Source organism: Lolium rigidum, chromosome 1 (assembly GCF_022539505.1).
Source record: "Lolium rigidum isolate FL_2022 chromosome 1, APGP_CSIRO_Lrig_0.1, whole genome shotgun sequence".
Classification (NCBI taxonomy): Eukaryota; Viridiplantae; Streptophyta; class Magnoliopsida; order Poales; family Poaceae; genus Lolium; species Lolium rigidum.
Genome location: NC_061508.1, coordinates 285,419,274 through 285,470,142, shown reverse-complemented (window position 1 = coordinate 285,470,142; position 50,869 = coordinate 285,419,274). Strand labels below are relative to the sequence as shown.

The 50,869-nt window shown below is 43.9% G+C and overlaps 4 protein-coding genes across 6 annotated transcripts; 1 reads left to right on the top strand and 3 right to left on the bottom strand.

The window, feature by feature from the left end:
- Positions 1 to 14,703: 14,703 nt before the first annotated feature.
- On the bottom strand, positions 14,704 to 17,195 carry LOC124683847 (myb family transcription factor MPH1-like). Its single transcript, XM_047218278.1, has 5 exons — positions 16,944 to 17,195; positions 15,871 to 15,947; positions 15,494 to 15,699; positions 15,327 to 15,414; positions 14,704 to 15,086 (listed from the first exon to the last, which is right to left on the bottom strand). Exons 1-5 carry the CDS (start codon positions 17,065 to 17,067, stop codon positions 14,826 to 14,828), a joined length of 756 nt encoding a protein of 251 aa, XP_047074234.1. The 5' UTR covers positions 17,068 to 17,195; the 3' UTR covers positions 14,704 to 14,825.
- Positions 17,196 to 28,593: 11,398 nt separating this feature from the next.
- Positions 28,594 to 32,200, top strand: LOC124659716 (protein JASON-like). The gene is made up of 7 exons (XM_047197542.1): positions 28,594 to 28,704; positions 28,845 to 28,899; positions 29,022 to 29,095; positions 30,448 to 30,599; positions 30,692 to 31,472; positions 31,561 to 31,640; positions 32,155 to 32,200. The coding sequence occupies exons 1-7, from the start codon at positions 28,594 to 28,596 to the stop codon at positions 32,198 to 32,200; spliced, it is 1,299 nt and encodes a 432-aa protein (XP_047053498.1).
- Positions 32,201 to 33,123: 923 nt separating this feature from the next.
- On the bottom strand, positions 33,124 to 39,666 carry LOC124695413 (molybdenum cofactor sulfurase-like). Its single transcript, XM_047228269.1, has 22 exons — positions 39,543 to 39,666; positions 39,238 to 39,336; positions 39,078 to 39,136; positions 38,511 to 38,671; positions 38,010 to 38,185; positions 37,279 to 37,399; positions 37,056 to 37,158; positions 36,927 to 36,972; positions 36,659 to 36,697; positions 36,416 to 36,572; positions 36,237 to 36,339; positions 35,984 to 36,100; positions 35,798 to 35,875; positions 35,603 to 35,704; positions 35,401 to 35,473; positions 35,200 to 35,310; positions 35,029 to 35,093; positions 34,538 to 34,686; positions 34,109 to 34,341; positions 33,790 to 33,923; positions 33,563 to 33,673; positions 33,124 to 33,487 (listed from the first exon to the last, which is right to left on the bottom strand). Exons 1-22 carry the CDS (start codon positions 39,652 to 39,654, stop codon positions 33,320 to 33,322), a joined length of 2,517 nt encoding a protein of 838 aa, XP_047084225.1. The 5' UTR covers positions 39,655 to 39,666; the 3' UTR covers positions 33,124 to 33,319.
- A 4,564-nt stretch (positions 39,667 to 44,230) lies between these two features.
- On the bottom strand, positions 44,231 to 48,385 carry LOC124695389 (OVARIAN TUMOR DOMAIN-containing deubiquitinating enzyme 11-like). Of its 3 annotated transcripts, none has more exons than XM_047228261.1 (11): positions 48,272 to 48,385; positions 46,890 to 47,111; positions 46,529 to 46,602; positions 46,330 to 46,384; positions 45,892 to 45,966; positions 45,688 to 45,761; positions 45,540 to 45,588; positions 45,039 to 45,123; positions 44,807 to 44,863; positions 44,573 to 44,647; positions 44,231 to 44,499 (listed from the first exon to the last, which is right to left on the bottom strand). In XM_047228261.1, the coding sequence occupies exons 2-10, from the start codon at positions 47,058 to 47,060 to the stop codon at positions 44,604 to 44,606; spliced, it is 684 nt and encodes a 227-aa protein (XP_047084217.1). In that variant the 5' UTR covers positions 47,061 to 47,111; positions 48,272 to 48,385; the 3' UTR covers positions 44,231 to 44,499; positions 44,573 to 44,603. The 3 variants fall into 3 exon arrangements, with proteins under 3 accessions (XP_047084217.1, XP_047084210.1, XP_047084202.1); XM_047228254.1 differs by having other exon boundaries at positions 44,231 to 44,484; XM_047228246.1 differs by having other exon boundaries at positions 44,231 to 44,647.
- Between the last annotated feature and the right edge of the window lie 2,484 nt (positions 48,386 to 50,869).

The following is a 50,869-nucleotide window of genomic DNA, read 5'->3' as shown; positions in this document are numbered from 1 at the left end:
ACGTACGTAGATGCTGCAAGCTTTGTAAACAATTCCGAGTAATAAATTTTTTGAAATAGGGGGAACCCAATCTCTGCATCAAAGCAATGCATGCAACCTTTATTTATACTTTATTTAACAAGACTCTATCAAGATCATAGACCACAAACCCGAAGACACCACTCACCATCTAGAAACCCGACAATGGGTGAAGTAACATGCCATTAGGACCTCTACTCTAAAAACAGAAACAAATGCCCCACCAACTAAAATTCCTGAGTCACCTTATGACGAAAACAGGAGCTCTCAACCGGTTTAGCAGGCTCTTGGGGAGCACCTTTGCCCTCACTTTAGAAGTCGTTACCACCATCACACCGCTGGTCCATCTTCAGGCCAGAGATCCACATAACCCTTGACATTCATGTTGTCAACGCCACCATGGAAGATCTGTTGTGTGTAGCACCTGCCGAACATGCATGACTCGGCATAGCACCTGTCAGCCAAGCATGACTTGACATCTCCTCCATCATCCTCTATCCACCGGCGCGGCTCAACAAACGATGCTCCCAAGAGAGAAAACGACACCACAGTGCCTCCATCATCCGGTCAGTATGACCATATTAGGCTTTCCTTTGGAGCAACACGAGTAGGTCGATAGTCGTTGTTTAGTGATGCCTTCATCAAGGTAACAACGGAGAACACCGCCATCGCCCGCCAATCAGCTCAGTTTTCACTGGCAACTATGTCTTCCCGACTCGCAGTCGAGGCTAGATGATGGATCTCGTGATCTGACAACTCATCCTCGGGCCGACCACCTCCAGCGGAGGAGATGAACGCCATCGCCAAGCCTGGACCAGCTGCTCCATGGATCCTCATGACGCGGGAGAAACTGGAGAGAGCCACCATCGACGGAGCAGCCACCAAAGTTGCAACACGAAAAGAATCGCGCCCACACCCATCCATGGTCTACGTTCATACTATTGAGGACAACAATATGAACGTAGACCACCATGTACGGTAATAAAATACGTCTTCTGTTTTTCAAAACGGCATGTTGCAGCAGTTTCCTGAGAAGCAGCGACATTAATTCAGGAATTTTTGCCTATGACGGCCGGTTAAATTTTTTTAACCTGATAATAAACGTGGAAAGTCCTGTACGTGTGTGAAGTCTGAAGATTTGACGATTGGAGAATGGACAAAGTCAGCCAGGTACACCCCAAGTTACTGTTCAAAGTTCTTTTCACCCCATGCGCCGGTGATGTATGCATGTCAACATAGTCCAGTTTTTCTCCTGTCTAGGGATTCTGTTTGTTCCCGGGTAAGGAATATGAAAAGAGCATATCCGGTCCTTTGAAATGTTTTTTTGACTTAGAATAATCCTAATGAAAGTACCTTAGCTAGCAACATGTAACCACGTGCAATGCCAATAGATATTTACTATAGGTGACATGGCATGTTATTAAATGAGGAGAAAGATGCTTGCGGTAATTAGCTATGTTATCATAACATCACATTTATAAGACAAGATAAGTTTATAATCTAATAAATATTATTTTGCATGATACTACGCATATATGTTATTAAGGGAAGTCCTAATATGGGTACGATCTTCATTAATTCTCCCTCCACCTCATCATTTCTCCTAGCTGGCAAAATTAGAAACACTCCACGGTGGAGCAACTGTGGGTGCCCTAATCACTATCACTAGCGAAAGTTGTGTCTATGTTATGTACAACCACCTGTGTTTTTTGTGTGTACTCGGCAAAGCGCACCTATGCCAAGTGTCAGAGTAGGGTACACGTCAAACAAAACGGTGCCGTTTACGAATACTGGGTAGGGACATAACACATTACACTGGATAAAATACACTCGGCACCGAAAACTAAACGACAAAGGAAGGGCATCCTTGCCGATTGTCGTACCACGACACTCGGCAAAGTAAGATGTCATGTGGCTTTCCTTCCGCGCTCCTAACATCCACACTGACATCGTCTATCTTTGTCAAGTGCTAGATGGAAGGAACTCGGCAAAGGACCCCTTTGCCGTGTTTTGTTTTTAGATTTTGTGTCAAACATAAATTCGGAGAAGTGTGGGAGTTTTCCCACCAGATCTATAGTGAGTATGGATGTTCTTTACATAGTCCCTTCTCGAAGGTACACGAAAAAAGCACTTTGCCTAGTGTCATATCTTGACAGTAGGCAAAGACATGCCATTTCGACAGAAAAGGTAGGGAGGGCACCGGTTCGGAATCACGTGAAATCGAAAGAGAGCAGCACTATTTTTCAAAAACATTTGGATCAATGGAAAGTTGAAATTTAGTTCAAATCTAGCACGATTACAACGAAATTGGAAGGAAGACATCACAAAAATCCATGGATTCCTACAAAGCTAGCGTGTAGCGGGTACATGAAACATGGGGTGTAGGTGGTCTTGTATGTTTGTGCACGGGTTTTGCTCAACTGTATATTGCATTCCTTGGAGCTGCTTTACAAAAAAAAAACAATTTCAGCACTCCGGAAAAAGCTAGATGACACTTTTAAGTTCTGCACGCTAGGTGCAAGTACATTGGCAGTAGTAGAAAAACGTCCATTCGTACCGGTTCCAGAGGGGCATTCGTACCGGTTTTGCAACCGGTATAAAATTTCCGGCACTAAAGCCCCCCCCCCCTTTCGTACCGGTTGCTTACGAACCGGTATAAAAGGGGCCTCCACGTGGGCCACCAGGAGAGCTCAGGGCTAAGGATCTTTGGTACCGGTTGGTAATACGAACCGGTACCAAAGGTTCCCCCGCGGCAGGGAATTTGCCCAAATCTCTGCCGCGGCAGAGAATTGGCTTTTTAGGGTTTTGGAGAGGTTTAGGGATATCGGTTTGTTTCATATCGCGTCGATGCACCAGAAACGCGTTTGGGTTTAGGTAGTACATGAAGATCAAGATGATACATAGCAAGTTGGTGCATATAATATAACACACATGTTATTGCATAAGATCGCAAATTAAGTAGCACTATGCATGAAGATCGATCTTCATGCATAGTGGTGCTCTCCGAGGCGTACTCTATATATGTCTATTGCATGTATCATAGTGGTACTCTTCGAGTCAACTATATATGTAACATGTACATCTTCATTCATAGTGGTGCTCTGCGAGTGGTGGTATGACGTCCCGAAGGAAAAATCCCGCCAATTCCTCGCCTATTGCTATGAAGCGGTCATCGATTGAGAGCTTGTTCCGCTTTCTTGCCAACTATAAAAGAATAAGATACAAATGAATACATAAAACAACTATTACTGAAACTCAGCACAACTTATGATAACAAAACAAATTTGTGAAGATTGTTTTTGTACCTCTTTATTTCTTTCATTATTCGTTCTCTCGTTGACAATTCTACGGATGTACTCGCAAACGAAGAATCCACGAGAGATCGGTCCCTGGAGGTTGTTGCGGGCATTTCTTTACAAGAATATAATTCAATCAAACAATAGTCAAGTATGATAATTAAAAGGTGTGTGGACCTAGGTAGTACTACTTACTTTCGCACGCCATCGCAGCTTCGGTGTCCATTCACGGGACGTATCTTCCTTGATGAAAGTTTGCCATACGCTGCTCGACAAAAGAAAATGCATAAAAGAGTCATCAATTAGTTCAAAGCAGGAAATTAACGAAACAAACCGATAAGAATTAAAATTACCTTCTGAGCATTAAAAAACAAGACACGTATAGATCCTTTTTTTTGCTTAGTGAGTCCAAGACTTCAACTTCTCCAATTTCCAAATTGATGACGAGAAGAATAAAGTGAAACCTACGCACGTTTCAATATGTAGTGTCATATATATAAGTCATTAGTTAAAATTTTGACATACGGTGAGCAAAATATAATGTGTTATAAGACAAGTAAGACTCACTCGAAGTTGTAAGGCCAAAGTATTAGCTTTTTGTCACGTTGTCGCTTCAAAAACCTTAGCAAAGTCTGCGGTGTATCCTTGTTATAGAGGGGATTCTCTATGGTTTTAACATGCATTGTGTTCGGGTCAATGAACCCAATGTCTGTGATATCGTCCCTTTTGCATTCGAGCATCTTCGATCTGCATAATATAGCGCACAAAAGATTATAATCTGCAGACAATGAACGACTTCTCAAATTAAATAAATAAATCACTTACGTACAATAGCAACCGATGATTGATTTGTCGAGGGCCCGGAGATTGTATAACCGAAAGAGTTCGGCGAAGTCAACGTTCACACAAGCACTCCCGGAAGTAGTGCTCTTCCCTAACTCGCACCATGATAGTCCGGATCCCTTCCTTTGAGGCCTTAAGGTACCACGAATGCAAGTTACGCATACATGTTGGTACCTTCCCGAGATTCTCGAACAAATCTTTCCCTTGAACAAACTGATATGCTCGTTCAGCTAAGGCGTAATCAGCTTGCGTCTTGTCGAGAACTTTGAACGGTCTTCCCGTCAAACACCTTGAGAGGGGCGACCGATTGAACGGGTTGTTGTCCGAGCCGGTAGTCACTGTGTATCCCTTTTATCTCCCTGATACCCGATTGAACGGGTTTTGTCGCCTCGGTCATCTTGTCATACGACCTTTCAATAGAACGCGCATAGTCAGATGGCGGCGATGGTACAGGGTCATATAGATTGTCAACGGTACGCACAACTTTCACCCGATCTAGTGTCTTCTCGAAAGGTATCTCTGGCACTTTCGGTGCAAAAATTTCTTCACCTCGGCCTGAACGGCCTCCGCGTTTTCCTCCGGAGTTTTTTCCCAAGGTAACTTCTCGCAGGCGGCAGCTGTTTCTCCTTTCTAGCTTTCTTCCTAGGCGGCGTACCGTTCCGCTTAACGGACGCCGTCTTACGCGGAGGATCTCGAGATGGTGGACTCACGCCGGGGTCCCTCTCGTGTAGGTGTGGACTTGGCTGCTCACCAGGACTGCCACCAGGAGGAGTCGATGGCATTTGCTGCTCATGTGTAGGAGTCGGTGGCCTTTGCAAAAGGACGACGTACTTCTTCGGCCATAGGGCGAAACCGTGCTTGACATCGGCCACTGTCCTCTCATCTTCACCTCTAGGAATATCAAGCTCCACTTTTTCAAAACCCGAAACAACTTCATCCACCCCGACACGAACACAACCAGGTGGAATGGGCATATGATGGTGCATTGCTCCATCTTCACTTGGGTACACATAGCCGACCGCCACCTTAACGTACGCGGTCCCGATTAACATATGTAGCTCGCAATCTGTCTTCTCCGTGACATAATCCACGGGGTAGCTTCCTCCACATCCGTCAAGATGCGAGGAACCGACACCGCTTCTTCGCTGAGATGGGGCAGCATCGGCTTGTGGATCCCGTAGAAACAGCGGCTGATCAGGTGCCCTCTCGATTTCTCTCAAGAGCCTCCACCCTAGATAACAACTCCGTTACAATGTCGGCGTCCTTCTTCTTCTTTCGCGAACGGCTTCTATAAGTGTCCGCGCTGTCCGGCCACGCTTCCTTCATGGTGAGACCTGGGCGAGCTCGTACCCGTCCAACATGTTCAGGGTTCCCTAGAGCGAGTGTCAGCTCGTCATTCTCTCGATCGGGAATGTACTCTCCCTTTCTGACCTTTTCAATTGCATCTACAAGCTTCGGTACAATTGCCTCAATTTTTTCCTTCCATTTTCCCTTCGCAACGATCAGCCTTGTCTTTGGGTCCAACCCTGCCCCATGAGCGAACAACTAGAACTTGGACCGTTCGGGCCAGTCCCATGTCTGTGGAGTGATTCCATGATCAATCAGTTTATTCTCAAACGCTGTCCACTTCGGAATGGCACTCTTGTAGCCACCTGACCCCAAATGATGCGGAAGTTTCTTCTTTGCAGCATTTTCGGTATTTTTCTTCGATCGGGACACAAAAGTAGACGATTGCTTATACTCCTTAAATGCGGCCCAGTGATCTTTTATCTTCACTAGATTATCATCGAATACTCGGATCTTCATTCTTATATTTGTCCCATAAATTTTTCTTGAAGGTCCGGAATTGTATGGCCATCTTCTTCCATGTCCATTCCTTGACTTTATTCTTCCGGCCTTCCGTCATGTCTTCCGGTAGGCTGAACTTTGTCAGTAGCGTGTCCCAAAGAAATTTTTTCATCGTGTCGTTGACATAACTAGCACCACTCTCCGGGTTCTTCGGCTTATGCCACTCTTGAATGCTGATCGGTACATGGTCCCTAACAATAACTCCGGATTGACTTGTAAATTTGCGGCAAAACTCCTTGGGCTGCACTCGGTTCACCATTATCCTTGAATGCCGTGAGGGCTAACCTGCCCTCGCCCTTTAGCACCCGCGTCGGGCCTCGTTTTGATCTAACAGTACTTGCTCGATGATCCGTAAGGCTAAAAGAAAAAATTATTCGTTAATAAGTGCAATACAAATAAATGAATGCATCTAGGGATGAACATATAGACTAATTGATACATAGATATACACCTCGCCGGAGTTTGTGATGGACACTTCGTTGTCTCTTCTAATTTGTTCAGACTCAAGTCCCTCGCCGAAATCATTCGGAAAGTCTTGGAAATCGTTGTCATCTCCATCGTCGGGTTCCGGACCACGGGCACTCTCATAGATCAATTGCTGCACCGCTTCTTCCCCTCCTCATCTCGGACGAAGGTGCCGTCCTCCATACCTCAATGTCACCGCAAAATTAAGAAAGCAATTGTATTTCATTCATCATGTCATGATCATATAACGCATTGCTAGATGGATAACAATTGAAATGAAGAAAGCAAAAAAACCCTAACGGACCGCCACGGCCACGGACACGGTGCTGATCATATAACTCTCACCAATCTCACGCACGCTCGCCGCCGTCCAAATCCCCACCTTCACCCCCATCAACGGCCTCCGATCCCGCCACGTCTCGTCACAAAACCGCCCCGCACCTCACCCACGTGGCACCTGGACCCGCGGTTCGCGTACCTGGCGGGGTTCTGGAACCCGGCGATGGTGGTGACCGGGAACTCGCCGCGGTTCGACGCGTACGGGAACGACTTCGGGTGGGGCGCGCCGGTGGCCGTGCGGAGCGGCGGCGCGAACAAGGTCGACGGGAGGGTGACCGTGTACCAGGGACGCGATGGCCACGGGAGCATGGGGATGGCCGCGGCGTCGGTTCGCGCGTCAGTCGGCGACGTGCTGTCGCAGCCGCTGGGGTTCGTGGCGGAGCGGCATTTCGTCGAGCAGGCGCGCGGCGTGCATGAGGGAAGGCCGGCGGCGACGAGCCGGCGCGCAGCCGACGCGCGCGCGGCTCCTCCCGGCGAGGCGCGCGCGGCGGCCATGGAGGCGAGGCGAGGGAGGCGAGGCGAGGAGGGAGAGGAGGGGTGCTCACCTCGGCTGCCGGCGCGGGGAGAGGTGGAGAGCGGCGGGCGACGCGGCGACGACGGCGACCCGGCCTGTTGCTGCGCGCGACGGTGGCCCGCCGCTGCGGGCAACGACGACGGCGGCGGCGCGTGGAGCTTCGGCGATGGCGACGGCGGCGGCTACGGCAAGAGCTGCGGGCGACGACGCGGCGACGGCGAGCTCGGGCCTGTCCGCGCGCGGAGGAGCCGTTGATTTGGCGAAGTTTTGCCACGCCTAAGTGATAACACAGGGAGAGGGCTTTGGTACCGGTTGGTGGCACCAACCGGTACGAAAGACCTTTCGTACCGGTTGGTGGCACCAACCGGTACCAAATCTTTTTTTAGTTTTTCTTTTTCTTTTTATCTTTTTCTGTTTCTTTTTTACTTTTCTCGTTTCTTTTTACTTTTCTGTTTCTTTTTTACTTCTCTGTTTCTTTTTCTTTTATTTTCTATTTCTTTTCTTTTTATTATTTTCTATTGCTTTTCTATTTCTTTTCTATTTCTTTTCTTTCCTTTTCTTTTATATTTATTTTTCTTTTCTGTTTCTTTTTTACTTTTCTGTTTCTTTTTCTTTTATTTTCTATTTTTTTCTTTTTATTGTTTTCTATTGCTTTTCTTTTTCTTTTTCTTTTCTATTTCATTTCATTTCTTTCCTTTTTTTTATTTCTTTTTTTCTTTTCTGTTTCTTTTTTACTTTTCTGTTTCTTTTTCTTTTATTTTCTATTTCTTTTATTTTTATTATTTTCTATTGCTTTTCTTTTTATTTTCTATTTCTTTTCTTTCCTTTTCTTTTATATTTCTTTTCTATTTGTTTTCTTTACTCCCGCCACGACGCCGTCCTCGCGGGAAAGTTTCCCGCCACGTACGACGTCGCGCGGGAAACTTTCCCACCACGACGCCGCGCGTGGGAGAAAAAAGCCGGGAAAGAAAGGGCGGGAATAAAATTTTATTACGAGTGAACTCGAATTAAAAGTACATAGCTTAACTGAAAATTAAAGATACATGGCCAAATTCTACTGTTGGAGTCATTCAGTCATACTCGTGCCTAGCCCTGTAGTAATCGCCACTGTAGTCGTCGTAGTCGCCGTCATCGTCGCTGACATCGGGGTCGCGGTACTCGAACGTCGGCGGGTGAGCACGCGTGGGCTGGGACTGAGGGTAGCGCAGGCGGGGGCCACGGTAGGCCATGACGCCCTGGAGAGTCCGGCCGCGCCACCACAGCCGACGGCCGGCCTCGTTGAAGTTCGGAGGAGGCGGGCCACCCTCCTCGTGCCTGGCAAGCGCCCTCTCACGCCGATTGATGAAGAAGCTTTCCCAAGTCGGGCTGTAGTCGGGATGCCACTGGGGATTCCTCCGCTGCTCTGGCGTGAGCTCGAAGTAGTAGTGGTTCGTGATGGCCATCTCGCGCGCCACACCTAGAGGGACAGGAGGGACCGGTACGCCTCCGACGCTCAGCAACCAGCCGGTAGGGACGCGGTAGCCCGGCGGGCAGGGGTAGTTCGACGCGCAAAGCGCCTCCGCCTCCCGGAGGGTTAGAGATACGATGGAAGCCATGTGACCTGGTGATGAGGTTTGCAGATATGAGTCTAGATGTGATATGTAAATGGTGGCCAAGCCAACATATATATAGTGAAAAAATGGCGGGAGGACGGAGGCGGGAACCGGTGGAAAGCGCGGGAAGAAAATAGGCGGGAAGACAGAGGCGGGAACCGGTGGAAAGCGCGGGAAGAAAATAGGCGGGAAGACAGATCGAGGCAAACCTTTAGTACCGGCTGGTGGGTGCAACCGGTACTAAAGCTGCCGGCAGGATAAGGACGCCCTGCTCGATGAGATAAAGTATGTAGCGCACGACGCCCCGTCGGTGGGATAAGGACGCGTGGTAACCTTTAGTACCGATTGGTGGGTGCAACCGGTACTAAAGCTGTCGGCGGGATAAGGACGCCCCGCTCGATGAGATAAAGTATGTAGCGCACGACGCCCTGTCGGTGGGATAAGGACGCGTGGGTAACCTTTAGTACCGGTTCGTGTCCGCAACCGGTACTAAAGTTGTCGGCAGGATAAGGACGCTCCGCCTATAAAAGGAGCATCGATACACCATGGGAAGCAGCTCAACAAGCCAACATGGATGGAGAGTTTCATCACCATGGATGGAGGAAAGGGTTGGGAAGTCTCCGTGGCGGAACTTGTCGAAGATGCCCTTGGTGCACACGCCCTATGGCATCTTCGGAAGTTCCGCCTCGAAAAATTTCCCCGCAAGCCCGTGGAAGACTCCATCTCCTCTAACAATGTTGGGGAAAGGGTTGGGAAATCTCCCGTGGCGGAACTTGTCGAAGATGCCCTTGGTGCACACGCCATATGGCATCTTCGGAAGTTCCGCCTCGGAATTTTTTTCCCGCAAGCCCGTGGAAGACTCCATCTCCTCTAACAATGTTGCGGAAAGGGTTGGGAAATCTCGTGGCGGAACTTCTCGAATATGCCCTTGGTGCACATGCCCTATATATGGCATATTCGGAAGTTCCGCTCGGAAAAATATCCCTGCAAGCCCGTGACTTAACTAGTAAAACAAGCCAACCATCTCCATTGTTAATATCTTACATACAAGAACATCATTACACAAAAGTGATTTCCATATTGAGATACACAAGTTATACTCCATCTCCTCTAGTCTTCTGAGTTTTCTTCGCCCGTTTCCCTTTCTTCTTATCGCGACGCAACCATGGACAATCTTCATTGTTTAAGATGATGCTTGGGACAATTTTTACCTTGAAGGGTGGAATATCGTCAAACTTATTATAATCTTCTCGACATGTCCGTCTTGTCCTCTACTCCCACGATGTTTCTTTTTCCCTGAAAGAACTATGTGCCGCTTTGGCTCATCGTATGATGTGTCCTCTTGCCTTTCTTTTCTTTTTTTCGGTTTGCTAGACATATCCTTCACATAAAAACCTGAGCCACTTCACCGGCTAGGACGAATGGTTCGGTGTCGTACCCAAGATTCTTGAAATCCACCGTAGTCATTCCGTATCGCGGGTCTACCCGTACCCCGTCTTTCAGAGTTGAACCATTTACACCGGAACAAAGGGACCTTGAAATTAGGTCCATAGTCAAGTTCCCATATCTCCTCTATGTACCCATAATATGTGACCTTGTTCCCATTGCCATCTTCTGCATCAAAGCGGACACCACTGTTTTGGTTGGTGCTCTTTTTGTCTTGGGCGAAAGTGCAAAATGTGTTCCCATAATCTCGTACCCTTGAAAAGTCGATATAGTAGAAGATGGTTGCTTGGCCAACAAGTACAGCTGCTCGTCATCGGTGACATTCATGAGACGTGTTTGCAACCAACCGCCGAAAGTCTTCATGTGTTCTCCATCAATCCAATCTTCACGTTGCTCCGGGTATTTAGAGCGTAAGATCTCCTTGTGTTCCTCTTTGTACGGAGCCACCAAGATGGAATTATGTAGAACCGTGTAGTGTGCTTGAGTGAAAGAATGTCCGTCCATACACGTTGCTGATTTCTTTCCTAGCGTGCCTTTTCCACGCTAGCCTCCCCTCATAGCGCGATTCAGGAACACCGATCGGCTTAAGGTCAGGAATAAAGTCAACACAAAACTCAATGACCTCCTCTCGTTCCATAGCCCTTGGAGATGCTTCCTTCCGGCCTAGCACGGTTATGAACGTACTTCTTTAAGACTCCCATGAATCTCTCAAAGGGGAACATGTTGTGTAGAAATACAGACCGAGAACGCCAATCTCTTCGACCAGGTGAACTAGGAGATGTGTCATAATATTGAAGAAGGATGGTGGGAACACCAACTCGAAGCCGACTAGATATTGGACCACATCCTTCCGTAAATTTTGTAGAGTAAGTGGATTGATCACCTTCTCGAGAAATTGCATTGAGGAACGCACATAGCTTCACAATGGGTACTCGAACATTTTCCTGCGAAGCCCCCTCAATGCAACCGGAAGTAATTGTGTCATAATCACGTGGCAGTCATGAGACTTTAGGTTTTGAAACTTTTTCTCCGACATGTTTATTATTCCCTTTATATTCGACGAGAAGCCAGACGGGACCTTGATGCTACTCAGGACTTCAAAAAAGATCTCCTTCTCCTCTTTGGTAAGAGTATAGCTAGCGTGACCTTGATACTTCTCCGGATTCAGAGTTGTTTCCTTCGTGGATACTTTGCTGGTCCCGCCGTGCATCCGGTGTATCTTTTGTCTTCCCATACACGCCCAAGAAGTTTAGCAGGTTCACGCAAAGATTTTTCGTCACGTGCATCACGTCGATTGCAGAGTGAACCTCTAAGAATTTCCAGTAGGGTAGCTCCCAAAATATCGACTTCTTCTTCCACATGGGTACGTGTCCGTCAACATCATGCGGAACAGATTGTCCGCCGGGACCCTTTCCAAAGATCACTTTTAAATCCTTGACCATATCATATATAACTTCCCCATTAGGGCGGGTAGGCTTCGTTCGGTTATCCGCCTCACCTCCGAAATGCTTTCCTCTCTTTCTTACGTGATGTTGTTTTGGAAGAAATCGACGATGCCCCGTGTACACATTCTTGTTTCCCAAATAATTACTATCAGTCTCACCTAAACAAGTGTGTGCATGCATTGTATCCCTTGTTTGACTCGCCCTGAAATGTTACCAAGAGCAGGCCAATCATTGATGGTTACAAATAACAACGCTCGTAGGTTAAATTCCTTTTGTTCGTGCTCATCCCACACAGGTACACCTTCGTCACGCCACAACTCTAAAAGTTCTTCAACCAATGGCCTCAGGTACACATCAATGTCGTTGCCGGGTTGCTTCGGGCCCCGGATGAGCACTCGGCATCATAATGAACTTCCGCTTCATGCACAACCAAGGAGGAAGGTTATAGATACATAGAGTCACCGGCCAGGTGCTATGACTGGAGCTCGCTCCCCGAAAGGATTAAAGCCATCTCGTACTTAGACCAAATCTTAAGTTCCTTGCGTCATCTGAAAATGACTTGAACTCTCCGTCGATTTTTCTCCACCGCGACCCGTCGCGGGGTGTCTCAAGCATCACATCTTTCTTACGGTCCTCTTTGTGCCATCGCAACAACTTGGCATGCTCTTTGTTCCGGGAACAAACGTTTCAACCGTGGTATTATAGGAGCATACCACATCACCTTCGCAGAACCCTCTTCCCGGGGGTGGACTCACCCTCAACATCGCCAGTGGTCATCTCGCCCGATCTTATACCTCAATGCACTACATACCGGGCATGCATTCAAATTCTCGTACTCCCGCGGTAGAGGATGCAGTCATTGATGCATGCATGTATCTTCCGCACCTCTAATCCTAGAGGGCAGACAACCTTCTTTGCTTCGTACGTGCTAGAGGGCAACACGTTCTCCCCTGGAAGCATCTTCTTTATTATTTTCAGCAACTTTTCAAATCCCTTGTCGAAGTACCATTCTCTCGCCTTCCACCGCAAAGCAATTCCAGCGTGGTACCCAGCTTTTTCTGACCATTTTCGCAATTTGGGTACAACAGTTTATTGTGATCCTCTAACATTTTCTCCAACTTCAACCTCTCCTTTTCATTTCCGCAGTTCATCTTCGCATCAAGAATGGCCCGACCCAAATCGTCATCCGGGTCATCAAAAATCGGCTCATCGAAAATGAGCTCTTCTTCAGCTTCGTCTTCCCCCATTCTACCACCGTCTTCAGTGAATAAGGGATAGTTGTCACTATCCTCTTCTTCTTCGTTGTCTTCCAATATAACCCCTCTTTCTCCGTGCTTGGTCCAACAATTATAGCTGGGCATGAAACCATTCTCCAGCAGGTGGACGTGAAGGGTCTTCGAGGTAGAGTAATCCTTCATATTCTTACAGGAACTACATGGACAATATATGAAACCATTCGACCGCCTGTTTGCCTCAACCACGTTGAGAAAATAATGCATGCCAGTAATGAACTCGGGATGGCACCGGTCACCGTACATCCATTGTCGATCCATCTGCATTTTATATGTATATCAAAAATCATTAAGTACACAACATCATGGATATATGAGTGACCAACTTAATTAATATTCAAGTTCATCACATAAAACTAATTGTTTTTTATAAAAGAAGAGGGGCTCACCGAGGTGGTACCGTGCCGGCTAGGGGACGACGCCGGCGATCGACAGCGGTAAGGACGGGGATGATACTAATTAAAACCTACAAAACATACCATAATTTCAGCTCAAATTGCATATAAAAAAATAAAATCACTAACTTAGGCATTTAATCGAACACCTTGCTTGCACTACAAAAATAGTACGTGTTAAAACTACCAAAGAACTGAGCTAAATTAGGAACGCCGGAAGGAAGGATGATATTGCTAACCCTTGGATAGATGTATGCCGTTAATCTTGTTAAAATGGTGGAGAAAAATAAAGATTATTGGAGTGTGAGAGGTGGAGAATATTTGGAAATGTGAGAGGAGAAGTGAGAATGAGATATGCAGGGAGCTGGGCGCTGCCGCGCGATCATATAGGCACAGACCCTTTAGTACCGGTTCCTTACACGAACCGGTACTAAAGGTGCAACCCTGGCCCCACCACCGCCTGGAAATCGGGCCCAAACCCTTTAATACCGGTTCCTGTTACGAACCGGTATTAAAGGTCCATAACGAACCGGTATTGATGTCCCACGTACGGAACCGGTATTAATGCCCCCTTTAGTACCGGTTCGTAAGGGAACCGGTACTAAAGGCTTAGATGGATGAGAGGTTTTCTACTAGTGTGGGTGCACCACATACTTTCCTGTGGTGTGCGGTGATATCGACAAAGGGGTGTGTTTGCCGAGTCTCTTGTGTGTTCTGAGTGTGCCGTCATGAAGCACTCGGAAAGGATATTGTTTTCCGCTTTTCGCCGTTAAACCAAGCATTTTTTTACGCAGACGGTTTAGCATGTGGATTGACCGATAGAATGCTCTCGACAACCACACGGCACACATCTCGTCCCCATGGGTTCTTCGTCGTCGTATGGCGCATGCGCTGATCTATCTATGACTTCTTCCATGTCCATCTATGTTTGTCGTACATGCAGGATGTTTGCCTTGCTTTGATCTCACCAATTTTTTTTTCTCTCAGCTCTTTGTTTTCTCTCGTAGCTAGTGTCACAGGACAGGTCAAGAGAAGGGACAAAGTTCCTCACTCGGCCAAAGTTTTCTTCTCTCGGCTCTTTCTTTTTGTCTGAAGTCCATCTATAATCCGAACCAGACTAATAGGAAAAGGAGCCATAGATAGCATATGCACTCATGACTCATGCATGCATGTATAGTGGCATACTCCTCTCAAATGATATATGGCTATCAAAAAATATTTCGAAATAATGCTAGCACGTACGATCTACAATATATACATCGATATGTACAAAGGATGTATACAAAGACAGCTCTACGTATTTACATAGGGGGCCTAGCACAGCTTCTCAGGTCAGGCGAGCCAAGAAGATGGGACAGCGAGGTCGAGGTTCAGGTCTAGGTTCAGACAAGTGGAGCGGTGGAGGTCGCCGGCTCCTCGATCCCTCACCGGGGCAGCGGCCTCCTCAGTAGTCATGCTCGAGCCGTCAATGTCGCTGCTCGCGTCCGCCTCATCCTCCCCCGGAACACCGATCGACAGCGTCAGGTCACACACCGCCGCCATCTGCTTCTTCTGACTCGTCTTGCAATCAGCGTGACACGGCCAGCCGATCGCCTGCAGTGACAGTACAATAGTCAATACATTGCAGTGAGTATGTATGGGAGTAATAGTTTGGCAGAATCTTGGGCCTGCCACCAAACAAACTAAGATAATTAACAAAAAAGATTGAAGAGAACATACATATATACAAGCATGCATATGTATGATCGAATAATGGTAATTAATTGGAAGCTTTGCTTCCTCTGGATATGTTTATTCATTTTTAGTTGCATAAATAAAAACTGAGAATAGTACCTTCTCTGTGGTGATTAGCATGCTCGAGTTCCATGGCGGAAGCTCTCTACTCTGCTCCCAACATCTGAGAACTTCTTCGATGGACGGTCTGCACAACCAGCATGTTTGATCAGCATCAGCATCTCAGTTGTGCACATTAACACACCCAAATTGTTATGCGTACTCACATTTGGTAAGGCGGCGAGGTCGAGTGGTGGTGGTCCCCGCGACTGCGAGGCACCTTACAAGAAGAAGCGTTGATCATGTGCGAAGCAGCTGCCGTGTTACATTCTCGTGACGCATCATCGACGCATTCACCTTGATGACGATTCACAAACGCGTTGGCTGGGGCGTCACTGTTGTTACTGTTGTTGCTTGAGCTTGATCGGTGCATCTGTGGGATCATCAATTTTCGAAAGAGAAAGAAGCTACGGCGTCATGCATGGCCTCTTGGATAAAGCTATATATGAGTAATGCATATGCAAGACATATATGTATGTATGGGGTTTTGGTACACAATCTGAAATGTTTATGCAAGTGAACATCTCGTGTAGATCGTACGTACCTGGAGATGGCTCTTGATGTGAGATATGCTGACTCCCTTCACGCCCATGAGCTGAAGAATTCGCTTCGGTGTTGCCTCTGCAAACAAGATTTTTGAAAGAGAATTTGCATGTCAACATTGGATTAAACTCTCAAGGGGCAGTTTGATTTATGATAGACAGATTTAGGATCAATGCATCTACAAATAATAGTATGCTATATGTATAATATAGAAGTTTTATCCAAAATTGGGATGAATAATACTTCTTTTTGGCAAAAAGACGGGTCAGCTCCCATTTATTGCAAAAAACGACGAGTACTAGTAACTATGACGCCAAGAATTAATAACACAAGTACATCTAAGAGCCATAGAAAAAAAGGATGGGCAAGATATTAGAGTTTCATATGTATTGTTGGATGATGCAGTATATATATTTTTTTATAGAAGAAGGAAACTGTCCATTACGCGCCTTTGCATTGTAGTATTGAGAAACGTTATTTCTCTCCTTGTAGGAAATAAATTTAGTTCTTTTCTTGTGACGGAAAATGATTATTGACTTTGGCGAAGGATTACAGCAGTAAAATCTATAAACTGCTTATACCCGCAATTTTTTCTATTATCCACTAATTTTGGACGGGAGAGGTCCTAAACATCGTTTGCATCATTAATTATAGTGAGTCCTTAAACAACAAAAGTAAGCCAATAAATGAGGAGCGAAGTTCATCACATGCACAAATTTGCTCCAAATTAAGGGCCATAATATCATTTGTTTACCTCCAGAAAGAAATATCTTTTGTCTAGAAAAGTTGTTCATCATGCATGAATATCACGTGGGGTTTTCTTTCTTCCAACATGAACTTGAAAGAACTCGGGCCTAACCTACCACGCAACTAAACCAATACTGAATGGAGAGAGGACTGACTTTCATCGATATCGATCCATACTGTGATATTGAACATATTGCCTGCTATGTAAATTATTCATGAAATCAAGTTTCATATCCACATGCAAAAGTGCAATTAGCAGGCCGGCATGCATGTGATGAGAGAGAGATGAGCGTTTTGTTTGAGAGAGAGAGGGAAGCAAGAACTTACCATCTGGGCCGCCTAGGCAGTCGACAGCCTCGATAAACTGCCGGTGCAGCTCCTCCGTCCACCGCATCCGCGGCTCGTCAGACCGGTTGTACTGCCGGACACCTCTCCTTTGGAACCCTCTCATATTTTTACTCTCTCCCTGTTGCTAGAGCTAGCACTTCAATTCGATCTGATCCCAAGCCAAAAACACAACGACGGATGCAACTGCAGAATGAAGTACTGTAACCATATATGTAGAGGAGAGAGAGAGAGAGAGAGAGAGAGAGAGAGAGAGAGAGAGAGAGAGAGAGAGAGAGAGAGAGAGTTTGGTTTGGCCAAACAATGATGAACTCGAAGCAAGTACTATTATTTTTTAAGTACTTGTTTGCTGCCTACCGTGTGCAAACGTACTATTTATGCCCGAAAGAATGTATGTGATCGGAGAGAGAGAGAGATGTCTGACTTTTCTGACCTAGTCCAGTCAACCATGCTCTCTTGCTCTCAGGAAGGTATAGTCGTATAGAAGCTAGCGAAGACAAGCTCAAATTCGAGAAAAAGTTGGCCTGCCCATGTTCATGAGACAGCCAAGCAACTAGTATACAATAATTCATTCACATATAAGATATATTCATTCACATATATGCATCGAATTGATCCCTCAAGCTCTCACACTATTAATGGATGCATTTGTCTGGGTCTTCCGGCCTCGCAGTGACAGCTACGTATGTGAACAGTTCACCTGTTGGACAAAAGCAAAAAAAAAATGGTGTCCGTTTTGTGTGTGAATTTAACTTGTTCAACGTCGCAGCATTCATGGTGTGTCACTCTCCGAATCGCTAGGTTTGACAAACCTATTAAAGATTTAAAACCTGTAAATAAGTCTCCGGGACCAGATGGATTTACAGCGGGATTTTATATCAAACATTGGGACATTTTGAAGAATGATATTTGTTTAGCTATTCGGAAATTTTTGGAGGGAGGAGAAATGCCAGAGATTGTAAATAGTACAGTACTTGTACTTATTCCAAAGGTCAAGCAACCTCAGGAGCTCTCACAATATCGACCCATCGCACTGTGCAATGTTTTATACAAGATCGCCTCTAAGGTCTTGGCTCTCCGGTTAAGGCCGGTCTTGGAGGAAATAATCTCAAAGGAACAAAGCGCTTTTGTGCCTGGTCGACTAATTACAGACAATGTAATAACAGCATACCAGAGCATTCATTATTTGAAAAAGAAGAAGGGTAAAAGTGGAGCTTGTGCAGTAAAATTGGATATGGCAAAAGCGTATGACCGCGTAGACTGGGTATATCTGCGAGCTATAATGGTGAAACTAGGATTTGCTGAAGGATGGGTTAATCTAGTGATGAAGTGTGTCGAGACCGTTTCCTTCTCGGTTAGGGTAAATGGACACTTCACAGAATACTTTAAACCGACTAGGGGCATACGACAAGGTGATCCGATATCTCCATACCTTTTTCTGTTATGCGCAGAAGGACTTAGCAGTTTACTTAAATATTCTGGGCCCTTGTATCTATCAAGAGGCATACGGGTTGGTGTACATGCACCCTGACTATCACACCTTTTATTTGCAGATGACTGCCTTGTGTTTATACAAGCATCATCAAATGGAGCTCAAAGATTACAAAATATTCTGGAAGCTTACAGGGTTGGATCGGGACAGTTGGTTAACCGCGCTAAGTCAGCGGTTTTTTTCAGTGCCAATTGTTCTGATGTGATGAAGCAAGAGGTTCATGATTTTTCTGGCATTGATGCTGAGGCTTTAGTGGAGAAGTACTTAGGGCTTCCCACTGCCCTAGGGCGATTGGTTGATGGCCAGTTTGATCATATTGTGACGAGGATAAAAAAGTTGGTAAATGGATATGTAGCAAAAAACTTAAGTGGAGCAGCCAGAGAGGTGTTGGTAAAAGCTATCTGTCAAGCAATCCCAACATACTCTATGAGTTGCTTTCGGCTTTCAAAGAAGATGTGCAAGAGGATCACTAGTATTGTTTCTAGGTACTGGTGGGGAGGAGATGAACTTAAAAGAAAGATACACTGGAGAAAATGGAGTGATATAGCAATTCCAAAGTCAGTTGGAGGTATGGGTTTCAGGGATTTTCAGTTATTTAATCAAGCAATGCTTGCGAAGCAGGGATGGAGGCTGATGACTAAGCCTGAATCGTTGTGTGCGAGAATTCTCAAAGGAAAGTATTTTCACAATGTGGACTTTATGTCAGCAAAGAGTAGGAGGAATTCATCACATGTGTGGCGTGCAATTCTACATGGTAGAGAAGCCCTTAGCAAAGGATTAATTAAACGAGTGGGAGATGGGACATCAATTCGTATTTTTGATGATCCCTGGATACCGGCTAACATGAATGGTCGGCCATTATGTAAGCTCCCTAGAGCTAAAGCAACAATGGTCGATGAACTGATCGACATGGAACAAATGTCGTTGGTCTGAGGATAAATTGGAGGAAAATTTCATACATACAGATAAATGTGCTATACGTCAAATACCCTTAGGGAGATTTGCAGAAGATGAGTGGGCATGGACACAGGAAAAAAATGGAGTTTTTTCAGTCCGATCTGCATATAGGTTAATTTCATCCTATCAACAAGCTATACAACCATCGGGTTCAGGAGAGGTTCATAATGCATGTTGGAAGAGACTGTAGAAGCTACCAGTTCCACCGAAAGTCTGATGTTTTTGGTGGAGGGTGATGAAGAGATTTGTCCCTGCTAGACAAATTCTTAAAGAGCGCCATATGGACAAACTTGGCTTTTGTGAAGCATGTGGCGTGCCCGAAGAAACTATCCAGCATGCTATGTTCAGCTGTACATGGGCTAAGAATTTCTGGTCGGAATTGAAGAAATCCATGGGTATCAAAGTTCCAACCTTGCATCCAAGATCATGGGCCATGGACTTAATTGATGGCAGTACACTGTCGAAGGAACAAACCAGTATGGTTCTTTGTGGGTGTTGGGCATCCTGGAGAGAGAGAAACGCTAGAAAACATGGAGAGACTGGTCGGTCAGTCACTGAATCTGTACGCTGGGTGATGCAGACTACTTTCGACCTCGCTCAAGTTGGGCGAGAAAAGGTGGAAAAGGCTCCAAAAAAAAGGGAGCGATGGAAGGCACCTGATGAGGGAGTGCTGAAGATCAATACAGACGCAAGTTTCCTGGAAACTACAATGGCGGGAAGCACTGGCTTCATCATCCGTGACCACCAGGGCAGAATGATTAGAGGGCAAGCACTATGGTATGACCATGCTGCCAATGCTCTGATTATGGAGGCAATGGCTATCCTTGATGGTGCAAGACATGCTATGGAGAGAAACTATGACCGGGTGATTATTGAGAGTGATTCTCAAATGGCTGTCAACTTATGTAATGCCAACGACCAGAATAGATCAGAACTTATGCCTATATGTCAAGAGATTAGTGAGATTAAGAGGGCTTTTACTAGTTTTAGCATATTTTTTGTTGGGCGTGATGCAAATAAAGCTGCCCATTTATGTGCTAAACGAGCTAGTTTTGATAGGAGGAGATGTCTGTGGATCAACTATAACCCAGATTTTCTCGTTGATACTCTTCGGAGTGATTGTAATCCTGTCGATTAATCAATAAAGCTCTCTAAATTCGCAAAAAAAATATTCAAGATTTAAAACTGCCAGTATGTACAACAACTTAATTACGTTGATTAGGTATATATATATATATATATATATATATATATATATATATATATATATATATATATGTATAGTCTATGCGTAGACTTAGTTCAAAGGTATTAAGGCTAGTCATAGTGGGGAGTAACTTAGACTAGTAACATGGCATATGTTACTAGTCTAAGTTACTACCTTCATAGTGGGTAGTAACTAATATGTGGTGTCATGCATTGTGTCATTTACTATGGTGTAGACTCAACTTTTCTTGGGGTGTGTGATGTTATGGTAACATAGCTAGTTACCACCCTACTCTCTTTCTTCATTCATTGCCATGCCATGTCACCAAAATGTCTTGGATTGTGTGATCTTACTAGCTAAGTTACTCCCACTATGAGCAGTCTTAGGAGTAAAATAAAGCTGAAGTATTTAAATCAATTTCAACTCTCCGGAATGCATGGATCTTCCCCCAAGGAAATGGGAAACACAAATAAATATATTTGAGCCCTGGGTTATTCTAGCTATTTGACAAGTTGCATATGTAGAAAAGCGTGTGAAAGCATGTAGAAGTCGACATATTCGTTTAGAAAAAACGATTTTCAGGAACTACAGAGTTCAAGTTGCTAACTCAGTAGGTTGCCTTGTTATTGATTGGGGAAAGGGATGTCTAGCTACAGTATTCACTTTCAAGACCTAAATAGGAATATGTATAGAACCTACCTTGATGTAGTATTATTTTTTTGAAATTGTACCTTGATATATATGACTTGGTGAAGTCGCACAATTATGTCATTTGGATAGTTCCAAGAGTCAGATCAATACATATGTGCTGCTAAAATTTCTCCTCCATAATGGGAATTTAACAACGAAGAGATTATACATGTGGCTGACATTGTAGTCAATGTAGCAGTTTGCGACTACCTATCAACATTACTCCACCTAGCTAGCTAGTGACGCCACCATCAAAGAAAGTGAAGCATTCTCTACGTATGGAAAAATGAAATTGTGGACTTTGGGACCACATTCTTAGGGCGAAAGGTAAGAAAGGGTTTCATATTATGTAGATATCTCCAGTGAAATTCTGATTCGGGGTTGCATTCCAGCATAAGTTTAGAACTTCAGATTATAGAAAGGGACAAGGACGCGGCCTTTTGAAATTCTTTCCCTAGCTAGCTAGACTTAGCATTCTAGGTGCTTTTTCTAAGTACTCCATTCGTTTGGGATTATAAGGCCAAATAGATTTTTAAATATGGTACTAGGGATTATAAGGCCTATCTCATTTACTGCCCCCTCTCCCTCAATGCATGTTCACGATGTTCTCTCTCTTCTCTCATGTATGTGAAACTATTAGTGCATGCGGTAATTAACCAGAAGAGTTATGGACTTTCTTGGTGTTTGCAAAGTGGTTCGCTAGCCTTATCATCTGTATGGTACCAATAAAAATGACAACTTACCTTCTATAGTAAAAATTCAAGAGTAATATAGTATCTCTATATGTATTTGCATTCAAATGGTGTTATTTATTTTATGAAATTTTCTACGTTACGTACAAACTCATAGCATTAGCTGTTCTTTTCTCACAATTTTGAAGACACTAAAAATGCAAAAAATCACTATCTAAACAGGGCAATCAATGTTCAAATCTGACTTAATTAGCACTATGCTTTAAGCTCTACTTTAAAGTGGTCATTTTCCGCTAAAGGTGTCCCTCAATGCATTTGACTCTGCACCTTGCTAGCTAGTATGAATATATAGCTAATTTATTATATCATTCGAGATGAGAATGAGAGGCTGCCAATGTAGTTACGATGTGCACAACTCATGTGAAGTGTTCCAACTGAATAATTGTTGCTGGAATGGTCAACATGATCATATATATTTACACCAGTTGCCCTAGAAACGGCCGTTTGAATTTCATGGCGCATGCAAAAGTATGTAGTACGTACACACTAGACCCGAATAGTACAGTATATTTCTTTAATTCCAAGCAGGCTCAATCACTCAAACGTAAGCAAAATCTGCACCATACAGATGTATGTGTACGTTTTTCTTTCAAAATATGTACTCATGTTGGTCCTAATTAAATACTTTGCACACGTTTGTCTAGATTCGTATATGATTTTAGCGTGTAGATACATGTGAATTTAGGCAAACCTGCGACAAGCATATAGAGAGCCGGAGGGAGTCACTACAGGAGATCGTTTCTTTGCCGTGTACCAAAAATATGCAGCAAAGCACTAAAAGCACTCCGCGAAGCGTGGACGGTGAAGATTGCCTCGGTATAAAACATTCGGCATAGGTTTTCGTACATAACACATATAGCTTTTCCGGTAGTGGGTATTGTATTTGATTTTACCAGCGAACACACACTATTAATTGCCATCATGATAAGAGTAGCTAACTCGATGAACTATGGTGGTTGAAGAATAAACATTTGCATATTAGTCTTGCTAGCTAACTTGTGCACGTAAAACTAATCAACAAGTGGAGTAGCTAGTGCAGAGATTTTGAAGTCAATGCATGGTGTTTTGAATAATACTGTTTGTTGCCATCCTCATGTCGATCAAAGATGGCGCCGACTTCTTTACCTGTTATGGACTTAGAGCATCTCCAGTCGCGTCCCCCAAACCGTCCCCCAAAGGGATTTGGGGCGCGCCGGACAAAAAAACGTTCCCAGCCGCGCGCCCCAAAGCCTTTTTTTGTCCGGCGCGCCCCGATACGGTGTCCGGCGTCCCGAGCCCGTCCCCGTCCCACAGGGGACGCACCGGGCACGCCGGACACAACGAAATGAGAGGCGAGGAGGCGCGGGGCCGACCCGTCGGCGGCTCGGACGCTCAACCGCCACATACGTAGCGACGGTGCGGTTGCCGGGAAGCGGAACCGTCGCATTGGCAACCGCGTCGACGACGCGCCAACCCCGCCGGAATGGAGCGCCGACTCCTCGGAAGAGCAACCGCTGCTCTCTTCGACTTCTGCGCCGCCGTTCATCCGCGCTCAATAAGACCCGTACGTACGCCGTCATTCATCCGACACCTCCAGCGACGATGAGCTACATCTCCCAGCTCCCGTCCGACACCTCCGGCGAGGGAAAGCCCGTCGGCCGGCGCCATTGGTGGGACAAAGCCAGGACGCCGAGCAGCGGCGACGATTCCCCGCCGCCAGTTGACAGCGAGGAGGAATGGCTGGGCTGGGAGGAGGAGGAAGAAGAGAGCGAGGCCGCGGCGGCGGCGGTGGCCCGTGCGAAGGCGAAGGCGGCCAAGGCGAAGGCTGCCAAGGCGAAGGCTGCCAAGGCCAAGGCCGCCAAGGCCAAGGCCAAGGCGCAGCCGACGAGCACCGGCGACGACGACGCGTCGAGCGCCGACACCGCCTCTTCGGAAGAGGTGACGAGCAGGAAGCGCCACCGCGATGACGACGACGAGGCGGGGCCATCGGCGAAGAAGAAGAAGTAGATAGTTTATATGTATTTAATTATATTTTTTCGAAGTTTTATATATAATTTGTTTATGTTCAACCGATTTGAATATTATTAAATAGTTTCTTTCTAGCCAAAAAAAATACTTTTAATGTTTGGGGGCGGCGTTTGGGGGACGCGGCTGGGAGCGACGTCCCCCAAACGCGGCACGAACAAAACACGTCCCCCAAACGCTCGATCCGGCGCGGTTTTGGGGACGGTTTGGGGGACGCGGCTGGAGATGCTCTTATTACTCCTGCATCAGGATTATGTAAGTAGGTTACACTTTGTCTTTCTACTTTATTTTTCCACGTATACGTGCAGCTAATTAACTCTTCTAGTACGTGTGTCATACTTTTTCTACGTGATTGAGACTACGTATGTCGATCCCATGCTTTTACACTACTAGTGTACACGTACGTACGTAGGAGAGAATGTATCAGGAAGAAGATCGAGTACACAACTCAAACTATATATATAGACTCGTACTAATCAACTAACTAACACACTATAACAAGCTAACCCTTGAATAATCACAAGGCTAATTCCAGCTTGACAGTGACCACCCTTACTTTTCGGGCGGCATGCCGTTTTGCGCTCCAAGTCTCCAAGCAAACGTGTACCACACAATCCTCTCTCTCTCTCTCTCTAGCTCAGCAATTTTACATGGCGGACAACAAACTCAATATATCCACATTTCCTTTTTCTTAAGTCTCATTATCATTATAATCCTTTTAGAGGCCATATATATATACTTTCATGGCCACAACACACACTATCTTTTTTTCCTAGCTCTTGTTAATTTAGTTTCAATCTATTTTCGTTGTGATTTCTATAATTAATAGTAGACGGAAATCACTTTGGGTGTTTTTAATTTAAAAAACAGAGTAACACCGTTAGTACATGAAAGTGTTCATTTAGTACATAAACTTACAAACCTTCCAGTCTTATCAACTCGCCTAAGTGAGACACCAAAGTTAAAACCTCTGACTCGCAAAACTGACAATGATCGTGCACCATTTCACCGAGTATTTTAAGGTTTCTTTTCTTAAATAATAGGAAATCATGCACCACATCACAAATATAAACACCCAAGATCATCAAATGGAGCATCACCTTTTCTGCCAAAAACATCAAGGAATGTGAACCAGACCGCTATGACTCAATTTACAAAAAAATATTAGTAAAAATTTATACGGAGATATTATTTGGAAACTTGCGAAGAAATAATATAAAACGATATACTATGTATTAAAAAGTCATCAATGTATAATGATGTCAACATGGAAAACAACAACTAAAGTTTAAAAACAATATTATGTGTCCTAAAAATGCCATAATATGATTTAAATACTTAGAGAGAAAAATAGACCAGTTTTGACCTATGGTGTATCACTTAGCCAAATTTATGTATTAAATCAAACATTTTACAAGTTCATGTACTGAAGTGAATATCCTTGACAGGTTTATGCACTAAAGCGTGTACTTGAAAAATATGAAGCTAGCTAGTTGCTCGTGCACATACGTAACCTAGCGGAATTTGGTACACCTAAACTTTTCGATCAATTAGGTGCACGCATGCACGTGCACATGGTAGTGTGTTGGATGAGAATTCTCGAACCCTACCAACTCGCGAGACTTTATCAGTAGATGCCGAATCGAATGGAAAGAAAGCTGCCCGGAAAAGCCCTGAAAAAGCACTTAGCATGCCAAAGGTCGTGGTGCCCTACCAGACGGCATCACGCATCTCTCTTTTTTTTGTTTGTAAAGACTCCAAAGATAGCTTCTTCTTCTTCTTCTTTTTGTAAAGACTCCAAAGTTTCCGAGGCGCCGCATTATATCACACCACGCGAAACTTTCCATGTATGCACCTACATACGCATAATGCTGCTGCTCCATAAACATTCCAAGATTGGACTCCATCATGCGATACATGTGTGCACGTACGTATAGATACCTATTAAAACTCAAATTTCAAATATCCGAAGTCCAGACAATTTTGGTATGAACGACAGTACAGTAGCGGTTATCAGTGACCTTTATCTAGATTTTTTACTCATTTTTTGCTCTCAATACACGATAGTATGAACGTAGACCATCATGTACGTACGGTAATAAATCTACCTGTTCTGTTTTTCAACGGCATATTGCGACAGTTACCTCAGAGAGCAATAATCCAACCGCGCTCTCCAGGAATTATATTGCCTCAATGCCTCTGCCGGTCGTTTTTCCATCAATCCATCCTGATAAACGTCGTCAAAGCCATGTCTGAACTTTATATAGAAGAATTGGCAGTGTCAACCAGACGTACACCCGAAGTTACTGCTAAAAGTTTTTTCTTCACCCCATGCCCATGCGCCGGCCATGTCGAGTTTTCTCCTGTCTAAGTATTCGGTTCCATGGTATGGGAAGTCAAACGAACGCCCGGTCGCTAGAAATGCTTGTTAATCTAGAGTTGGAATCACCAGGTTTGACGCTCTAATGCCTAGGCGGAATATTATTTTCTATGTAAGGTGACGTTTTCCGTCGATAGCGAGGTGTATGTGTTGACTTCGTCAATCTCAAAACCTGCCGGATCAATTTTATGAGACTCAGTTTCTCGGAGTTGCTCATAAGGGTATGATGTGCGTGTGTTCAGTCGTTCATAGGGGTAAGTGTATATACGTATTTGTGAGCATCTTTGTATGTCCTGTGTTTTGAGGAAAAAAATCTCCTGTTCAGTTCCTTATCCATGCAAATTTCAAACATGTTACTCGTCCATGCATGTTTGTGCGCATATAGATATACACCGTGATGCTAATAGGAGCGTGTAGGTGGTTATCCATGATAAAATAAATCTCGCCGAATCTAGAGTGATGGGGAATATTTATGATGTCGCTTACCGGCCTTGATGCTGGTTTAGCTTTAGTGTAGGTCGGTAGTTGGGTTAGCCCGTAGGTGGGTTCATTTTGCATGTTTCACTAGATTATTCTCTAATTTTCTTTGTGGTGGTAAATCCGTATAGATATTACCGGACCTAAAAACTTCTCAAAATATGGGTAAACTTTTTTACGATGCTAGTTTTTTGGACAAAATCATCCTAAGTAACGTCATGTAACGCAAGAAGGGGCGCTGCTAGGAAGCGTGGCGAGCTGCCACGGGAAGGAGGGATGCTAGATCCACCCCTAGGTGTAGAGGACAAGCCTTGGGCCTCGGAGGAGCACTGGAGGAGCTCAATGACATTTTAGTCTATTTTGTTAAATTTGACGCAATATATTGATTATCCCACTCAAACTTGTTCAAGGCTCATTTAGTCTACTCTAAATCTTGTTGTTTTGTTGTGCTCCCGCAAAAATCATGTTGAATCTCCGCCGTCGGTGTTTACCCATGATAAAATAGTTCTCGCTGAATTTAGAGTGATGGGTGATGTTGATGATGTCGCTTGATTACCTCCTCGATGTTGGTTTCATGATACTGTGTGTTTGGTTGGTGGTATGGCAAGCTAGCTCTGCCTGTCTTGCATGAGTTCCCTATGATCTTATTTGTTCACACGTTTTCATCCGCTAAATTTTTGCCATCTCTTGAAATCTTAGAAGAGGCCAAGTCTCGGGCCTTACGGGAGCCTAGAGTGAAAAAAATAACAGCCTTTTCCCATTCTACGTTAGCTTACAAAAGTTTTGCGGGAAATAAACATGTTTTGTGGCCTGTGTAGAAAAGATTTTAAAAAAAAAATCTCATGAAAAGCTATTTTGAAGCATGAAATTTGTCTTTTTTTAGATAGATGAGAAAAAATGATATTTTTTGGGAAAAATTCATGGGCGAATATAGAATGTCTTGAAGCGTGCGCCTTGATATATCTATTCAGAGTTTATAGAAATGTCGACATATGAATTTTAGGCGGTGGGTGCATCTTTTAAAATACTGTGAGAAGATGGAGATGGAGATGACGGTGAAACTGGAAAAAGAGAGGGAGAGGGTAGGGTTGATCCACACGATATATAAGCTTTGGTTCCTACAATTTCAAAGAGGCGGTGGCGCGGTGCGTAGCTCAGTTTGCAGCCACAACTTTACGCGCGTGAGTTCGTCGCCGGAATCTGCAGGAAATCCTCGCGGCCATCGACAAGTCGGCGTCGAGGTAAACATTTTTCTCGTGAAGACTACAACAGTGTTCTTCGCTCCCATCGCTGGTCAAATCACGCCACATCGTTATCGCACAGTACAGTTCGCGATCGCGACCTTTCCCAAGCTGCCTGCAGGCCCAAACGAACTAATCATCACAGCACGGCCCGGGTAGCGTAACTGGGCTGAAATGACCGCATCGCGGCCCAGCAACTGAACCAGGCCGAGACTCACGGAGCCCGGCCCATCGTGATTGGCCCACTTCGCCCTCGTGGTCTCGCCGAATCGCCTCTGACCTTCTTCCTGCTCACTACGGCTACATCCCCTCTTCGATTTCAAACGCCCGTCCTCGCCTCACCTCGCCTCCGCCCCGATCCGGCGGGAGCCCAGCCGCGAAACCCTAGCCGCCGCCGCCGCCGCCGGCGGAGTCCCGCAAGCGGAGCCCCCGATGTGCGGGTGCGCGGCGGCGATCGCGCGGGCGGTCGTGGACTTCCTCGACGCCGTCCTCGTCGCCTGCTTCCGCTCCTGGTTCCGCACCGGCCCCGTCGCGGCCCACCGGGTAAGGGAAAACCCTACCCACCTCGCCCTCCCGCCTCCTCCCACCGCCCTTCGCGTCGAACTGCTCGATCCGGGCTTCGGATCGTGGCAGCTGCCTGCCACGCGGCGCTGATTGCTTTTGCTGCGTGTGTGTGCGTGCAGGATCCGCCCGTGCACAGGGATCGGCTCGGAGGGGTGCTCTCGGACGAGGAGAAAGGTATTCCGTCGCCTTCGGCACCCCCTACATCCTGGATCGTTTCAGCCAGATTTGGGGATTTTTGAGGCATGGTTTCGTTTGTTGCTAGTGCTTAACCTCGGCGCGTGGTGGCGTTGTTGCAGGTTTTGGAACGAGCAAAGGGTCGGACGAGCATTTGGGAGATGATCGTGGCATCGACAATCAGCTCAGGCAAGAGGTATGCGACTATGCGTCCGCTAAGCTCCCAGGCGATCTGATGTTCAGTGTTGTGTCACACGACAGTGGGGAATAGTTGTCGCTCGACCTAGGTGGTTAACATTTTGGCTCTTTATGCGCTGCCTTTAGCTTTCTCGCTGCGACAAGGAGGCGGGTTTAGAGTGAATTTCATATTGTGCCTGCTTTTTCATGATGCGCATTGTGTATGTGGATAGCTTAGACGGACTTCTCCCCAAAAAAGGATAGGTTAGACGGACAAATTTAAGTTTACAAAGTACTGCACTCTATCTCTATCTTCCTGATGTGGCATAAAAACTACCATGACAAATGCTTTGGTTAGTGTATATTGTCAACTGTGAACTGCAGATAGTTAGCTTAGCTGCTGGCCGGTTAATTGTACGTGTATGTTATGAATTGAATGGGATGGTTCTGGAATTTTGTGGAGTGGGTGTGGTATATGGTCAATCATTCCTTTGATATGTTCTGCTAAAATGTACTGCCTCTGTCCCAAAATAACTTGCTCAACTTTGTCTAGATACGGATGTATGTATCTAGACAAAGTTGAGCAAGTTATTTTGGGACAGAGGGAGTAGTAAGAATGTAAGATGCTGATACAAGTAGAGAATTGCTGTGCGACTGTTGTGACAGTAATGTCTTAGTTTGATCAAGGTTGATGTTCTGATTGTATAGGTGTTACCTTTAGCTTTCCAACTCCTACAAGGGTACAATATACTAGTTGTGGCATATATTTTTTCATAAACTTTAGTTACCGTACGTTTTCAAATGACCACAGCGAATAGCTATTTGCTGGTTGGCTGTACTTGTATGCTATGTACTGAATATGACGGTTCTTGAATTTCATCGAGCAGGTGTGCTATGTGGCCAATCATTCTTTGTTATGATCTGGTAAAATGTAGAATCTCCTATGTTCCTTTTTTACCGAACATAGCAGTCGTGAGGCTGGGATAGCTAATGTACCCACAGATGTCTGTACGTTTGCATTGTGGTCAAATATATCCTGTAAAAGTAACCTTTCTTGTCTTTTAGCCATTACAATATTTCGATGTTTTCAATAGTTTATGGCTATGAGTTTGACCATTGAAGTTGCTGAAAATAGTTCTGCTTTAAACATTGGAACATACTATGGTTTTAGTACAGAATTTTTCATCGCTCCTAGTCCTATCTTGTTGGGAAAGCTCACTTGTTGCTGATTTCATTATGATTATATTTCACTTCTTAATTTTATCTTCTGCATTTGTTTCCTTCTTTTACATTCAGACAGCACATGTCTCATTTTTTATTCCTTGGAGAAGACGTAAATTGATTTTCCATGTTTCTCTTAAATCTACCCAGGCAGATTACCTCAAGTTATGTGGCACAATATCTCAAACCCCGGCTGAACTCCAAAATGCTTCACCTGATATTAATTTGGAAATCGCTAATGAGGTGGGGAAAATATCTGGAATAGGAGCAACATCAGTATCTGAATTTAATTCATCTGAATGGTAATAACTGCCTTAGTTTTCATGAATGTCTGGAAATCATTTAAAATTATTGTGATTAGACTGTATAATTGATATTTATGCCAACCTTTCAGCTTCAAATGTGAGGAGGATCATACTTTGATGACTGAAATTGAAGTTCCACGAGTTGAATCAGTTGATTCGGTTCCTCAATCAGTTCTCCGTGAGAAGTCGCCATTTTGGAGCATCAAAAACAGGTTTTCTGGTTCCAGTGGCTCACCCTGCCCGACACCTTTGGTTCTCAGCGATGATATGCAGACGCCTGGAACAATTTATACTTCACATACAGGGTCTTCTATGTCTAGAAAGCGTGTGCGCACCCGCAAACAGTTTGTCTATCCTGTCTTGAGACCCATAGAGAACAGGCTTCATCCGATGGAACTGACAGGAGATTCTCTACCAATGCTTCCCTCGAATACGCCTAGACAGATAAATTCGAGAGCAGATTATGTCAAGAAACCGCACAAGACCTCTTCAAATTCAGTGGCTAAGGTGGGATTTTCAAAATCTCCACCAATCTGTTTTCCCAATGAGAATGCTCTGTGCCAAGAAAAAGAAACACACTCTCCTGAGGAGTTGAAGTACCAAATCAGCAGCCCAAAGTCTAATTCGGATGAAAAGCATGCTGCATTGAGCCTGGCTCACTGGCTTAAACCTCCATCCCCAGAAGGTGAGAATCAAGGTGCTGTCCGTTCACCAGCTTCCGACAAATTGCATGATGAGAACGCACCTATGATGAGTCCTGTCTTTACATCAGCTTCTGAAATGAACACAGATGTTGAGAATCCTAGTCCAGAATTATGCAAGGCATGGGATGGCAACTGCATTCCAAACACAACTACTAAGTACAAGGAGGTATACACTGACCGTTTATAATTTATCTAATGCGTTCCTTAACTCGTGGTTCTATTAGCTAACTATGTTAAGGTATCACTAATTTTAGGATCAGAAGGTCAGCTGGCATGCCACACCATTCGAGGAAAGGTTGCTGAAGGTTCTATCTGATGAACCTAACCCTCCAAGGTTTGTTCCTTTTTAGACATGAAGGAAAATATTTCCTTTGTCCTTTTCCCAACTCTTTGTTCATGTGTGAAGCTACTTACTACAATTAAACTTACATTGTGCATTGATAATATCATGGTTCTAATGCAGGAAACTTGTCAGCGGAAATTCATTCCAAGTTGAGGATGGCAATGGCATTCCGAACACAACCACCAAGTATAATGAGGTATGTATACACTGATTGTTTATCTAATGTGTTTCTTAACTTGTGGGTACATCAACTAACTGTTCGAAGATATCAACTGATGTTAGGATCAAAAGGTTAGCTGGCACGCCACACCATTCGAGGAAAGGTTGTTGAGATTTTCATCTGATGAACTGAACCCACCAAGGTTTGTTCCTTTTTTTTTGTGAAACAAGATTTGTTCCTTTTTGGACATGAACCAACATTTGGCCTTTCTCTTCTTGTCAGCATGAAGCTATTTATTGCTAATATTGTACATTTCACATTGCTAATATCATGATGCTAATGCAGAAAACTTATCAGAGGAAACCTGTTCCATGTCGAGGAAACTTGCTAGAGGAGAAAGCTGAATATAAACGTCAGAGATCCCAATCCAAATGGTTATAAATCAAGTTGCCAACTTTTGAAGCTGCATAGAGTTGATATGGAAAACAAACTTGATGCTGTAAATTTTTTTGTCTTCGCCATGTACCTATCACTTAAACTTTTGCCTTCTCGCTGTTGCGATGTTATATACAAATGGTAGATGCTATAGGTGCTACCCTGATATAAATATCAACTGCTGATAGAGTATTAAAATGTAAGAAACGTTACTACATATGCTCCCTATATTTTGAAATGCATCTTATTTACATTTTAAATTTTAAAAAAATTGAAACAAAAAATTCGTACGTACATCTTCACGTGCTACGCGCTCACAAAGTCGTTTCATAAAAAATCGACTTATCATGTGACGTATGTAAAAAAGAAAAAATTCAGTGCTAAAAATAATGCTTTTCACAAGATAAAGTTTCTCCTTTTTAGATAGACCACAAAAAACATTGGTTTTTCGTGAAACTTGGCGAATGCACGTACATTATGGAGATGTACATGTAGAATTTTTTATCCAAATTTTTTGACATTCCGAAGTATGCTTTTTTAGTATAGGGAGCATACGCACCCGGGAGCCGAATTGAATTTCCGGTTAGAGTACCATATTCCCTTTCTCCTGCAGATACAACATTGTTGAACCTTGTTACTACTCATGCTAAGCAGTGAGTGAGCTCACATTCATAGCATATATCAAACTAATGCACCTGAGTGTCGTTTAGTCTCTTGTTTCGGATAATTTTATTTTTGGCAAAGCAGCCAAATTTGGTTATGAAATTATCATGAATTCATTACGCATCATTGTTCTTATTTCTTACATGTCCAGCTGTGTACCACTCCCTATGTTCAGAGAAACAGCAGTCCTGAGGAACTCTGAAATCTGAACCATAGTTGACTAAACAATTTCCGTTTCCTTATATTTCTTTCTTTTTACACTGGAAAACAGGCATCATGTTCAAAAAGTATTACATACATTCATTTAAAGAATTGTTATACACGCTTGGTCATGTAGAATATCTGGTCGTGCAGAATATCTTCTACATTGATCGTAACTAAAAATATCTCCATTTGTTGTATGCGTATCTCCCTACATTCCTGTATGTAGTGACTCAACGGTCGCCAAGCATCTTTCTGGTGTAGCTGCCGTTGAAGGGTGCACTTCTTGCCCTACTTGGAGCCATCTCTCTGCGAGAATCTCCCCTTCTCCGTCTAAGCCGTCTTCATAGTTTAACAGGACACCAAACAGAATCTTGCCCTAGCAACGCATAATTTGATTTAACCACATAGCGGAAAACACAAACATTGACTCACTCATGATACAACAACTCACCTTTTCTCGTCTGTAGGATGCTAAAGTTGCCAATGGTTCCTTCGACTTGATCACCTGCCCTGAGTTCTGCTGTAGGTTGATCATCTGGCAGCGGTTGCAGCCTCCCATGGACTGCGCATGAACCATCCAAAAAACAAATGAGCAACTCAGCAAGGAGGTTCAATTGTGTTCACAAATTACAAGAATCCCTTCTGTCAATGGGATCTGAGATGAAAAGGACACTTAACAGTAAAATAGGCATCTCCAATGTGAATCCTTCTCCAGTTGTCCTCGTCGTATGGCGTTGACCCAGAGATAACAATGTTGGGGCGAAATCTCATTGCATCAACAATAACCCGTTGCTTGCCATTTCCATTATTACCTAAACAATATTTAGATCAGGTTGTATCAAGAAAATGATGTGGAAGTTCAACTACACATTATGTACTGACTACGTCAAGCAATCACCATTGCAGCTTGCAAGAGCTATCTCGATCATTTGAATGAATAAATAGTCTTTTTGGTCCTTGATCAATAAGTAGGGAACAGGGAAAGAAAATTGCATACTTGAACTAAGCCGACTGTTGAGATCAGAGACACTCTCTTCAGATATTAGTAGCAGTTGCCCTTCATTGACAAAACTAAGTTTGCTTCTAGTATCCCTGCATAGACGGCCGTTCTTGCCAGTATGTGAGCAGGAACGGTTTTTGGAGCTTGAACATCTCATAAAGGTACAATGACGTCCAATAGCTTCACTGAACCACGTGTTTACATTGTCATCATAACTCTCTACCTCGTACCTGAAGCAATTTGCCACAATTAATGACCATTCTAGATCTGAATCTACCTGTAAAACTTGACAGAATATCACCAAATAAAAGATGCAAACCTAAAATAAACCCAAGACTATGTAAATGGAAAGATAGTGGATCATATCATTGTGAAAACTGGTTCAATTTAGAACAGCTGGACAAATATCTGATGATGCAACCATACCTTTGCCCATAAACATCTACTTCTGCAGTCAAATGAGTTAGATTCTCCAGAAGAGAAATTTCCAATTTATCCTTGCGTTTGGGAGACTCTATGAAGAGCTTCCCAAGTTCCAGGTTGATCAATGTGCGGATAGAACCCAACTCTGGTACCTGAAGAATATGAAAGCCCGCTAAGACTAGAAATAATGGAAGACAGTGCGTCAAATAATTTAAGCAAGATACAAAAAAATTATGTAGTTCTATTTAAGTTTGCTTATGAAATTATTTTATGTTGCTCTGTTCATGTCTAGAATGCAAATCTATCTTCATGTTATGTAATTACGTTATTTGCATGTAAAACAGATTCTCAATAACTAAATGCAAAAGGTAGTGGGCAGTTACAAATCAGGCCTTCAATTGCTTTAAATTTGCGTTTTCATCTCTGAGGAGAGAGCATCAAGGTGCTATCCTTGGAGGATTAATTCACCACAGCTAAACAAATAATTCAGTTACCTTCTTTTGTGTCAAAATTTCACCACCAGATCCTTGGAGGAGCCATTCTCTGTCATATTTTAAACCTAAGAAAAAACAAAAAAGAAACATGATTTATGCATATGGTGAACAAAAATACTGTAGCCAAATGTAATCGTGAAAGATAATCCATTCTACAGGATGTGCACATACCTCCAATGGCCAACGGCCAAATCTGCGCACTAAATCCTTGGCAAGATTTCACGGGATAAATAGTTATGGTCTTCAAGCGAACATCTGGAACAACTTGTTGACTCTGGTTGTCTGCAATTAAAATTTCATATGAACTACACTGGTAAAAAAACATACTAACAGATAAACAATATCACTAGTTTCATATCATAAAATTATTACCTACTAAGTCAAGCCCATTACTGAATGTTATTGGTTTGGACACAAATGAAGACTGCAGGAACTTCAAAAATCCCTAGAAAAGAAAAGGATATGAGAATACTGATGAGTTATTAGAGAGGATCTATGTCATTGGTAAGTTTCGAAGAACTATATGTTCAGTCCTCAAAACAAAGAAAGTGCAAACTTGATAAGAAAATCATACCGCTGCGTCTTCATAAGTGGACATATACCCAAATGATATCCTGACAGCACCTGTTGGTTTTCCTTTTATTACATCATTATCATCCCAACAAACATGCCCAGCCTAGCAAGCAAGCATGCATTTACGTTATTTAGATGTGGAACAGTTACAATCATATGATTATCATTGTGCTAAGCAGAACGTTGTATGGTGTACCTCAAAATTAGACACTAGATCCGAGTGCGACAAGCCAAGATACTTGGCACAAGCCCCAGGGTTACAGAAGCAACCTGTCTGCAAAACGGCAGAGAGAAATCAGCAAAGGAATCAACATGGGTAAAATGTCACTGCAAGGATGCTCCAGTACATCATGTAAAAAGACGGCTTGGTTTGTACACTTACACGAAGATGAATTCCTGATAAGGAAGCAAGCTTCTCTACCTCTCGGTATCCAAACCAGGTGCCATCTTCTCTTTTCAAATTGAATGTTATTGTGGGGCTCATCTTCAGATCTGCCACCTAAAACATATGTCATATTTCAGGCAAGAAATCCAGAACATCATGCTCATAATGTGAGGATCACTCCCTATGATAGAAGAAACTCAACAGCAACAAGAATTTTTAAAAAAGACGATAGGATTACTTGCTTTGATACCTTAGAAGCTTGATGTCCATAGATTATGCAAACTTTTTTGTTGTTTCCGTGCTTCATGTCCAGCATTTTATTTCTCACATAAGTAGCCAGAGATGCAGTGTGCCTACAAGAGAACAACTGAGTGTTTACAGAGAACATCCAGGACAGAAAATTATGCCCAAACCACCTTTAATATATACCGTGAAATAGCTGAGGTAGTTAGCATGCCAATTATCTTAAACCCATGACGTAGAGAAGCTATGCTCAAGAATGAGATTGTTCCATCCTCAAGAACTTGTTCAACGCTCTTTCTTTTTTTAACAAAGTCGATGTCAGCAATTGAAACAGCTACAGTTCCTAGAATGTCACACCAATTCCAAAACTAAATTAGTACCAAGACATAAGACAAATAGAACATCTAATTAATTAGAGGAGCAAGAAACCTCCACTGAAGTATGCCTTGTTCAGCAAACCAGCAGCCTCTGCAAAACGGAAATATGAAATATTTCATAAAGTTATCTATTGGGAGGAGGATTTCCCGCAACTACGTGAAGATTGTTTTAATAATTCCATTAATGTCATGCTATTTAATGTAGCTTATATCATGAGAAAATACAATACAGCTCTCATGCCAAATTAAAGTGATACATTTTCTTCAAAAAACGCAAAGGAATGAAACGCAAATTAAAGTGATACATGCTTGTTGCGTACCATTTTTTACAATCAGAGCACCAATACCAGTTGGATAGCCAAATATCTGCAAAGTTTATCAAAATATAACAATTGGTGACATCTCTAGGACCCAGTTTTTCAAGCCAATAATAGGTGCATATAGGTTACCTTGTAGAATGAACAGACAACAAAATCAGCAGGATATACATCTAAATTTGGTGGCTCAGTTGCACATCCTTTTGCAGCATCTAACAGAACCATCCATTGACCCCTGATTTCAAGCAATAATTATTGTAAAGATACTGAAGTTCTGCGAGAAGAGGATGACAACATTTGTAAAATAGTGTTGCCTTATCGAAAGCATGGCTGTTATAGTAATCAACCATCTTACTGCTGCTGCGAAGGGAACCCTGCAACTTTTCCTTCCTTGATGAGCTTGACCAAGTTAAGGTTGAATTTCTGTCCCGAGAAGTTGCACTCAGAAGGGAAAGCAAACAGATTCCAATTGTTTCCTATATCACAGAGAGCAAAAAAGTAATGAAAATATGAAATAAGAACCACGCCAGCTTTGCTATTCAGGTACATTAGAGCAAAATTTTATATTTGCCTTTCGTTGTTGCTTTGCTAGTCATTATACTCCCTCTCATCCATAACTTTTTTGCTCACTTTAGTTCAAATTTGAAGTAAAACCCCAACACTTGTTATGGATCGGAGGGAGTAGAATTTTTTTATTTGTTTTCTTGTTCTATGTAATCGCTTACCAGGGTTTGAAGAACAGAGCTTTGTAATCAAATATTCGAGCATTTTACGTACATTGCAAGGTACACAATACTATCGTATAGTGCCAATTAAAGAAATCAAACGCGCAAGAATTCCAGGGACACTGACAAATATGTTGCACCTAGCTTGTGGAAGTTTCACAATCCCATCAGAGCAAAATATCTAAGGATATAGCGAGTCAATAAGAAGCTACATAAAAAAATGTAATTCCTAGCTCGCTGATCAACTATTACAATGGAATATAAGATTGTATCATTGTATGTCATGGACGAATGATGCTAGTTAGCAATGATGTTAATATGTCAGGTAACTAAAGGAACAAGAAAAGCATACGGAATTTACCTGAAACTGCTGAAAGGTTTCCATTCTGGCAATTATGTGAAAGTGCATCTTCACCTCTTCTTTGGTTTGAGTGTGTTGAGATCTTAAACGAGCTAGGACTTCCATGGTTACTTTCGAGATCACTATCCTCATTAATATCAACCGCCAATACAGTAGCTCCTTTGCTCAGAGCATATCTATAAATACATTAAGGAAACACAAATTCTACAAGGTACCCTATGCCATTGTGATTTTCTCAACTTAAGCACAGAATGCAAACAAACAAGAATCATTCCTAAACTATGAAATTTAAAGAAACAATTGAATACAGTGATGAAAATATGTGAAAATGACAGCAATGCAGGTTCTATAAATCTGAGAACATCAAAACATATTATATGTACATAAACCATCTATACCATGGTGATATTGTAGCCTGTACTTGCATAGAGATATATGCTTTTAACTAGCCAGGAAGATAAAGATGTAAATCTGACATTGAGCATTTGTATGGAAGGATACTCTCTTATCCCGAGTACACTATTGTGATTTTCCATTGTGTACATGTAACAGCTTTCTCTACTCCATGGAAAACATTCACCAACAAGTTTCAGAGCCGCTGTTGCCCCAGAGGTGAATATGCATTTGTAGTCTCTCGGAGATGCATTGAAGTATTTCAGTACCTGAGAAGATAACTTAGGCATCATATAACCACTAAAAGAGCCGACTGAAATTTCTCTCAAGTGCATACAATAGAGCATGGTGTTGGCAGTTTGCAGAGGTTTCAACTCTCAAGCACAAAGATGTTGACACATGGAAAACTTACTAATACTCCTCTCCTACTTTAGTTGCAGGTTTAGCATTCCTAATCTTAGATGACAAGTTCAGATAGAAATGGAACTAGCTACATTGAGGGTGTAAATGGAAAATGGACACAAAATAACCTCATCAGCAAGTATACAGCATTGGCTTTCTTTACACAGAAACTAAGGCTGTGAGTTTGGTCCTAACAATGTTTGTCACCATTGCTTTTGTAAACAGGACTTGGCTAGGTTCAAGTCTGAAATCTGAAGAAAAATCAATCAGTACCTCATGGCGCGCGGCAGTAACGAGGTCGCTTGCGGCCATGCTCGAATCGCTCTGGCTATCTGACAAACATGTCAAGGACCACATCCACAGGAATTCATAGCACATATGTCAATAACCAGAAAGAAAAGCAAGGTCTCTCGAGAAGGGGAACTAAGGATACGAGGATTGCCGTAGACATTGGAGGTGAGGTCCTTGGCGACATCCGCCATCTGCGGCTCCGAGTACAGCGTCGCGCCGGCGTGGTCCAGGTACACCGTTCCTGCTCCCCACAGAACAAAGCGAAACACAGTTAAATGCTATAATATGCCTCTGCATACACCAGCACATTGCTCTATCTGCGAAATTGGCATCACTCTCAGCTCAAGAATCATCTTTTTGATAGTAAAACAGTCTCAGTTTTTTTTTCTGCTGAAACTCTCTGATGGATGTACTGGCAGCGACAGAGCAGTGAACCGGTTAACGCACCTTCGAGCCGCTTGAAATCGGCGGCCCGCATCTCGTCGACGCCCCTGGGCGCGTCCGGGTAGCCGTAGTCGGCGCCGAACCGCTCCAGGAACTCCTCCTTGCTCTGATCCATGATCCTCTCTCACTCCCCCTGAATCCTCTCTCAGCTCAGACCGCAGCCGGACCCGGAATTGCCCGACGGATCGGATTAGCTCGAGGAACCGGGACTAGGTGGAGAGTGGAGGCGGTGGTGGTGGATGTCTCAGGCGGGCACTGAGCCGGGCCGGGTGGGTTGTCGGGGAGGATCTGGCTGGTTAGATTATCCTCCCCTCGTGCCGGAAAATGATTGAGAGTGGAGCAAAGCAATGAAGTCGGACTAATCGAAGATAAAATAGTTGGCGTCTGGCCTCGACGGCGAGAGGCTACGTAATGGCTCACGCACGGATTGACCCCTCCCTCATTGGCTGCCTCCCGCGGTCAATGGAGCTTCGGCAGACGCATCAATGGCGTCACAGTTTTTATCTTCTTCTTTGAGGTAGATAGCTCAGGATGGTAAGCAGGTGACGTGGAAGGCCCAGTCCACCTGAGCGCATCCTGCGAAGGCCCGTGTACCACAGTAGTGGGCTGGAACGTGTAGGCTGGGCGTCAGCTTCCAAAGTGTTTTTTTTTGTCCTCGTTTGCAATTTACTTTTGCTGATTTATTATTGCGGCATCCTAGGTACCACTACTTTTTTTTTAGAAACACACTAGCAGACGATCATATACGCGCGCATGCACACAGGCACATCCTATCTCTATGAGCACCTTCGAAAAACTGAACCGGCAGATTGGATCTTGATATTGACGAAGTCACCACAGACGCCTCGCTATCGACAGGAAAGTCGCCTCCCACTGAATGAATATTCCTCTTTTATAAGACATAAAGATATCAAACCTGGGATTTGAACTTTGGTGGACTGGGGGTACAACCATCCTCCTAACCACCCAATCCCAAGTTGGTTCGTCTTCCACTGAATGAATATTCCGCTTTTATAAGACACATATATCAAATCTTGGATTTGAACTCTGGTGGACTGGGGGTACAACCACCCTCCTAACCACTCAACCCCAAATTGGTTCTGTAGGTACCACTACCTAGAGATTGCCCTTCGTGAAAGAAAATATCTCCCCACACAACAGATCTCCACTTAACACGTGTCAACGGAGCGAGATGCCCCCGAGCGAGCACGTATACACAAACCAGGACTAAACCGATCGAGTCCGCCCGCAAACTAGCAAGTACAGACGTAAAAACGGCAAACGTGGACGTACACCTTGTTGACATGTATAAGTAGATTTAGGGATGGCAATGGGTACCCATTACCCGCGTACCCGTCGGGTAAAAACCCAATAGGAGAACGGGTATGGGACAAAAAATTACCCATGGGTTTGTAAATGGGAAAAATATCATACCCATCGGATAGAGTGGGTACGGGTATGGGATCGTAGAACCCATACCCGCGTACCCATGTACCCATCTAAATTTAACAAGTGGGCCGTCGTAATATTCTAAACTAATCAATTTCCCCCTAATCATGCCTTCGTGTTGCTAGGATGAACTCCACGCTTTCCGGTCTCACAATCGTTGGTAGGTTAGTGAGGATTAGACCTCTATTTACGAGCGCTTCACCTCTTATCATATTTTTAATCAATTTGATGTGTTGTAAGCGCGGGTATTTTTACCCGTGGGTACCCATTTACCCTGCCGGGTGACGGGTATGGGAAAAACTTGTACCCGTCGATGGGTATGGGTACGGGTGATGGGTAAGAATGAAAGTGACGGGTACGGGTATGGGATGGCTCTACCCGTACCCATACCCTGCGGGTGCCATCCCTGAGTAGATTGTCTTTTTCTTTCCGTCAGTTCGGATTTTTGGTTCAAGTGGCTAGTGCATGAACCTTAACATGCTAGGTCCTCGAGTTCAAATCCTGGTTTTCACAATTTATTCTAAAAAATCCCCGCAGCCTCCTGCCGTGTGTATCCGGCCTTCCGCTGCTTCTTTGCCTCTCTACACGTGTTGACTTGTCTTCTCGTCTTCCCGTCACACGTGAGAGGGGGTGTTGATATGTATAAGTAGATTGCCTTTCTCTTTCCATTAGTTCGGACTTTTGGTTCAAGTGACTAGTGCATGAAGCTTAACACACCTAACACATAACAAGCGCGCGGACATACACTAAAGTGCATTGGACATGATGTCCCGATACTCGGCTAGTGTGTTTTCCTCGGCGATAACTTGGTGTCTTGGTCCTCCAAAGTCCAAACGCCAACACACTGTGTCTCACTCCAACGTTGAAGTACAGTACCGTGTCGTCGCCAACACCAACGACGTTGCTGAGTCTACTTGGCTTCGCCAACTCTTGGAGGAGCTTCATCGACCTCTCCCTTGGGCCACCGTCGTGTTTTGTGACAATGTTAGCGCCTTCTACATGTCTACAAATTCAGTTCAGACATCGGCGCACCAAACACATCAAGATTGATCTACACTTTCGAAATCGAGTGGTCAAGTGTGTTTTTACCGTCACCGTGCCATTTTCCGGATTTTCGGTATAGCCTCACCGTCAGTTAATCTCCCGCTGCGACAAGGGAGGAGAGTGTGTGTGTGTGTGTGGGGGGGGGGGGGGTTGTGTTAGGCAACCGAATATCGTACGATATTGGTGCAATTAAACCATATCTTGAGCCTCCCGTTTATAGCTGATTGAGGTCATTATGGTTGTAATGAAGCTTAACACACCTAACACATAACAAGCGCGCGGACATACACTAAAGTGCATTGGACATGATGTCCCGATACTCGGCTAGTGTGTTTTCCTCGGCGATAACTTGGTGTCTTGGTCCTCCAAAGTCCAAACGCCAACACACCGTGATCTCACTCCAACGTTGAAGTACAGTACCGTGTCGTCGCCAACACCAACGACGTTGCTGAGTCTACTTGGCTTCGCCAACTCTTGGAGGAGCTTCATCGACCTCTCCCTTGGGCCACCGTCGTGTTTTGTGACAATGTTAGCGCCTTCTACATGTCTACAAATTCAGTTCAGCATCAGCGCACCAAACACATCAAGATTGATCTACACTTTCGAAATCGAGTGGTCAAGTGTGTTTTTACCGTCACCGTGCCATTTTCTGGATTTTCGGTATAGCCTCACCGTCCGTTAATCTCCCGCTGCGACAAGGGAGGAGAGTGTGTGTGTGTGTGTGGGGGGGGGGGGGGGGGTTGTGTTAGGCAACCGAATATCGTACGATATTGGTGCAATTAAACCATATCTTGAGCCTCCCGTTTATAGCTGATTGAGGTCATTATGGTTGTAATTGTAAGGGAAGGCACCAATTGTGAACTATCCCACCCCAAGGGGGGTGTGTGTGTGTGTGTGTTAGGCAACCGAATATCGTACGATATTGGTGCAATTAAACCATATCTTGAGCCTCCCATTTATAGCTGATTGAGGTCATTATGGTTGTAATTGTAAGGGAAGGCACCAATTGTGAACTATCCCACCCCAATTCTGTTCTCTCACACTACCTTCTCCGGCGCAGAAGCAGGCCTGTTGTCCTTCGGTCTGCGTCGCCGGCGCTTCCGGCCGACGGCCGCAATGGACTGTGCTGACGCGTTCTATTGTTTCATCTGCGACAACACAAACCATAGGATGTCGCAGTGCCCAGTTCTGAAGGTCCCTAGGCCTAGGGTGATGCTCTGTGGCTACGGCTGTGAAAATTCGGCTTTCCTCCAGCTTCCCGACTCCGTGTGGAGATTTGATCTAGCGCCTCCCACGGCGGTGGTCACGGTCACCGAAGGCAAGCCAACCGCCGGCGTGATCGAAGACATAATCAGGAACATGGTCCCGTTCACGAAGTCATGGAGGTGGGAAGCTCTCCCTCACGGTGACAATGCTTTCCTGCTGGGTTTCCCATCTCCAGAGGAACTGCAGCGAGTTAACAACTGCAATGTGCTTCTGCAATCGCTTGGCATGGCCCTGAACATCACCGAGTGGAAAGGTGAGCAGATCCCCTCCTCTTCTGATCTTCATGTCGTCTGGGTTCACGTCAAAGGGGTGCCGTACTCGCTGCGCCATTTCCTGGGTCTATGGGCTGTCGGCTCCGCCGTCGGGTCGACCCAGGATGTGGACTTGATCTCTCTTCGCCGCCGTGGAATCATCCGCGTTCAGGTTGCGGTGCTCAGCAAGGAGGTGTTTCCTTCGAGTCATGCTGTTGTGGTGGAGAGCCAAGGCTATGTGCTACAGTACTCCCTTGAGAAGGAAGACTTCAAGGCTGATGACGATTTTGTGCCCAAGGCTTGGGATCAAGGTGATGATCATCATAAGTATTTGAACCATGCAAGGGAAGATGCAAATTGGTGGCAATAGATCGAGCAAGCTCGTGCGAAGAATGAGAATTCTGTCATCCAACTGTAATGGCTTTGCAGGGTTACATCTGTCTCATCATGGAAATTAAGGCCAGGTAAACTCTTTATTGTTTTATATCACCGTGCTGCAACTTTGAGTCAGTAAAATTCGTGTTACCAGATTGTAATGGTCTTGTAAGGATTGTGTGCATCTCGTTATCCCGAGGCTGGGAGTGAACACTATGTGGTTATTTCCTTTTGATGTGACATTCGAGTTAATAAATTTCTCTTTATAAAAGGAAAATGAAAAAAAAAAACCATGTGTACTGTATAGAACATAAACCATGGAACTTAAAGCTACAAAGAACCTCATTGCAGACTGCAGGGCCCATTGAAACTTACTGTACATTAGCTCATATAAGCATACGCAAGCTCAGGGAACGCAGAACACAACTCATGGAGCTTAAAGCTGCAAAGACCCTCATTGAAACTTACTGTACATTAGCTCATAAGCCTAAGCAAGCTCGAGGGACGCGGGATATTTTCATGGCTGTGTCCTTCATATGCGTTCCAAGCAGAGCTTCAACCTGGATTTTACAATGTTGGTCATGGTAGCAAGCCGTTAGTAGTACTACCGCAGACCCCCGCCGAACTGAAGAGAGAAGAACAGCTTACACAGAGAAGCTCCTCAGAAGTTGGAACCACCCTAGAACAACCAATGCTTCTTCTTAGTTTTGCGGGTCAGGATATCTACAATGTACAGAACAGGGGCTAATTAAAAAGTTAGAACTTGCCGCTGACTGGATAATACAGAAATAAGTGCAAGTGGAAGGGGTTCTAAAATTTAATGACCTGTAAAATGTAACAAATTGGTGGTTCATCAAACCACCAGTTAAGTAAAGCACTCACCGTCAGTTCCATACAAGGAGTTGTAGTGTACTTCACACCAGAAGCTCAGCCAAATCTCTGAAACATGTACCATGGAAGGATTAAATAGCATATATATTCAGTTGTGTCTACACACGCCCTCGTGGATTGGGAAATCTCTCTAGAATACAGGATTATAGCAATAGCATAAGAGATTGGCCATATAAATGTTCGGGAAAATAATATGTAAGCATAGGAGCATCTCAGCTCTCACCTCTTGTGGGAGTCAGGTCCCTGGGGACTATCTCAATTAAGCAGGTGTCTCTAAATGACGTCACCAAACAAATTTTGGCACCAAACTGTGAGAAATTAGAGACACAACAGGAGAAATGTGTTAGGAAAATTTAAAGCACGAGTAAATGACAATGCTAATGCCATGACAATGAATACCGACGAGAACATAATAGTCCAAGAGAAGTAGAGAAGCATTACCACAGAAGAAAACCTGAATACATTACTAAACACTTAACTTCTGGTAGAAATTTCAAGAACCTTAGATGAGGAATGCTAAACCACTTATCATAACTAGTGAAACAATTACATAAAAACACTTAATATTTCATATATCGAAATAAGGATTTGCATGGGATGGGACAAGGATAGAAGTTTTTTTTTGTGTTTGAGCTATATTCACAGTTTCGGAACCACGAGAATGTTTATGTAGAAGTACTGCAGAAACTATCCAGCCATCTTTAAATTAGAAGTGCCATGTTACCCGGTCTGCAGCTGCTTGCAAGGTCAGATGATCCCCCCATTCCCCAGATCTGCAAAACATACGCATGAAGCTATGAATATAATCGAAATCTAGAATAATGCCAGTGAACATGATAATTTAAGCAGCTTTATCTTTGCTCAACCCCAACCTTTTCATTTTCTTCAGGTACACCTTATATTCCATTGGTACATAGCCTTCATAGCGTTTTCTGAACTCCTTTAGCTAAAATTCAGGGACAAAGCTTCAGCATAGTTGCATAACAATGAAATTATACAATCAAGACTGCAATGTGATGAATGGATATATTTATATTACTACAGAATGTCCATGAGTTTAGGCAAACACAGACTACCTGTTTCATGACTGCCTTCCTGACTTGTTTGTGATAATCAGGATTGCAAAAAATCTGGTCTGCCAAAGCTCGAAACTGTATCAAGAGAGTTGCCCAATTAATTTGGATAGTAATCCTATGTCTCTGAAAAAGTGTGGATTGGGGAGCTCCTCCTCCCGATTTCATTTTGCAACGAAACATGCAAAACACGTCTTATTCTCGACAACAGAGACAGGGGAAGAACTCCAACCCCGACCCATGCTTTTCCCAAAGCATTGACTTATCCAGATTAAGTGGCCAATTATCTTTTGTTATTTAAATTGGTTATTAGTGAGATTAAAAATGGAAACATCTAGAAGAAGTAACAATAGGTCAATTACCATGTTATCTTTAAGAAATGGAATAAAAATTTGTGTGAAAGTCTCCTATAATTTGTTTTGGGTAAACATGTAAACAGACCTGACAGTTCCCATCTCCCTCTATTTGAAACTCGGCCAAACCATAAGTCCCTAACCTGTCAAAATAAAAGGTAAAGCTAAATGGACTTTACATGTGACGCAACCAAATAAGAAGATGCAACAGTACATATGTTCTGGAAGATTCATTCTGCAAGATGATGTTCATTCAAGTGGAGAGAGCGGGGAGATCCGACCTTTACCTTTCCGACAACCTTTCATGATCCAAGGTTGCATTGTCAACGTTAGGAATCTCTCCGTTAACTCGAGGGGTGTGCTGCCATGAAACAGGGTATTAGTAATTTTTCCATAAAAGTTAGAAGAAGCTTTACTATTATATAACCAAGGACACCAACAGATCTATAATTTCATTTCACACTTCAAAGTTCAAAATTATAATGCATGTTCGTTATTACTACTGAGTACTACACCGACAAATTATGTTCAGTTCAAACTTCAGAGAACATTCATAGAGGTAATTATGACTCAGCTAGAAGTAAAGCTCAAGAAAAAAATACTACTAAAACATAAAAGACGAACAAACGTAGATTGACTCTGGATTACCGGGATTGAACCCAAATGCAAGAGGCGCTTCCCAAGACGACGCCCACTGTTGTTCCTTGCTTGGGCGAGCAGGCTACCTATAGTTACGGACGCTTCCTCCTCGCTCTCCTGAGTGCTGGTGCTGATGCTTGAGCTAGAGCTTTTACTAGCATGGTCCTGTTGTTCAGACATCACATGCTATCTCCAGATGAACATTAACAAGATCTTAGACCTCCAAATAGGCTTCAAAGAAAGAAAGCAGCAGTAAGTTACATCAGACCTAAAAGATTAGTGCAAGGGGGTAGCATTTTGTTGTTGGCCTGATTGGTGCATGGCAATAGGAATTACATCAGACCTAACAGATTAATATTGGAAGACAGAATTTTAGTCCAAAATTTAGTCCTTAATAGTGTACCCTGGGAGATACATATGTGGACCTTAAACAGCACCACCAACCCCGCCCCTGTAAGGAGATATTCAGATCACATTTTATTACTCCATCTCCTTACATCCCCTAGTTAATACCTACACATGGGATTCTTCCATACACTTATATTCCAATACCAACAAGCCAAATGACACATGAGAGGGACTACCAGTGATGGAGGGGATAAGGAAACAGCAGCAACACGGCATTTTTTTTAAGAAAAGAGCAACACAGAAGTTAGCATAGTGTGCATCTTTTCAGTTTGATTCCTCTGCCTCAGGTGAGTGAGAATTGCAGACACTTCCAACTCCTGGTACATCTTTGCTCCCTATCCAGTACTAATAAATTTAAGCTAATATTATAAGATCAAGGCCTCACTGAAGGTCATAAGTTGGTTGATCAGCTGTCAACTGAACCCAGAACAAACCAAATACGGAGGAACCAAACTGATGAACCAACAAAAAAAAATCGAGGTGGGTGAACCAACAAATAAATACAACACATTTCAAGAAATAAGCTACAGACTCCACCTCTCCTGGCACACCAGGATGAAAGAAATGGAAAAAGTTATCTAGAAGATTCACCTGGGAAAATAGCTAATTTCTAAAGTAAGTTGACCGGTGAGGAAATCGGATATTGGAAGAATCAATTTAAAGACTAAAGTGGTATGTTTATAGAGTACTTTTTTGTTGCGGGAACTCAGAACCAACTACAGGCGATCTTTGGTACTCATCGGTGGTTCAAATCGAGCACAAATATCGTAATACTCATCACCAATCAGTAAGAAAACATCAGACAAAACAATCTATTCAAAAAGGCATCGAAAAGACCAGTAAAAAAGCTAAAAATACAAGAGAAGAAGCAGCGGAGCTTCAGAGGTCGGCGGCGCGGCGCTGAGGGAGCTGGATCGCAACCGATTCCGCAAGAACACCAGCTCGGGACTCGGAAAGATGATTGGGCGAGGGAGGAAACCTACCGGCTTTTGGGATCAGGGCCGTCCGCGCGCGCGACAAGAGGGGGGCGAGTTCATCAGTAGTAGGCGTAGCTCCCACTTGCTGTCGGACTGCGCGAGAGCGAAGGGATAGAAATCGTCGCCTTTTTTCTTAACTTTTATTTTCCTACTACTACTTTACGTCAATTCGGGGGAACTTTAACTTTACCCCCGTAAGTCAGACACATTCTCACAAAAGCCCAGCATGGTCATGCTTTCGTGCAATATAATAAATCGAAATGACTGGTTTTATAAAGAAGATTTGTTGCTCTTCCATTTTATAAAAATAACATTATGGCTTTCCCATCATGCTTCTCATGTGAGAAAGAAATGTAGCCACTATCCTCATGAATCCCGCTCACCATCTGCCCTTATTCACTCTTGACACTACAAACCAGGGAGGCAGGGATGGTATTTTTATCTTTGTCATTTGTGTAGTAAGACCTTTTTAAAGAAGTTCACAGTGGTGATATATCAAGCAAAGGTATTCGGCTCCGATCCCGTCTTGTGGTGCAAGTCTTCACACGTACTTTAGTGGCTAAATCTCTCAATGCTATTAATTGCCATGCTGAACTATGGTGGCCCAACCGTCGTTCAAGATGACAAGTTTGACTGCCGAGGCATATGTTCTCCGTTGTAACCTCCATGACCAGCACAAAAAGGATCAGAGAGAGGGAATCACCCTACCGGAGGATAGTGTATGGTGGCTTGGCCCAACGTCTACAAACCACATGAGTCGGCAAGCTAGGCATCAAAAACATGACAATCCAGAGCATTGCTTTGAAGGTGTGTTGGGAGTGGTTACAGCGGATGGATCCCAACAGACCATGGCAAGGGCTTCTGATGGCCAAGGACATGGCGAAGCGAGGGTTTTTTGACAGTCTCGTCAATATCTCGGTGGGTGATGGAAAGCGAGCGCTATTCTGGCGATACATATGGATTCATGAATGGCGGCCCCAAACATCGCACCAAACCTAACGAAACTGGTTACCATGAGAGTTTGCAACACCAGGATGGTGGCGCAAAGACTACACAACAACGGTTAGGCGCATGACCTGACTGTGCACGCACCGCTACCGGAAACTGAGCCGTGTGAATGCTTCCAGCTTTGGGTGGCCATTGCAGGTGTGCAACGTAACACAAACACACCAGACGTCTTCGCTTGGCAATGGTCGAAGTCTAGAGCCTACACCATGGAATCCACTTATAGGATGTTGATGCAGGGCGGGGTCAGGTTTCCCCTGGCCGAAGCAATCTGAAGAGAAGATACAGGGCTACGCCTGAAATCAAGATCTTCATATGGCTAGCGGCACAACATCGCAGCTGGACTATGGATCGCAAGTGGAGACACGGCCTGCATGAGCAAACCTTGAGCTACTTTGTGTGCGAACAAGAGAAGGACACGGCGGAGCACATACTGATGCAAATGTGTTCATTTGAGGTAGACTTGGTACATCTGTAGCCAGTTGTGCCCATACGTCCTTCACCATACTGAAGAAATACTCTGAACTTTAGGATTGGTGGTTGTTAGCCCATTGACGCTTCCTCCGCAGGAGCGTCGTGCGTTCGACACTCGGGTGAGCATGCTTGTTGGGAGCTTTGGGAGAAAAAAACAGAAACGCGTGGGTTTTTGGAAACCCCACCAAACAGCTGTCATCGGATAGTCTAGTGACCAAGGTGTTGGAGGATTTCAAACTGGTTATGAAGGCCAAAGGAAGTAGGAGTTGGAGCCCTAGACCATGTCGCGAGGAGTTAGCCTTTAGTAGTTTTTTTTTGTTTCTGAGTTTCTGCTGCCCTTTTTGTTCTCATCTAGGGCAACCTCTTGTACATAAATCTTCCTCCTTCTATTAACATTGTGGCACGTGTTCGCATGCTCTCTAAAAAAAGTAATCTCCGTCTAAGTAGGGTAGCTTATATGTACGCATTCATTTACTCAATTGTCTTGTTGTGTATGATGTTTTTGACTTTAAATAAGCCAGATTTTATTCAAAAAAAGATTTATGTGAGCAACACCTGGCCTAATGGTACAATTCTTTTGAACATATAGTTCTAAAAAGACATAAATATATAAATAAATAAATATAGTTTTGAAAATATCACTACATGTCAAAATGACAAATACCATACATGGATAAGAATATAGTTTAGATCCTCACGTGATTTCAAGTAGAGATTGTGCAACATACAAAATAAAAGGTAAGGACAATTTCATAGCCTCTTTGTTGTTACTTGTTTCTAAGAACACTAAAAAAAATAAGTAAGTGTGGCATTGCAAGCAAATACAAACAATTATTTTCAAGCGTATGAGGATCTTTAACTAGTACTACATTTTTTGTTGGTTGCGGTATCATGTTGCTAAATCCTGGTCGGGTGTTAGCTCCTTGAATTTAGCTCCTTGTGAGATTAATAAAACGTTCTTTATAAAAAAAAAATGCATTGTCCAATCCACTCAAAAAACTCAAGGAAAAAGGGGAAAAGAAAGGGATAAACTAAAACCTAGCCTTGCAACATGCACGCTCCAGGTGAAACAAAATTCAGTAACTTGCTGCCTTGAGCTAATTGGGGAGTACGCATGCACGAACC

Excerpts from the sequence above, each read along its gene's own strand:
- LOC124683847 (XM_047218278.1), bottom strand. The coding sequence starts at position 17,067 with ATGAGAGGGTTCCAAAGGAGAGGTGTCCGGCAGTACAACCGGTCTGAC. Across the intron at positions 15,948-16,943 it reads CTGCCTAGGCGGCCCAGATG|AGGCAACACCGAAGCGAATT; the intron begins GTAAGTTCTTGC and ends TCTTGTTTGCAG. Across the intron at positions 15,087-15,326 it reads TGCTAATCACCACAGAGAAG|GCGATCGGCTGGCCGTGTCA; the intron begins GTACTATTCTCA and ends CTGTCACTGCAG.
- LOC124659716 (XM_047197542.1), top strand. The coding sequence starts at position 28,594 with ATGTGCGGGTGCGCGGCGGCGATCGCGCGGGCGGTCGTGGACTTCCTC. Across the intron at positions 30,600-30,691 it reads GAATTTAATTCATCTGAATG|CTTCAAATGTGAGGAGGATC; the intron begins GTAATAACTGCC and ends CCAACCTTTCAG. Across the intron at positions 31,641-32,154 it reads GATGAACCTAACCCTCCAAG|AAAACTTATCAGAGGAAACC; the intron begins GTTTGTTCCTTT and ends ATGCTAATGCAG.
- LOC124695413 (XM_047228269.1), bottom strand. The coding sequence starts at position 39,654 with ATGGATCAGAGCAAGGAGGAGTTCCTGGAGCGGTTCGGCGCCGACTAC. Across the intron at positions 36,973-37,055 it reads TTGTCTGTTCATTCTACAAG|ATATTTGGCTATCCAACTGG; the intron begins GTAACCTATATG and ends TAAACTTTGCAG. Across the intron at positions 36,101-36,236 it reads ATGGACATCAAGCTTCTAAG|GTGGCAGATCTGAAGATGAG; the intron begins GTATCAAAGCAA and ends CATATGTTTTAG.
- LOC124695389 (XM_047228246.1), bottom strand. The coding sequence starts at position 47,060 with ATGTCTGAACAACAGGACCATGCTAGTAAAAGCTCTAGCTCAAGCATC. Across the intron at positions 46,385-46,528 it reads CATGAAAGGTTGTCGGAAAG|GTTAGGGACTTATGGTTTGG; the intron begins GTAAAGGTCGGA and ends TTATTTTGACAG. Across the intron at positions 45,967-46,329 it reads AGGGAGATGGGAACTGTCAG|TTTCGAGCTTTGGCAGACCA; the intron begins GTCTGTTTACAT and ends CTCTTGATACAG.